Raw genomic sequence first — 66,636 nt, 5'->3', positions numbered from 1 at the left:
CCCACATATATCATACATACCCCTCACACCATTACTGACCACACTGTACCCCCACATATATCATATATACCCCTCACACCACAACTGACCACACTGTGCTCCCACATATATCATATATACCCCTCACACCACAACTGACCACACTGTGCCTCCATATATATCATATATACCCCTCACACCACAACTGACCACACTGTGCCCCCACATATATCATATATACCCTCACACCACCACTGACCACACTGTGCCCCCACATATATCATTTATACCCCTCACACCACCACTGACCACAATGTGCCCCCCACATATATCATATATATCCCTCACACCACAACTGACCACACTGTGCCCCCACATATATCATATATACCCCTCACACCACAACTGACCACACTGTGCCCCTACATATATCATATATACCCCTCACACCACAACTGACCACACTGTACCCCACATATATCATATATACCTTCACACCACAACTGACCACACTGTGCCACCAAATGTATCATATATACCTCTCACACCACATCTGACCACACTGTGCCCCCACATATATCATATATACCCTCACACCACAACTGACCACACTGTGCCCTCACATATATCATATATACCTCTCACACCACAACTGACCACACTGTGTCCCCACATATATCATATATACCCCTCACACCACAACTGAACACACTGTACTCCCCACATATATCATATATACCCCTCACACCACAACTGACCACACTGTGCCCCCCACATATATCATATATACCCCTCACACCACAACTGACCACACTGTGCCCCCACATATATCATATATACCCCTCACACCACAACTGACCACACTGTGCCCCTACATATATCATATATACCCCTCACACCACAACTGACCACACTGTGCCTCCATATATATCATATATACCCCTCACACCACAACTGTACACACTGTGCCTCCATATATATCATATATACCCCTCACACCACAACTGACCACACTGTGCCCCCACCTATATCATATATACCCCTCACACCACAACTGACCACACTGTGCCCCCACATATATCATATATACCCCTCACACCACAACTGACCACACTGTACCCCCACATATATCATATATACCCCTCACACCACAACTGACCACACTGTGCCCCACATATATCATATATACCCCTCATACCACAACTGACCACACTGTACCCCCACATATATCATATATACCCCTCACACCACAACTGACCACACTGTGCCCCCACATATATCATATATACCCCTCACACCACAACTGACCACACTGTACCCCCACATATATCATATATACCCCTCACACCACAACTGACCACACTGTGCCCCCACATATATCATATATACCCCTCACACCACAACTGACCACACTGTGCCCCCACATATATCATATATATTCCTCACACCACAACTGACCACACTGTACCCCCACATATATCATATATACTCCTCCCACCACAACTGACCAAACTGTGCCCCCACATATATCATATATACCCCTCACACCACAACTGACCACACTGTGCCCCAACATATATCATATATATCCCTCACACCACAACTGACCACACTGTGCCCTCACATATATCATATATACCCCTCACACTACAACTGACCACACTGTGCCCCCACATATATCATATATACCCCTCACACCACAACTGACTACACTGTGCCCCCACATATATCATATAAACCCCTCACACCACCACTGACCACACTGCACCCCCACATATATCATATATACCCCTCACACCACAACTGACCACACTGTGCTCCCACATATATCATATATACCCCTCACACCACCACTGACCACACTGCACCCCCACATATATCATATATACCTTCACACCACAACTGACCACACTGTGCTCCCACATATATCATATATACCCCTCACACCACCACTGACCACACTGTGCCCCCACATATATCATATATACCCCTCACACCACAACTGACCACACTGAGCCCCCACATATATCATATATACCCCTCACACCACAACTGACCACACTGTGCCCCCACATATATCATATATACCCCTCACACCACAACTGACCACACTGTGCCCCCACATATATCATATATACCCCTCACACCACAACTGACCACACTGTACCCCCACATATATCATATATACCCCTCACACCACAACTGACCACACTGTGCACACACATATATCATATATACCCCTCAAACCTTAACTGCCCACACTGTACCCCCAACATATATCATATATACCCCTCACACCACAACTGACCACACTGAGCCCCCACATATATCATATATACCCCTCACACCACCACTGACCACACTGTGCCCACACATATCATATATACCCCTCATACCACAACTAACCACACTGTGCCCCCACATATATCATATATACCCCTCACACCACAACTGACCACACTGTGCCCCCACATATATCATATATACCCCTCACACCACAACTGACCACACTGTACCCCCACATATATCATATATACCCCTCACACCACAACTGACCACACTGTACCCCCAACATATATCATATATACCCTCACACCACACCTGACCACACTGTGCCCCCACATATATCATATATACCCCTCACACCACAACTGACCCCACTGTGCCCCCACATATATCATATATACCCTCACACCACAACTGACTACACTGTGCTCCCACATATATCATATATACCCCTCACACCACAACTGACCACACTGTGCCCCCCACATATATCATATATACCCCTCACACCACAACTGACTACACTGTACCCCCACATATACTATATATACCCCTCACACCACAACTGACCACACTGTGCTCCCACATATATCATATATACCCCTCACACCACAACTGACCACACTGTGCCTCCATATATATCATATATACCCCTCACACCACAACTGACCACACTATGCCCACACATATATCATATATACACCACACACCACAACTGACCACACTGTGCTCCCACATATATCATATATACCCCTCACACCACAACTGACCACACTGTGCCTCCATATATATCATATATACCCCTCACACCACAACTGACCACACTGTGCTCCCACATATATCATATATACCCCTCACACCACAACTGACCACACTGTGCCTCCATATATATCATATATACCCCTCACACCACAACTGACCACACTGTACCCCCACATATATCATATATACCCCTCACACCACAACTGACCACACTGTACCCCCACATATATCATATATACCCCTCACACCACATCTGATCACACTGTACCCCCACATATATCATATATACCCCTCACACCACAACTGACCACACTGTGCCCCCACATATATCATATATACCGTCACACCACAACTGACCACACTGTGCCCCACATATATCATATATACCCCTCATACCACAACTGACCACACTGTGCCCTCACATATATCATATATACCCCTCACACCCTAACTGCCCACACTGTGCCCACACATATATCATATATACCCTCACACCACAACTGACCACACTGTGCCACCACATATATCATATATACCCCTCACACCACAACTGCACACACTGTACCCCCACATATATCATATATACCCCTCACACCACAACTGACCACACTGTGCCCTCACATATATCATATATACCCCTCATACCACAACTGACCACACTGTGCCCTCACATATATCATATATACCCCTCACACCCTAACTGCCCACACTGTGCCCACACATATATCATATATACCCTCACACCACAACTGACCACACTGTGCCACCACATATATCATATATACCCCTCACACCACAACTGCACACACTGTACCCCCACATATATCATATATACCCCTCACACCACAACTGACCACAATGTGCCCCACATATATCATATATACCCCTCACACCACAACTGACCACACTGTACCCCACATATATCATATATACCCCTCACACCACAACTGACCACACTGTGCCCCCACATATATCATATATACCCCTCACACCACAACTGACCACACTGTGCCCCCACATATATCATATATACCCCTCACACCACAACTGACCACACTGTACCCCCACATATATCATATATACCCCTCACACCACAACTGACCACACTGTACCCCCAACATATATCATATATACCCCTCACACCACAACTGACCCCACTGTGCCCCCACATATATCATATATACCCTCACACCACAACTGACCACACTGTACCCTCACATATATCATATATACCCTCACACCACAACTGACCACACTGTGCCCCCACATATATCATATATACCCTCACACCACAACTGACCACACTGTGCCCACACATATATCATATATACCCCTCACACCACAACTGACCACAATGTGCCCCACATATATCATATATACCCCTCACACCACAACTGACCACACTGTGCCCCCACATATATCATACATACCCCTCACACCATTACTGACCACACTGTACCCCCACATATATCATATATACCCTCACACCACAACTGACCACAATGTGCCCCACATATATCATATATACCCCTCACACCACAACTGACCACACTGTGCCCCCACATATATCATACATACCCCTCACACCACAACTGACCACACTGTGCCCCCACATATATCATATATACCCCTCACACCACAACTGACCACACTGTGCCCACACATATATCATATATACCCCGCACACCACAACTGACCACACTGTGCCCCCACATATATCATATATACCCCTCACACCACAACTGACCACACTGTGCCCCCACATATATCATATATACCCTCACACCACAACTGACCACACTGTGCCCCCACATATATCATATATACCCTCACACCACAACTGACCACACTGTGCCCCCACATATATCATATATACCCTCACACCACCACTGACCACACTGTGCCCCCACATATATCATTTATACCCCTCACACCACAACTGACCACAATGTGCCCCCCACATATATCATATATATCCCTCACACCACAACTGACAGCACTGTGCCCCCACATATATCATATATACCCCTCACACCACAACTGACCACACTGTGCCCTCACATATATCATATATACCCCTCACACCCTAACTGCCCACACTGTGCCCACACATATATCATATATACCCTCACACCACAACTGACCACACTGTGCCACCACATATATCATATATACCCCTCACACCACAACTGACCACACTGTGCCCCCACATATATCATATATACCCTCACACCACAACTGACCACACTGTGCCCCCACATATATCATATATACCCTCACACCACCACTGACCACACTGTGCCCCCACATATATCATTTATACCCCTCACACCACAACTGATCACAATGTGCCCCCCACATATATCATATATATCCCTCACACCACAACTGACCACACTGTGCCCCCACATATATCATATATACCCCTCACACCACAACTGACCACACTGTGCCCCACACATATATCATATATACCCCTCACACCACAACTGACTACACTGTGCCACCACATATATCATATATACCCCACACACTACAACTGACCACACTGTGCTCCCACATATATCATATATACCCTCACACCACAACTGACCACACTGTGCCCTCACATATATCATATATACCCCTCACACCACAACTGTCCACACTGTACCCCACATATATCATATATACCCCTCACACCACCACTGACCACACTGTGCCCCCACATATATCATATATACCCCTCACACCACAACTGACCACACTGTACCCCACATATATCATATAAACCCCTCACACCACAACTGACCACACTGTGCCCCTACATATATCATATATACCCCTCACACCACAACTGACCACACTGTACCCCACATATATCATATATACCTTCACACCACAACTGACCACACTGTGCCACCAAATGTATCATATATACCTCTCACACCACAACTGACCACACTGTGCCTCCATATATATCATATATACCCCTCACACCACAACTGTACACACTGTGCCTCCATATATATCATATATACCCCTCACACCACAACTGACCACACTGTGCCCCCACATATATCATATATACCCCTCACACCACAACTGACCACACTGTACCCCCACATATATCATATATACCCCTCACACCACAACTGACCACACTGTGCCACCACATATATCATATATACCCCTCACACCACAACTGACCACACTGTGCCCCACATATATCATATATACCCCTCATACCACAACTGACCACACTGTACCCCCACATATATCATATATACCCCTCACACCACAACTGACCACACTGTGCCCCCACATATATCATATATACCCCTCACACCACAACTGACCACACTGTACCCCCACATATATCATATATACCCCTCACACCACAACTGACCACACTGTGCCCCCACATATATCATATATACCCCTCACACCACAACTGACCACACTGTGCCCCCACATATATCATATATATTCCTCACACCACAACTGACCACACTGTACCCCCACATATATCATATATACTCCTCCCACCACAACTGACCACACTGTGCCCCCACATATATCATATATACCCCTCACACCACAACTGACCCCACTGTGCCCCCACATATATCATATATATCCCTCACACCACAACTGACCACACTGTGCCCTCACATATATCATATATACCCCTCACACTACAACTGACCACACTGTGCCCCCACATATATCATATAAACCCCTCACACCACCACTGACCACACTGCACCCCCACATATATCATATATACCCCTCACACCACAACTGACCACACTGTGCTCCCACATATATCATATATACCCCTCACACCACCACTGACCACACTGCACCCCCACATATATCATATATACCCTCACACCACAACTGACCACACTGTGCTCCCACATATATCATATATACCCCTCACACCACCACTGACCACACTGTGCCCCCACATATATCATATATACCCCTCACACCACAACTGACCACACTGAGCCCCCACATATATCATATATACCCCTCACACCACAACTGACCACACTGTGCCCCCACATATATCATATATACCCCTCACACCACAACTGACCACACTGTGCCCCCACATATATCATATATGCCCCTCACACCACAACTGACCACACTGTACCCCCACATATATCATATATACCCCTCACACCACAACTGACCACACTGTGCACACACATATATCATATATACCCCTCAAACCTTAACTGCCCACACTGTACCCCCAACATATATCATATATACCCCTCACACCACAACTGACCACACTGAGCCCCCACATATATCATATATACCCCTCACACCACCACTGACCACACTGTGCCCACACATATATCATATATACTCCTCACACCACAACTGACCACACTGTACCCCCAACATATATCATATATACCCCTCACACCACAACTGACCACACTGTGCCCCCACATATATCATATATACCCTCACACCACAACTGACTACACTGTGCTCCCACATATATCATATATACCCCTCACACCACAACTGACCACACTGTGCCCCCCACATATATCATATATACCCCTCACACCACAACTGACTACACTGTACCCCCACATATATCATATATACCCCTCACACCACAACTGACCACACTGTGCTCCCACATATATCATATATACCCCTCACACCACAACTGACCACACTGTGCCTCCATATATATCATATATACCCCTCACACCACAACTGACCTCACTATGCCCACACATATATCATATATACACCACACACCACAACTGTACACACTGTACCCCCACATATATCATATATACCCCTCACACCACAACTGACCACACTGTACCCCCACATATATCATATATACCCCTCACACCACAACTGATCACACTGTACCCCCACATATATCATATATACCCCTCACACCACAACTGACCACACTGTGCCCCCACATATATCATATATACCCTCACACCACAACTGACCACACTGTACCCTCACATATATCATATATACCCTCACACCACAACTGACCACACTGTGCCCCCACATATATCATATATACCCCTCACACCACAACTGACCACACTGTACCCCCACATATATCATATATACCCCTCACACCACAACTGACCACACTGTGCCACCACATATATCATATATACCCCTCACACCACAACTGACCACACTGTGCCCCACATATATCATATATACCCCTCATACCACAACTGACCACACTGTACCCCCACATATATCATATATACCCCTCACACCACAACTGACCACACTGTGCCCCCACATATATCATATATACCCCTCACACCACAACTGACCACACTGTACCCCCACATATATCATATATACCCCTCACACCACAACTGACCACACTGTGCCCCCACATATATCATATATACCCCTCACACCACAACTGACCACACTGTGCCCCCACATATATCATATATACCCCTCACACCACAACTGACCTCACTATGCCCACACATATATCATATATACACCACACACCACAACTGTACACACTGTACCCCCACATATATCATATATACCCCTCACACCACAACTGACCACACTGTGCCCCCACATATATCATATATACCCCTCACACCACAACTGATCACACTGTACCCCCACATATATCATATATACCCCTCACACCACAACTGACCACACTGTGCCCCCACATATATCATATATACCCTCACACCACAACTGACCACACTGTACCCTCACATATATCATATATACCCTCACACCACAACTGACCACACTGTGCCCCCACATATATCATATATACCCCTCACACCACAACTGACCACACTGTACCCCCACATATATCATATATACCCCTCACACCACAACTGACCACACTGTGCCACCACATATATCATATATACCCCTCACACCACAACTGACCACACTGTGCCCCACATATATCATATATACCCCTCATACCACAACTGACCACACTGTACCCCCACATATATCATATATACCCCTCACACCACAACTGACCACACTGTGCCCCCACATATATCATATATACCCCTCACACCACAACTGACCACACTGTACCCCCACATATATCATATATACCCCTCACACCACAACTGACCACACTGTGCCCCCACATATATCATATATACCCCTCACACCACAACTGACCACACTGTGCCCCCACATATATCATATATATTCCTCACACCACAACTGACCACACTGTACCCCCACATATATCATATATACTCCTCCCACCACAACTGACCACACTGTGCCCCCACATATATCATATATACCCCTCACACCACAACTGACCCCACTGTGCCCCCACATATATCATATATATCCCTCACACCACAACTGACCACACTGTGCCCTCACATATATCATATATACCCCTCACACTACAACTGACCACACTGTGCCCCCACATATATCATATAAACCCCTCACACCACCACTGACCACACTGCACCCCCACATATATCATATATACCCCTCACACCACAACTGACCACACTGTGCTCCCACATATATCATATATACCCCTCACACCACCACTGACCACACTGCACCCCCACATATATCATATATACCCTCACACCACAACTGACCACACTGTGCTCCCACATATATCATATATACCCCTCACACCACCACTGACCACACTGTGCCCCCACATATATCATATATACCCCTCACACCACAACTGACCACACTGAGCCCCCACATATATCATATATACCCCTCACACCACAACTGACCACACTGTGCCCCCACATATATCATATATACCCCTCACACCACAACTGACCACACTGTGCCCCCACATATATCATATATGCCCCTCACACCACAACTGACCACACTGTACCCCCACATATATCATATATACCCCTCACACCACAACTGACCACACTGTGCACACACATATATCATATATACCCCTCAAACCTTAACTGCCCACACTGTACCCCCAACATATATCATATATACCCCTCACACCACAACTGACCACACTGAGCCCCCACATATATCATATATACCCCTCACACCACCACTGACCACACTGTGCCCACACATATATCATATATACTCCTCACACCACAACTGACCACACTGTACCCCCAACATATATCATATATACCCCTCACACCACAACTGACCACACTGTGCCCCCACATATATCATATATACCCTCACACCACAACTGACTACACTGTGCTCCCACATATATCATATATACCCCTCACACCACAACTGACCACACTGTGCCCCCCACATATATCATATATACCCCTCACACCACAACTGACTACACTGTACCCCCACATATATCATATATACCCCTCACACCACAACTGACCACACTGTGCTCCCACATATATCATATATACCCCTCACACCACAACTGACCACACTGTGCCTCCATATATATCATATATACCCCTCACACCACAACTGACCTCACTATGCCCACACATATATCATATATACACCACACACCACAACTGTACACACTGTACCCCCACATATATCATATATACCCCTCACACCACAACTGACCACACTGTACCCCCACATATATCATATATACCCCTCACACCACAACTGATCACACTGTACCCCCACATATATCATATATACCCCTCACACCACAACTGACCACACTGTGCCCCCACATATATCATATATACCCTCACACCACAACTGACCACACTGTACCCTCACATATATCATATATACCCTCACACCACAACTGACCACACTGTGCCCCCACATATATCATATATACCCCTCACACCACAACTGACCACACTGTGCCCTCACATATATCATATATACCCCTCACACCCTAACTGCCCACACTGTGCCCACACATATATCATATATACCCTCACACCACAACTGACCACACTGTACCCCCACATATATCATATATACCCTCACACCACAACTGATCACACTGAGCCCCCAGATATATCATATATACCCCTCACACCACAACTGACCACACTGTGCCCCCACATATATCATATATACCCCTCACACCACAACTGACCACACTGTGCCCCCACATATATCATACATACCCCTCACACTACAACTGACCACACTGTGCCCCCCACATATATCATATATACCCTCACACCACAACTGACCACACTGTACCCCACATATATCATATATACCCCTCACACCACAACTGATCACACTGTGCCCCCCACATATATCATATATACCCCTCACACCACAACTGACCACACTGTGCCCCCGCATATATCATATATACCCCTCACACCACAACTGACCACACTGTACCCCCCACAAATATCATATATACCCCTCACACCATAACTGACCACACTGTGCCCCCACATATATCATATATACCCCTCACATCACAACTGACCACACTGTACCCCCCACATATATCATATATACCCCTCACACCACAACTGACCACACTGTGCCCCCACATATATCATATATACCCCTCACACCACAACTGACCACACTGTGCCCCCACATATATCATATATACCCCTCATACCACAACTAACCACACTGTGCCCCCACATATATCATATATACCCCTCACACCACAACTGACCACACTGTGCCCCTCACATATATCATATATACCCCTCACACCACAACTGACCACACTGTGCACCACATATATCATATATGCCCCTCACACCACAACTGACCACACTGTGCCCCCACATATATCATATATACCCCTCACACCACAACTGACCACACTGAGCCCCCACATATATCATATATACCCCTCACACCACCACTGACCACACTGTGCCCACACATATATCATATATACTCCTCACACCACAACTGACCACACTGTACCCCCAACATATATCATATATACCCCTCACACCAAAACTGACCACACTGTGCCCCCACATATATCATATATACCCTCACACCACAACTGACTACACTGTGCTCCCACATATATCATATATACCCCTCACACCACAACTGACCACACTGTGCCCCCCACATATATCATATATACCCCTCACACCACAACTGACTACACTGTACCCCCACATATATCATATATACCCCTCACACCACAACTGACCACACTGTGCTCCCACATATATCATATATACCCCTCACACCACAACTGACCACACTGTGCCTCCATATATATCATATATACCCCTCACACCACAACTGACCTCACTATGCCCACACATATATCATATATACACCACACACCACAACTGTACACACTGTACCCCCACATATATCATATATACCCCTCACACCACAACTGACCACACTGTACCCCCACATATATCATATATACCCCTCACACCACAACTGATCACACTGTACCCCCACATATATCATATATACCCCTCACACCACAACTGACCACACTGTGCCCCCACATATATCATATATACCCTCACACCACAACTGACCACACTGTACCCTCACATATATCATATATACCCTCACACCACAACTGACCACACTGTGCCCCCACATATATCATATATACCCCTCACACCACAACTGACCACACTGTGCCCTCACATATATCATATATACCCCTCACACCCTAACTGCCCACACTGTGCCCACACATATATCATATATACCCTCACACCACAACTGACCACACTGTACCCCCACATATATCATATATACCCTCACACCACAACTGATCACACTGAGCCCCCAGATATATCATATATACCCCTCACACCACAACTGACCACACTGTGCCCCCACATATATCATATATACCCCTCACACCACAACTGACCACACTGTGCCCCCACATATATCATACATACCCCTCACACTACAACTGACCACACTGTGCCCCCCACATATATCATATATACCCTCACACCACAACTGACCACACTGTACCCCACATATATCATATATACCCCTCACACCACAACTGATCACACTGTGCCCCCCACATATATCATATATACCCCTCACACCACAACTGACCACACTGTGCCCCCGCATATATCATATATACCCCTCACACCACAACTGACCACACTGTACCCCCCACAAATATCATATATACCCCTCACACCATAACTGACCACACTGTGCCCCCACATATATCATATATACCCCTCACATCACAACTGACCACACTGTACCCCCCACATATATCATATATACCCCTCACACCACAACTGACCACACTGTGCCCCCACATATATCATATATACCCCTCACACCACAACTGACCACACTGTGCCCCCACATATATCATATATACCCCTCATACCACAACTAACCACACTGTGCCCCCACATATATCATATATACCCCTCACACCACAACTGACCACACTGTGCCCCCACATATATCATATATACCCCTCACACCACAACTGACCACACTGTGCCCCCACATATATCATACATACCCCTCACACTACAACTGACCACACTGTGCCCCCCACATATATCATATATACCCCTCACACCACAACTGACCACACTGTGCCCCCCACATATATAATATATACCCCTCACACCGCATCTGACCACACTGTGCCCCCCACATATATCATATATACCCCTCACACCGCATCTGACCACACTGTGCCCCACACATATATCAAATATACCCCTCACACCACAACTGACCACACTGTACCCCCACATATATCATATATACACCTCACACCACAACTGACCACACTGTGCCCCCACATATATCATATATACACCTCACACCACAACTGACCACACTGTACCCCCACATACATCATATATACTTCTCACACCACAACTGACTACACTGTGCTCCCACATATATCAAATATACCCCTCACACCACAACTGACCACACTGTACCCTCACATATATCATATATACCCCTCACACCACAACTGACCACACTGTACCCTCACATATATCATATATACCCCTCACACCACAACTGACCACACTGTGCCCCCACATATATCATATATACCCCTCACACCACAACTGACCACACTGTACCCTCACATATATCATATATACCCTCACACAACTGACCACACTGTACCCTCACATATATCATATATACCCCTCACACCACAACTGACCACACTGTGCTCCCACATATATCATATATACCCTCACACCACCACTGACCACACTGTACCCTCACACATATATATATCCCTCACACCTCACCTGACTACACTGTGCCCCCACATATATCATATATACCCCTCACACCACCACTGACCACACTGTGCCCCCACATATATCATATATACCTCTCACACCACAACTGTCCAGACTGTGCACCCACATATATGCCCTTCAGATGCCTTGGTGTCTCTACTGGAACAACTTTGTCAACCTTAATGACCCCATTATAGTAATGTTCAACACCCCGGCCAACGTAAAGGGAAGGGGGTAGTTGCGAATAGCGCCCTCTACCTGTCAGGATCCATATAGTGAGTCTGATCACCCAAGGGATAATGCAGAGAGATCTCAGGTAATGGCAGCTGCAGCCTCTGCCTGGACAGGCAATGGTTAAGTGGGTGTAAGTTATTGACCAATGATGTGGCTGCATTGTAAGCTGGAGTGTGATTGGAGAGGAGCCACCACCTGACCAGGAGGATAAAACCCCCGTGCAGGGGGAGCACATGGTCTCTTTCCAGCAAGGTCCAGACCTCATGGTCTGTCTACAGAGACAGCGCACCGCACACCATCAGTACCGATACTTATCCCAATCCCAGGAACTGAGTCAGGAGACTCTAACCCAGAGCTGCAGCTTCCACACCTGGACACAGCTCCATCTCCATTATCCCAGCATCTACTACCGGGCTGGTGCGCTATTCATGAGGACCCTCTCCATGACCACTGCAGCACCAGAAACTTCTGTGTTGTTCAATAAAGAACCGTGAGTTATGTTGCACAGCGTTGCCTCCGTCTGATCCCTGGATACGGCTGTTACCACCACGGGCTCCCCATCCATCATCCAGGGACTTATCTTACAGACACACAGGGGTTGCCCCAGGGAGAACCAGTACATCAGCTTCTCCCTCCTTATTTCTTGCACACACCACCTGCTGGAGAGCTGCCAGGCTGTAGGACAGCCCTCCGGTCCCCATACCAAGCACCGTGACATCAGCATGCCCTTGGCCGCAACAGCCTGCCACTCCGGTATTCTGGGCCCCGGCTGCCTCCAGGCACCAAGAAAAGGCTAGGCCCCTGTGGGGGATGTTGCAAATCCCCCTTACAAAAGACCTGGTGACTCCCCCCATGGATGTCATGGTGACCCTACAACAGCTACAACTAGGATCCTTTTGCTACCTTGATGAGCTCACGGTTGCTTAGATGGCCTGTAGGTAGCAATTATACCCCCATCATGGGAAGAGAAGGTGACTTTGGGCTTGGCCAATCTCAGAGTTTCATGGAGCAATGAGAGCACAGGGTGGGCCATGGACTCCGTATGGATTTCAGGCCCCACTGTTGACATCAGTTTTGGGACTGTCAGTGGCTAAACCCATTACTGCCAGGTTGTGGTCCATTGGTCACCCTGGGAAACAGACGGGAAGTGTTGTCTCATAGACTTCCCCTTTCTATGTGGCTCGGGGTGCAGGGTGCTTCGTCATCTGTGCTCGGACTGTCATAGATGCTGGGAAACAGGAGGGGTGCAGAGCAGAAACCACAAATAATGAGGAAGGAAAGTGAAATAAGACCAAAAAATGTGCCAACAACCGTAGAGTGTAATAAACATCCGTAAAAGTCCCCTCCCATGATCCTCTGCTCTGAGCTTCAGGGCTGATGAACAGAATGTCAGGGCACCAGTAATGACTGACACATGGATAGATCAGTGACAAAGAGGATGCCATCCCGTCCCTATCTCCATCCCTACCATAGGAGACCAAGTATAGTCCATCTATTGGGGTACAATGAGCAGATTTGGGGTTTGCATCACTTATGAGGAAAGGTGGACCTCCCATCGCCTCAGTCGCGAGCTGGGATGTAACGGTCGATTGCTCAGCGATAGCGTGATGAGTCATCATGGCTGCACCAGGGGGGGGGGGGCGTCTTGTGTGGTTGTGATTTACAGTCGTCCCTCCCTTCGAGAGAAAAAGGAAGTAACGCTCAGCAAAAAGAGAGATAGAAAAGAGAGCGAAACCGTACCTGGAGGACCTTCGCTCATCAGGACAGCGTGTGGTGGAGGCACCAGATCTGGACCATCCCTGGAGACAACTTAAAGGTAAGGACTTGGAGTCCCAACACTTTACTTTATCATTTTATAAAGTTCTCCTGGTATAACAAGTCTCCATCGCTTGGGCTGAGACATGAATTGCTTGGGAGAAACTTGACCTTAAAAAAGAAACCCCGACCCGATCCTAGTAGACTCAAAAATATCTTAAAAAGTTTGTCCAGATTAGAACATTTTGATTGTGAGAAGAATCCATGGACGGGTCTTAGGGACCACACGTAAAACCTTGTGGGGACAGCAGGTGACCCTAATGCCATGGGGTAGGTGTGATTGGATGCGGATGGGGTTGGATGTGATTCGAGATCTTGATGTTTGAGGCTTGGAGAGGTGATGGTGGACACGGCAGGGGAGAGCTGAGACCTTGTATAGTCCTTCATAAGATGAAGTCTCAGCCTCACATCCTCCTCCCCCCCCCCCCCCCCAAGTCTAATACTCAAGTATCTTTTTCATTTACTGATCCAAAACCACAGGAAATTACAGAAACTTGTGGTGCAGGAGCAGTCAGCACCCTTCCGGCACCAACACTCAGGTTCTTAGAGGGAAGGGAGGAGGTGCCAGTAATGATTTGAAATTAATTTCGGTGGTGGTCACATATATGTCTATCCTCATCCTGTGAGGCCCCAGAGATTCAGCAGAAGACAAACCAATATAAAATCTACCAAGCTCTACTTCATGTGTTGAGGAAGGGTGTGTCCAAGATCCATGTTTAGAAAGTGGGACTGAGGAAGCCCAATCTGACACCTTATTCCCGTGTGGCTGAGATCTTTCTTGGTTACTTACAGTTATGTTTATGATTTTGCCATTTTTTTTAGGTCGACTAAGGAAGCATCTAAGAACATTGAGAAGATCATCATGGGATGTCAACTCGTGAAGTTAGTCCTGATCCTCATGTCACTGGTCTGTGCTTTATCCATGGTTACTCCCACCACCCCCACCCTTGAGATGGAGACCACCAATGAATCCTTGAGTGAGACTTCTTTATCTGACAACTCCACCGAGAAGCAGGCAACCGATGGAGAGGCAAAAGCCACATCTCAGAATCTGGTTGCTTTGGCACAAGAAGAAGCCTCAAATGTCACAAATCCCACAACCAAAGTTGCAGCTTCCACGGATACAAAGGGAACCCAAGAGCAAGTAACAGAACCGTCTCGTGCGGTAACCAAAGAAGAAGTATCTACAGAAGATCCTGTAACCACCAACCCAACCAAGAGCAAAGAGCCTTCATCTCCTACCTTCCCAGGGATCACGGTGCCTGCAAATCTCCCGGTAACAGATCATGAACACAATCAAACCGCTGATCACGAGATGACTCCTTCTCCTATCCCATCAAACCAGACAATGGTAGTTCCTAAACTGGTGACCACAAAGGCCCCTAAACATGCCCCAATGACCACCAGTAAACCTAAGACATCCTATGGTGACATACAGAAAATAAAAATCATCATTGGGGTCCTCATCGTGATCCTGGTTCTTGTCCTGATCACCGTTGTGGTTGTAATGGTGAGAAACAAGAGACGGAGCGGATCCCAAAGCTTCCACAGCCAGAAGAGAAGCTCCAAGAAGCAGGACGTGTGGGCAGGACAGGCCCCGGAGCTCGGGGATGGGAAGATGACACGCCATCCAGAGGGCATGGAAAACGGCACAGGAGGGAACAAACCACAACCAGGGCAGGAGCAGGAGATGATCACCTTCACCAGTGCTGAGAAGAAGGACGAGTCTGTGGCTGAGGTCAATGAGTTGGAGGAGAAGAAACCCTTGTTGGAGGACGGCGGAGAAGATGAAGCAGAGAAGCCTCCAGCAGAAGAACACATTCCAGCCCTGACCATGGAACAGGAGAAGGTGTGAGAAGAATGTGACAGCGACACGGGAGACCTCTAAAGGTTCACCCAATCAATGCCCACATCATAGACTGGACACTGGGGGCGCTCAGGAGCAAGTGACTATGACTATCTCTATCACTATGACCATCTCTATTACTATCTACATGAGAAAGTTCCACGGCGGAACAGAAACATTGCACTGATATAGACATATAAACCTTTATAAGCTTATCACAGGATATCCCTGTGCTACATCTAACTATCATCTATCTATCTCCTATCTATCTATCTATCTCCTATCTATCTATCTCCTATCTATCTATCTATCTATCTCCTATCTATCTATCTTCTATCTATCTATCTCATATCTCTCTATCTATCTTCTATCTATCTCATATCTATCTATCTTCTATCTATCTATCTATCTCATATCTATCTATCTCCTATCTATCTTCTATCTATCTTCTATCTATCTCATATCTATCTATCTATCTATCTATCTATCTTCTATCTATCTCATATCTATCTATCTATCTATCTATCTCCTATCTATCTATCTATCTATCTATCTATCTATCTCCTATCTATCTATCTATCTATCTCATATCTATCTATCTCCTATCTATCTATCTTCTATCTATCTATCTCATATCTATCTATCTCCTATCTATCTTCTATCTATCTTCTATCTATCTCATATCTATCTATCTATCTATCTTCTATCTATCTCATATCTATCTATCTATCTATCTCCTATCTATCTATCTTCTATCTATCTCATATCTATCTATCTATCTATCTCCTATCTATCTCCTATCTATCTATCTATCTATCTATCTCATATCTATCTATCTCCTATCTATCTATCTATCTATCTCCTATCTATCTATCTCCTATCTATCTATCTCCTATCTATCTCATATCTATCTATCTATCTCCTATCTATCTCATATCTATCTATCTATCTCCTATCTATCTATTTATCTATCTCCTATCTATCTATCTATCTACCTATCTATCTCATATCTATCTATCTATGTATCTCCTATCTATCTCCTATCTATCTATCTATCTATCTCCTATCTATCTCCTATCTATCTATCTATCTATCTATCTACCTACCTATCTATCTCATATCTATCTATCTATCTCCTATCTATCTATTTATCTATCTCCTATCTATCTATCTATCTATCTCCTATCTATCTATCTATCTATCTATCTATCTATCTCCTATCTATCTCATATCTATCTATCTCCTATCTATCTATTTATCTATCTCCTATCTATCTATCTATCTCCTATCTATCTATCTATCTATCTATCTATCTATCTCCTATATATCTATCTATCTATCTATCTCCTATCTCCCTTGCAGGGCACATTACATAGGGGTGGAGGGCAGATGTATATAGGTGCTCGTCCGCTCAATCATTAGGCACATGCTTCATACATACCACATCTCCAGGTAGACCCCCGGTGTGGTGGGCTCTCATAGTGACCTCCTGCTGTGGTGAGGGCCTGATCACCACATCTCCAGGTAGACCCCCGGTGTGGTGGGCTCTCATAGTGACCTCCATGCTGTGGTGAGGGCCTGATCACCGCATCTCCAGGTAGACCCCCGGTGTGGTGGGCTCTCATGATGACCTCCATGCTGTGGTGAGGTCCTGATCACCACATCTCCAGGTAGACCCCCGGTGTGGTGGGCTCTCATAGTGACCTCCATGCTGTGGTGAGGTCCTGATCACATCTCCAGGTAGACCCCCGGTGTGGTGGGCTCTCATAGTGACCTCCATGCTATGGTGAGGTCCTGATCACCGCATCTCCAGGTAGACCCCCCGGTGTGGTGGGCTCTCATAGTGACCTCCATGCTATGGTGAGGTCCTGATCACCTCATCTCCAGGTAGACCCCCGGTGTGGTGGGCTCTCATAGTGACCTCCATGCTATGGTGAGGTCCTGATCACCTCATCTCCAGGTAGACCCCCGGTGTGGTGGGCTCTCATAGTGACCTCCATGCAGTGGTGAGGGCCTGATCACCGCATCTCCAGGTAGACCCCCGGTGTGGTGGGCTCTCATGATGACCTCCATGCTGTGGTGAGGGCCTGATCACCGCATCTCCAGGTAGACCCCCGGTGTGGTGGGCTCTCATAGTGACCTCCATGCTGTGGTGAGGGCCTGATCACCACATCTCCAGGTAGACCCCCGGTGTGGTGGGCTCTCATAGTGACCTCCATGCTGTGGTGAGGTCCTGATCACCACATCTCCAGGTAGACCCCCGGTGTGGTGGGCTCTCATAGTGACCTCCATGCTATGGTGAGGGCCTGATCTCCGCATCTCCAGGTAGACCCCCGGTGTGGTGGGCTCTCATAGTGACCTCCATGCTGTGGTGAGGGCCTGATCACCGCATCTCCAGGTAGACCCCCGGTGTGGTGGGCTCTCATAGTGACCTCCATGCTGTGGTGAGGGCCTGATCACCACATCTCCAGGTAGACCCCCGGTGTGGTGGGCTCTCATAGTGACCTCCATGCTGTGGTGAGGTCCTGATCACCACATCTCCAGGTAGACCCCCGGTGTGGTGGGCTCTCATAGTGACCTCCATGCTATGGTGAGGGCCTGATCTCCGCATCTCCAGGTAGACCCCCGGTGTGGTGGGCTCTCATAGTGACCTCCATGCTGTGGTGAGGTCCTGATCACCGCATCTCCAGGTAGACCCCCGGTCGGTGTGGTGGGCTCTCATAGTGACCTCCATGCTGTGCTGAGGGCCTGATCACCACATCTCCAGGTAGACCCCCGGTGTGGTGGGCTCTCATAGTGACCTCCATGCTGTGGTGAGGTCCTGATCACCACATCTCCAGGTAGACCCCCGGTGTGGTGGGCTCTCATAGTGACCTCCATGCTGTGGTGAGGGCCTGATCACCACATCTCCAGGTAGACCCCCGGTGTGGTGGGCTCTCATAGTGACCTCCTGCTGTGGTGAGGTCCTGATCACATCTCCAGGTAGACCCCTGGTGTGGTGGGCTCTCATAGTGATCTCCATGCTGTGGTGAGGTCCTGATCACATCTCCAGGTAGACCCCCGGTGTGGTGGGCTCTCATAGTGACCTCCATGCTGTGGTGAGGTCCTGATCACATCTCCAGATAGACCCCCGGTGTGGTGGGCTCTCATAGTGACCTCCATGCTGTGGTGAGGGCCTGATCACCGCATCTCCAGGTAGACCCCCGGTGTGGTGGGCTCTCATAGTGACCTCCTGCTGTGGTGAGGTCCTGATCACCACATCTCCAGGTAGACCCCCGGTGTGGTGGGCTCTCATAGTGACCTCCTGCTGTGGTGAGGTCCTGATCACCACATCTCCAGGTAGACCCCCGGTGTGGTGGGCTCTCATAGTGACCTCCATGCTGTGGTGAGGTCCTGATCACATCTCCAGGTAGACCCCCGGTGTGGTGGGCTCTCATAGTGACCTCCATGCTGTGGTGAGGTCCTGATCACATCTCCAGATAGACCCCCGGTGTGGTGGGCTCTCATAGTGACCTCCATGCTGTGGTGAGGGCCTGATCACCGCATCTCCAGGTAGACCCCCGGTGTGGTGGGCTCTCATAGTGACCTCCTGCTGTGGTGAGGTCCTGATCACCACATCTCCAGGTAGACCCCCGGTGTGGTGGGCTCTCATAGTGACCTCCTGCTGTTGTGAGGTCCTGATCACCACTTCTCCAGGTAGACCCCCGGTGTGGTGGGCTCTCATAGTGACCTCCTGCTGTGGTGAGGGCCTGATCACCGCATCCCCAGGTAGACCCCCGGTGTGGTGGGCTCTCATAGTGACCTCCTGCTGTGGTGAGGGCCTGATCCCTCCATCTCCAGGTAGACCCCCGGTGTGGTGGGCTCTTATAGTGACCTCCATGCTGTGGTGAGGTCCTGATCACCGCATCTCCAGGTAAACCCCCGGTCGGTGTGGTGGGCTCTCATAGTGACCTCCATGCTGTGGTGAGGGCCTGATCACTGCATCTCCAGGTAGACCCCCGGTGTGGTGGGCTCTCATAGTGACCTCCATGCTGTGGTGAGGGCCTGATCACATCTCCAGGTAGACCCCCGGTGTGGTGGGCTCTCATAGTGACCTCCATGCTGTGGTGAGGGCCTGATCACATCTCCAGGTAGACCCCCGGTGTGGTGGGCTCTCATAGTAACCTCCATGCTGTGGTGAGGGCCTGATCACCACATCTCCAGGTAGACCCCCGGTGTGGTGGGCTCTCATAGTGACCTCCATGCTGTGGTGAGGGCCTGATCACCACATCTCCAGGTAGACCCCCGGTGTGGTGGGCTCTCATAGTGACCTCCATGCTGTGGTGAGGGCCTGATCACCGCATCTCCAGGTAGACCCCCGGTGTGGTGGGCTCTCATAGTGACCTCCATGCTGTGGTGAGGGCCTGATCACCACATCTCCAGGTAGACCCCCGGTGTGGTGGGCTCTCATAGTGACCTCCATGCAGTGGTGAGGGCCTGATCACCGCATCTCCAGGTAGACCCCCGGTGTGGTGGGCTCTCATAGTGACCTCCATGCTGTGGTGAGGGCCTGATCACCGCATCTCCAGGTAGACCCCCGGTGTGGTGGGCTCTCATAGTGACCTCCATGCTGTGGTGAGGGCCTGATCACCACATCTCCAGGTAGACCCCCGGTGTGGTGGGCTCTCATAGTGACCTCCATGCTGTGGTGAGGGCCTGATCACCGCATCTCCAGGTAGACCCCCGGTGTGGTGGGCTCTCATAGTGACCTCCATGCTGTGGTGAGGGCCTGATCACCACATCTCCAGGTAGACCCCCGGTGTGGTGGGCTCTCATAGTGACCTCCATGCAGTGGTGAGGGCCTGATCACCGCATCTCCAGGTAGACCCCCGGTGTGGTGGGCTCTCATAGTGACCTCCATGCTGTGGTGAGGGCCTGATCACCGCATCTCCAGGTAGACCCCCGGTGTGGTGGGCTCTCATAGTGACCTCCATGCTGTGGTGAGGGCCTGATCACCACATCTCCAGGTAGACCCCTGGTGTGGTGGGCTCTCCCCACACAATTATTATACTGGTTATTATTTCTGTCATCATACGTTTGTACATTAAATTTTTTTTACTCACTGATCTCTGAGTCGCTGCTTCTTGCCCGGAGCTTGATGAGCTGACATCCTCTGTGCTGCTGCTATCGGGGGTCTGGGTGTGTAAACCACGAGACAATGTATGATAGAAGAGAAGCCACAGCTTCCACATCAATAGGCTCACCCTTCCCATGATGGACTGCACAAGCTACTGCTCTCTGTTATCAGCCAGACCCTCCAGCTGTTGTGCAGGATATAACCATGCTTCAGCAGTGTGTGCAGTACCTCCTGCAGCCACAAGGTGGGGATATAGTCCTGATGGAACACAGGAGCCAATGTGCATGACTGGCCCTAGGCAGAGGGGCCACAATAGCCATGACAAAGTATAGGACACCTGATACAGGTAATGTTACCCTGCGTATTACATTTGTGGTCTCCCCCTCCATAACAGATTAGAATAGAGGGAGAGGAGGACGGACCTTGTATAGTGACTATTGTATGGGGGGCGCAGGATTCAGGGGCAGGGCTGGTAGTTTATATGGGGGCATTATTTAAGGTCAAATCTATGTGCACATACAAGACCCTCGTCCATTATGATTGAGCGGGTGTCTGCGGGGTGTGGGGTGCCCCAGGGTCAGTGTCTGCGGGGTGTGGGGTGCCCCAGGGTCAGTGTCTGCAGGGTGTGGGGTGCCCCAGGGTCAGTGTCTGCAGGGTGCGGGGTGCCCCAGGGTCAGTGTCTGCAGGGTGCGGGGTGCCCCAGGGTCAGTGTCTGCGGGGTGTGGGGTGCCCCAGGGTCAGTGTCTGCGGGGTGTGGGGTGCCCCAGGGTCAGTGTCTGCAGGGTGTGGGGTGCCCCAGGGTCAGTGTCTGCAGGGTGCGGAGTGCCCCAGGGTCAGTGTCTGCAGGGTGCGGGGTGCCCCAGGGTCAGTGTCTGCAGGGTGCGGGGTGCCCCAGGGTCAGTGTCTGCAGGGTGCGGGGTGCCCCAGAGTCAGTGTCTGCAGGGTGTGGGGTGCCCCAGGGTCAGTGTCTGTAGGGTGTGGGGTGCCCCAGGGTCAGTGTCTGCGGGGTGTGGGGTGCCCCAGGGTCAGTGTCTGCGGGGTGTGGGGTGCCCCAGGGTCAGTGTCTGCGGGGTGTGGGATGCCCCAGGGTCAGGGTCTGCAGGTTGTGGGGTGCCCCAGGGTCAGTGTCTGCAGGGTGTGGGGTGCCCCAGGGTCAGGGTTTGCAGGGTGTGGGGTGCCCCAGGGTCAGTGTCTGCAGTGTGGGGTGCTCCAGGGTCAGTGTCTTCAGGGTGTGGGGTGCCCCGGGGTTGGGGTGTCTGCAGGGTGTGGGGTGCTCCAGGGTCAGTGTCTGCAGGGTGTGGGGTGCCCCAGGGTCAGTGTCTGCAGGGTGTGGGGTGCCCCAGGGTCAGTGTCTGCAGGGTGCGGGGTGCCCCAGGGTCAGGGTGTGGGGTGCCCCGGGGTTGGGGTGTCTGTGGGGTGCCCCAGGGTCAGTGTCTGCAGGGGTTTGCATGTTTCGGCGCCCGCAGCCTGTGTCGCTGTGCAGTGTTTGTGTATAGACACATCATGTATCTGGTATAGATCCAGTCCTGCGACACCTGACCCCGCCTGACCCTTCCCCTCTGTTACATTGTGTCACTAATAACGGGTCACGTTACACTAACGCTCCCTTGTCCTGCCCTTGTCGCGTTGCGGCCCTTTTTCAGGCACATTTGGAGCCGCTCTGTGGACCCTCATGTGCGGGGAGACGGTCCTAACACTTGTCGGTCGTGGCCCCAATTCATTAACCCCTCTTATGCCACAACAAACACGGACCTCGTGGCACAAGTAATGAATGACCCCCGAGATCTGTGGTGCGGGACCTGCAGACCGGTGGTCATATGACTGCAGGTCCTGCTCATCGCGTGATTAACCCCTGAGATGCCGCACCCTCCGGTGACGAGAGACTTGTGCCCAGGCCCGTGGACGACCACAGAGCTCCACCTATCATAATCCTCTAGTCACCACCAGAGCTGCAGCCCTAGGAGTATCCACCGATACTGTGCACCTAGGGCAGGAGGTGAGAGGTCACCAGGGACTGGACCATTGACCCATTAACTTCCACAGACCCCTCCTCTACCATGGGCCCCGGGTGGTCACATGGGGCCACGTTATCTCTCATGAAGTCTCATTACCTGATAATAATGCACTGACATAGAGGCTCCTGTAGGGGGCGCTACATCATATACAGAACCTAATATAGATAACAGAGCAGCCTGAGACTCACTGCCCCCCATACAGAGATCCGACCCTGCAGATTAGATACACAGCTCAGCAGTATCACACAGGATGGGATCAGATACACGACTCAGCAGGCAGTATCACACAGGATAGGATTAGATACACAGCTCAGCAGTCAGTATCACACAGGATAGGGTTAGATACACAGCTCCGCAGACAGTATCACACAGGAGAGGATTAGATACATAGCTCAGCAGGCAGTATCACACAGGATGGGATTAGATACACAGCTCAGCAGACAGTATCACACATGAGAGGATTAGATACACAGCTCAGCAGACAGTATCACACAGGAGAGGATTAGATACACAGCTCAGCAGACAGTATCACACTGGAGAGGATTAGATACACAGCTCAGCAGACAGTATCACACAGGATAGGATTAGATACACAGCTCAGCAGACAGTATCACACATGATGGGATTAGATACACAGCTCAGCAGACAGTATCACACAGGATAGGATTAGATACACAGCTCAGCAGACAGTATCACACAGGATGGGATTAGATACACAGCTCAGCAGGCAGTATCACACAGGAGAGGATTAGATACACAGCTCAGCAGACAGTATCACACAGGAGAGGATTAGATACACGGCTCAGCAGACCGTATCACACAGGATAGGATTAGATACACAGCTCAGCAGACAGTATCACACAGGATAGGATTAGATACACAGCTCAGCAGACAGTATCACACAGGATAGGATTAGATACACAGCTCAGCAGTCAGTATCACACAGGAGAGGATTAGATACACAGATCAGCAGACAGTATCACACAGGATAGGATTAGATACACAGCTCATCAGACAGTATCACACAGGAGAGGATTAGATACACAGCTCAGCAGGCAGTATCACACAGGATAGGATTAGATACACAGCTCAGCAGACAGTATCACACAGGAGAGGATTAGATACACAGCTCAGCAGACAGTATCACACAGGAGAGGATTAGATACACAGCTCAGCAGACAGTATCACACTGGAGAGGATTAGATACACAGCTCAGCAGACAGTATCACACAGGATAGGATTAGATACACAGCTCATCAGACAGTATCACACAGGAGAGGATTAGATACACAGCTCAGCAGGCAGTATCACACAGGATAGGATTAGATACACAGCTCAGCAGACTGTATCACACAGGATAGGATTAGATACACAGCTCAGCAGACTGTATCACACATGATAGGATTAGATACACAGCTCAGCAGACAGTATCACACAGGATGGGATTAGATACACAGCTCAGCAGGCAGTATCACACATGATAGGATTAGATACACAGCTCAGCAGACAGTATCACACAGCATAGGATTAGATACACAGCTCAGCAGACTGTATCACATAGGATAGGATTAGATACACAGCTCAGCAGTCAGTATCACACAGGATAGGATGAGATACACAGCTCAGCAGTCAGTATCACACAGGATAGGATTAGATACACAGCTCAGCAGGCAGTATCACACAGGAGAGGATTAGATACACAGCTCACCAGACAGTATCACACAGGATAGGATTAGATACACAGCTCAGCAGACAGTATCACACAGGATAGGATTAGATACACAGCTCAGCAGACAGTATCACACAGGATAAAATTAGATACACAGCTCAGCAGACAGTATCACACAGGATAGGATTAGATACACAGCTCAGCAGACAGTATCACACAGGATAGGATTAGATACACAGCTCAGCAGACAGTATCACACAGGATGGGATTAGATACACAGCCCAGCAGACAGTATCACACAGGATAGGATTAGATACACAGCCCAGCAGACAGTATCACAGGATAGGATTAGATACACAGCACAGTAGGCAGTATCACACAGGATAGGATTCGATACACAGCTCAGCAGACTGTATCACACAGGATAGGATTAGATACACAGCTCAGCAGGCTGTATCACACATGATTGGATTAGATACACAGCTCAGCAGACAGTATCACACAGGATAGGATTAGATACACAGCTCAGCAGGCAGTATCACACAGGAGAGGATTAGATACACAGGTCAGCAGGCAGTATCGCACAGGGGAGGATTAGATACACTGCTCAGCAGACAGTATCACACAGGATAGGATTAGATACACAGCTCAGCAGTCGGTATCACACATGATGGGATTAGATACACAGCTCAGCAGACAGTATCACACAGGAGAGGATTAGATACACAGCCCAGCAGACAGTATCACACAGGATAGGATTAGATACACAGCCCAGCAGACAGTATCACAGGATAGGATTAGATACACAGCACAGTAGGCAGTATCACACAGGATAGGATTAGATACACAGCTCAGCAGACTGTATCACACAGGATAGGATTAGATACACAGCTCAGCAGGCTGTATCACACATGATTGGATTAGATACACAGCTCAGCAGACAGTATCACACAGGATAGGATTAGATACACAGCTCAGCAGGCAGTATCACACAGGAGAGGATTAGATACACAGCTCAGCAGGCAGTATCGCACAGGGGAGGATTAGATACACTGCTCAGCAGACAGTATCACACAGGATGGGATTAGATACACAGCTCAGCAGACAGTATCACACAGGATAGGATTAGATACACAGCTCAGCAGGCAGTATCACACAGGAGAGGATTAGATACACAGCTCAGCAGGCAGTATCGCACAGGGGAGGATTAGATACACTGCTCAGCAGACAGTATCACACAGGATAGGATTAGATACACAGCTCAGCAGACAGTATCACACAGGACAGGATTAGATACACAGCTCAGCAGACAGTATCACACAGGATGGGATTAGATACACAGCTCAGCAGACAGTATCACACAGGATAGGATTAGATACACAGCTCAGCAGACAGTATCACACAGGATAGGATTAGATACACAGCTCAGCAGACAGTATCACACAGGATGGGATTAGATACACAGCTCAGCAGACAGTATCACACAGGAGAGGATTAGATACACAGCTCAGCAGACAGTATCACACAGGAGAGGATTAGATACACAGCTCAGCAGACAGTATCACACAGGAGAGGATTAGATACACAGCTCAGCAGACAGTATCACACAGGATGGGATTAGATACACAGCTCAGCAGACAGTATCACACAGGATAGTATTAGATACACAGCTCAGCAGTATCACACAGGACAGGAATAGATACACAGCTCAGCAGACAGTATCACACAGGATGGGATTAGATACACAGCTCAGCAGACAGTATCACACAGGATAGGATTAGATACACAGCTCAGCAGACAGTATCACACAGGATAGGACTGCTGAGCTGTGTATCTAATCCTCTCCTGTGTGATACACAGCTCAGCAGACAGTATCACACAGGATAGTATTAGATACACAGCTCAGCAGTATCACACAGGATAGGATTAGATACGCAGCTCAGCAGACAGTATCACACAGGATAGGATTAGATACGCAGCTCAGCAGACTGTATCACACAGGAGAGGATTAGATACACAGCTCAGCAGACAGTATCACACAGGATAGGATTAGATACACAGCTCAGCAGACAGTATCACACAGGATAGGATTAGATACACAGCTCAGCAGACAGTATCACACAGGATAGGATTAGATACACAGCTCAGCAGACAGTATCACACAGGATAGGAGTAGATACATAGCTCAGCGGACAGTATCACACAGGATAGGATTAGATACACAGCTCAGCAGACAGTATCACACAGGATAGGACTAGATACACAGCTCAGCAGACAGTATCACACAGGAGAGGATTAGATACACAGCTCAGCAGTCAGTATCACACAGGATGGGATTAGATACACAGCTCAGCAGACAGTATCACACAGGATAGGATTAGATACACAGCTCTGCAGGCAGTATCACACAGGATAGGATTAGATACACAGCTCAGCAGACAGTATCACACAGGATAGGATTAGATACACAGCACAGAAGGCAGTATCACACAGGATAGGATTAGATACACAGCTCAGCAGACAGTATAACACAGGATGGGATTAGATACACAGCTCAGCAGACAGTATCACACAGGATAGTATTAGATACACAGCTCAGCAGTATCACACAGGATAGGATTAGATACGCAGCTCAGCAGACAGTATCACACAGGATAGGATTAGATACGCAGCTCAGCAGACTGTATCACACAGGAGAGGATTAGATACACAGCTCAGCAGACAGTATCACACAGGATAGGATTAGATACACAGCTCAGCAGACAGTATCACACAGGATAGGATTAGATACACAGCTCAGCAGACAGTATCACACAGGATAGGATTAGATACACAGCTCAGCAGACAGTATCACACAGGATAGGAGTAGATACATAGCTCAGCGGACAGTATCACACAGGATAGGATTAGATACACAGCTCAGCAGACAGTATCACACAGGATAGGATTAGATACACAGCTCTGCAGGCAGTATCACACAGGATAGGATTAGATACACAGCTCAGCAGACAGTATCACACAGGATAGGATTAGATACACAGCACAGTAGGCAGTATCACACAGGATGGGATTAGATACACAGCACAGCAGGCAGTATCACACAGGATGGGATTAGATACACAGCTCAGCAGGCAGTATCACACAGGATAGGATTAGATACACAGCACAGCAGGCAGTATCACACAGGATGGGATTAGATACAGAGCACAGCAGGCAGTATCACACAGGATGGGATTAGATACACAGCTCAGCAGACAGTATCACACAGGATAGGGTTAGATACACAGCTCAGCAGGCAGTATCACACAGGAGAGGATTAGATACACAGCTCAGCAGACAGTATCACAGAGGATGGGATTAGATACACAGCTCAGCAGACAGTATCACACAGGACAGGATTAGATACACAGCTCAGCAGGCAGTATCACACAGGAGAGGATTAGATACACAGCTCAGCAGGCAGTATCACACAGGAGAGGATTAGATACACAGCTCAGCAGACAGTATCACACAGGACAGGATTAGATACACAGCTCAGCAGACTGTATCACACAGGATAGGATTAGATACACAGCTCAGCAGGCAGTATCACACAGGATGGGATTAGATACACAGCTCAGCAGTATCACACAGGATAGGATTAGATACACAGCTCAGCAGACAGTATCACACAGGATAGGATTAGATACACAGCTCTGCAGGCAGTATCACACAGGATAGGATTAGATACACAGCTCAGCAGACAGTATCACACAGGATAGGATTAGATACACAGCACAGTAGGCAGTATCACACAGGATGGGATTAGATACACAGCACAGCAGGCAGTATCACACAGGATGGGATTAGATACACAGCTCAGCAGGCAGTATCACACAGGATAGGATTAGATACACAGCACAGCAGGCAGTATCACACAGGATGGGATTAGATACAGAGCACAGCAGGCAGTATCAAACAGGATGGGATTAGATACACAGCTCAGCAGACAGTATCACACAGGATAGGGTTAGATACACAGCTCAGCAGGCAGTATCACACAGGAGAGGATTAGATACACAGCTCAGCAGACAGTATCACAGAGGATGGGATTAGATACACAGCTCAGCAGACAGTATCACACAGGACAGGATTAGATACACAGCTCAGCAGGCAGTATCACACAGGAGAGGATTAGATACACAGCTCAGCAGGCAGTATCACACAGGAGAGGATTAGATACACAGCTCAGCAGACAGTATCACACAGGACAGGATTAGATACACAGCTCAGCAGACTGTATCACACAGGATAGGATTAGATACACAGCACAGCAGGCAGTATCACACAGGAAGGGATTAGATACACAGCTCAGCAGTATCACACAGGATAGGATTAGATACACAGCTCAGCAGACAGTATCACACAGGATAGGATTAGATACACAGCTCAGCAGGCAGTATCACACAGGACAGGATTAGATACACAGCTCAGTAGGCAGTATCACATAGGATAGGATTAGATACACAGCTCAGTAGGCAGTATCACATAGGATAGGATTAGATACACAGCACAGCAGACAGTATCACACAGGATAGGGTTAGATACACAGCTCAGCAGGCAGTATCACACAGGACAGGATTAGATACACAGCTCAGTAGGCAGTATCACATAGGATAGGATTAGATACACAGCTCAGCAGACAGTATCACACAGGATAGGATTAGATACACAGCTCAGCAGGCAGTATCACACAGGACAGGATTAGATACACAGCTCAGCAGACAGTATCACACAAGATAGGTTTAGATACACAGCTCAGCAGGCAGTATCACACAGGAGAGGATTAGATACACAGCTCAGCAGTCAGTATCACACAGGAGAGGATTAGATACACAGCTCAGCAGGCAGTATCACACAGGATAGGGTTAGATACACAGCTCAGCAGACAGTATCACACAGGATAGGATTAGATACACAGCTCAGCAGACTGTATCACACAGGATAGGATTAGATACACAGCTCAGCAGACAGTATCACACAGGATAGGATTATATACACAGCTCAGCAGACAGTATCACACAGGATAGGATTAGATACACAGCTCAGCAGTCAGTATCACACAGGATAGGATTATATACACAGCTCAGCAGACAGTAGCACACATGATGGGATTAGATACACAGCTCAGCAGACAGTATCACACAGAGTAAGATTAGATACACAGCTCAGCAGGCAGTATCACACAGGATAGGATTAGATACACTGCTCAGCAGACAGTAGCACACAGGATAGGATTAGACACACAGCTCAGCAGTCAGTATCACACAGGATGGGATTAGATACACAGCTCAGCAGAGAGTATCACACAGGATAGGATTAGATACACAGCTCAGCAGACAGTATCACACATGATGGGATTAGATACACAGCTCAGCAGACTGTATCACACATGATGGGATTAGATACACAGCTCAGCAGGCAGTATCACACAGGATAGGATTAGATACACAGCTCAGCAGGCAGTAGCACACATGATGGGATTAGATACACAGCTCAGCAGACAGTATCACACAGAGTAAGATTAGATACACTGCTCAGCAGACAGTAGCACACAGGATAGGATTAGATACACAGCTCAGCAGTCAGTATCACACAGGATGGGATTAGATACACAGCTCAGCAGAGAGTATCACACAGGATAGGATTAGATACACAGCTCAGCAGACAGTATCACACATGATGGGATTAGATACACAGCTCAGCAGACTGTATCACACATGATGGGATTAGATACACAGCTCAGCAGGCAGTATCACACAGGATAGGATTAGATACACAGCTCAGCAGGCAGTATCACACAGGATAGGATTAGATACACAGCTCAGCAGACAGTATCACACAGGATAGGATTAGATACACGGCTCAGCAGACAGTATCACACAGGATAGGATTAGATACACAGCTCAGGAGACAGTATCACACAGGATAGGATTAGATACACAGCTCAGCAGACAGTATCACACAGGATAGGATTAGATACACAGCTCAGCAGTCAGTATCACACAGGATAGGATTAGATACACAGCTCAGCAGACAGTATCACATAGGATAGGATTAGATACACAGCTCAGCAGACAGTATCACATAGGATAGGATTAGATACACAGCTCAGCAGTCAGTATCACACAGGATAGGATTAGATACACAGCTCAGCAGACAGTATCACACAGGAGAGGATTAGATACACAGCTCAGCAGACAGTATCACATAGGATAGGATTAGATACACAGCTCAGCAGTCAGTATCACACAGGATAGGATTAGATACACAGCTCAGCAGACAGTATCACATAGGATAGGATTAGATACACAGCTCAGCAGACAGTATCACATAGGATAGGATTAGATACACAGCTCAGCAGTCAGTATCACACAGGATAGGATTAGATACACAGCTCAGCAGACAGTATCACACAGGAGAGGATTAGATACACAGCTCAGCAGACAGTATCACATAGGATAGGATTAGATACACAGCTCAGCAGACAGTATCACACAGGATGGGATTAGATACACAGCTCAGCAGACAGTATCACACAGGAGAGGATGAGATACACAGCTCAGCAGACAGTATCACACAGGATAGGGTTAGATACACAGCTCAGCAGACAGTATCACACAGGAGAGGATTAGATACACAGCTCAGCAGGCAGTATCACACAGGATGGGATTAGATACACAGCTCAGCAGACAGTATCACACAGGATAGGATTAGATACACAGCTCAGCAGGCAGTATCACACAGGATGGTATAAGATACACAGCTCAGCAGGCTGTATCACACAGGGTAAGATTAGATACACTGCTCAGCAGACAGTATCATACAGGAGAGGATTAGATACACAGCTCAGCAGACAGTATCACACAGGATAGGATTAGATACACAGCTCAGCAGACAGTATCACACATGATTGGATTAGATACACAGACTGTATCCCCATCACCATGGTAGGACTGGTGCCTTTGTTTTAACCAATCATGGCAGAGCTTTTATTGTTAATGGACAGTTTCAGGAATGAAAGCTGCATTGTGATTGGTTGCTATGTGTAACAGCCCGGTTTTCCTGTAGTCAGTGTTATATCCGCTTGCTGTCAGTGTATAGGAATCTTCTTGCACACCTCAGGTGGGACATGGGTCCCCATCTTTCTGGGGGCAGCACCATTGGTGGCCTCCGTGGCTGCTGTACATGGGTGTGGTCTGTAGGCCGCTGTTCACACAATGATGGAAGCGCAGGCCTCCTGTAACCTTATCCTCCACGTCTCAGGTGAGTCACATCTTCACACAAGAGGGGGAGACGCAGGTGACATGATAGACGGGCGACTGACAGCTACACGGATCCTGGAGGGTGTGGGCCCGGCGCCTCCTCCTCCGCACCACAAGGGGTTAACCCTCCATACAAACAGGAAAAACCGCATTTTCGGTATTTATGATATTTGAGGAGGACGAAAGATCAGCCCCCGCAGCATCCCACCCCCAAGACCGAACATCACCTGGACAGGGACCGACCCGCAGAGCTGACGCTTCACTCACATCATCAACCAGGACTACAGCCCCCCCCAATCCTCTATAGTGACCCACAGAGCTGACACTCATCACCGGACCGAGGAGCTGACAATCTGATCTCTACCTGGGGCGGCAAACCTTGTGATCCCAACCTGCAGAGCTGACAATCTAATCTGCACTAAAGCGACGGCAAGGAACCGTATCCAACCTCCAGTCACAGAAACAAAGACTTCTCATATAAAAAGGTAAATTATTACACGTTACATGATGGGGGGAGTAGTGCTGGGTGATAAGGATTAGATACACAGCACAGCAGACAGTATCCCACAGGACAGGATTAGATACACAGCTCAGCAGACAGTATCACACAGGATGGGATTAGATACACAGCTCAGCAGGCGGTATCACACAGGATAGGATTAGATACACAGCTCAGCAGGCAGTATCACACAGGATAGGATTAGATACACAGCTCAGCAGGCAGTATCACACCAGAGGGGCTTAGATACACAGCTCAGCCTGCAGTATCACACATGATGGGATTAGATGCACAGCTCAGCATACAGTATCACACAGGATAGGATAAGATACACAGCTCAGCAGGCAGTATCACACAGGATAGGATTAGATACACAGCTCAGCAGACAGTATCACACAGGAGAGGATTAGATACACAGCTCAGCAGGCAGTATCACACAGGATAGGATTAGATACACAGCTCAGCAGGCAGTATCACACAGGAGAGGATTAGATACACAGCTCAGCAGGCAGTATCACACAGGATAGGATTAGATACACAGCTCAGCAGACAGTATCACACAGGAGAGGATTAGATACACAGCTCAGCAGGCAGTATCACACAGGATAGGATTAGATACACAGCTCAGCAGTCAGTATCACACAGGATAGGATTAGATACACAGCTCAGCAGTCAGTATCACACAGGATAGGATTAGATACACAGCTCAGCAGACAGTATCACACAGGATAGGATTAGATACACAGCTCAGCAGGCAGTATCACACAGGATAGGATTAGATACACAGCTCAGCAGACAGTATCACACAGGATAGGATAAGATACACAGCTCAGCAGGCAGTATCACACAGGAGAGGATTAGATACACAGCTCAGCAGTATCACACAGGAGAGGATTAGATACACAGCTCAGCAGTCAGTATCACACAGGAGAGGATTAGATACACAGCTCAGCAGACAGTATCACACAGGATAGGATTAGATACACAGCTCAGCAGACAGTATCACACAGGAGAGCATTAGATACACAGCTCAGCAGGCAGTATCACACAGGATAGGATTAGATACACAGCTCAGCAGACAGTATCACACAGGATAGGATTAGATACACAGCTCAGCAGACAGTATCTCACAGGATAGGATAAGATACACAGCTCAGCAGGCAGTATCACACAGGATAGGATTAGATACACAGCTCAGCAGACAGTATCACACAGGAGAGGATTAGATACACAGCTCAGCAGGCAGTATCACACAGGATAGGATTAGATACACAGCTCAGCAGGCGGTATCACACAGGATAGGATTAGATACACAGCTCAGCAGACATCACATAGGATAGGATTAGATACACAGCTCAGCAGGCAGTATCACACAGGATAGGATTAGATACACGGCTCAGCAGACAGTATCACACAGGAGAGGATTAGATACACAGCTCAGCAGACAGTATCACACAGGATAGGATTAGATACACAGCGCAGCAGGCAGTATCACACAGGATAGGATTAGATACACAGCTCAGCAGGCAGTATCACACCAGATGGGCTTAGATACACAGCTCAGCCTGCAGTATCACACATGATGGGATTAGATGCACAGCTCAGCAGGCAGTATCACACAGGATAGGATTAGATACACGGCTCAGCAGACAGTATCACACAGGAGAGGATTAGATACACAGCTCAGCAGACTGTATCACACAGGATGGGATAAGATACACATCTCAGCAGGCAGTATCACACAGGATAGGATTAGATACACAGCTCAGCAGTCAGTATCACACAGGATAGGATTAGATACACAGCTCAGCAGTCAGTATCACACAGGATAGGATTAGATACACAGCTCAGCAGGCAGTATCACACAGGATAGGATTAGATACACAGCTCAGCAGTCAGTATCACACAGGATAGGATTAGATACACAGCTCAGCAGTCAGTATCACACAGGATAGGATTAGATACACGGCTCAGCAGACAGTATCACACATGATGGGATTAGATACACAGCTCAGCAGTCAGTATCACACAGGATAGGATTAGATACACAGCTCAGCAGTCAGTATCACACAGGATAGGATTAGATACACGGCTCAGCAGACAGTATCACACATGATGGGATTAGATACACAGCTCAGCAGTCAGTATCACACAGGATAGGATTAGATACACAGCTCAGCAATCAGTATCACCCAGGATGGGATTAGATACACAGCTCAGCAGACAGTATCACACAGGAGAGGATTAGATACACGGCTCAGCAGACAGTATCACACAGGATAGGATTAGATACACAGCTCAGCAGTCAGTATCACACAGGATAGGATTAGATACACAGCTCAGCAGGCAGTATCACACAGGATAGGATTAGATACACAGCTCAGCAGACAGTATCACACAGGATAGGATTAGATACACAGCTCAGCAGGCTGTATCACACATGATGGGATTAGATACACAGCTCAGCAGACAGTATCACACAGGACAGGATTAGATACACAGCTCAGCAGGCAGTATCACATAGGATGGGATTAGATACACAGCTCAGCAGGCAGTATCACACAGGATAGGGTTAGATACACAGCTCAGCAGACAGTATCACACAGGATGGGATTAGATACTCAGCTCTGTCACTGTGACCTTTGTCCTCCTGTAGATGGCGATGGTCACGGGTCTCATCCCCATCCTCCGCACGGCTCTGGAAGCGACCACGGATTACACGGGGAGGACCATGTGGTTTGGGTTCGCCGTGGTCCGGCTCCTCGCCCTCTATGTATCCGAGCTCCCTTGGGGAAAGCTGGACCTGGACTTTGATTGCCGCGGTAACGGGACCTCGGAGTTCTGCCGTAAAGCGTGCTTCAACGAACACTTCAGCGTGCCGGTGGTCTCCTTGTGGAACAGCGCCTACGTCTTCTTCGTGGCCTCGGTGCTCCTCATGGAGCTCTTCACCTCTCAGCTCCGCCACAGCCTCACCAAGGCCTCGGTAAGGAAGAAGATGGCGCAGTGCGAGGGTCCGCTGGTGGGGGCCTGGTCCTCAGAACTGGCCCATAAAGATCTGGTGTTGGACTTCCACCGGCAGAAGGTTCTGCTGCTCCTGTACCTGCTGTGCGTCCTCCTGCGGCTGCTGGGCGAGGTCTCCTTCCTCTACGTCCTGTTTGGGTGGCACCTGCCCCTGGTGTCTGGTGACCCCATCCATTGCTCCTCCATCTTGTGCCCCGGACCCTTCACCTGCCTGGTCCGGTTCTCTGCGGAGAAGCGCATGTCCCTCTACCTCCTCGGATCGCTCTCCGCTCTCTTGGTCCTCACTTGCGTCGTCTTTAGTCTCTTTAGCATCTTCCATTATTTGGCCAATTGTCGGATTCGCCAGGAGCAGAGCGTGTAGCCAGAGGCGGAGCCGCTATCTATGAGAGAGTCCAAAACTATCGGTGACTGCAGCTCTAGTGGTGACTGGAGTATCAGAAATAAGCAACATCATGACTGCAGCTCTGGCTGTGACTGGAGTATCAGACCCGCTCCCACTCTAACACTAGAATTACTACACACATGTTCTACCTCATAGACAATATGAAACCAACTACAAACGCTGGTGATTTCCCTGGGAAAGAAGAAGCTGCATGTTTTTTTTTTATTTTTCTGATTCCCTGTATTCACACACATCAGTATCAAAGCAAAAAAACTGAAATATTTATAGGAAACTGAACATCTCTCACCACTAGGTGGCGCCGTCATGCGATCGCTGCCGCTGTACGTTGGGCTTGTGCTGCCACCTAGTGTCTGTTTTTGCACAAATTCTTGGAAATTTTTCCTAAACTTTTTATAATCCATCAAATAGAGGAATTTGGAGCCCGTACATAACCCATGGGTGGTGCCCGGTGCACGGAGGTGAAGCATCGCTATGTCCTGCCATCCCCGGTGCCCATAGGGCTGTATTATTCGGGGGGGGGGGACAGCAGATAGACGTGACAGTGTTATTTGGGGACCGACATCCGGGACAGAGAGGACAAAGAGGGAACAGGGAGAAGCGCATTTCTACTACTACATCCTAGTGTTACACTGTAATATGTGAAAAACATTCAATAAAATAGGTGTAAAAATACAATGTCACTGTATATTTCATGTTAAAGGTAATACAGGCCCCTCCCCTTTATCTAAGTCCCGCCTCTTATGCATCTTACGTTTTAAATCCTTCTGACAATGAACTAATTGTTTTGTTAAAACCTAAATGTAAGGTTTGGGCAAAGTCCAAAATCATCCTCCATCCGGCTGTGATACTACTGATAAGGACAGGATGAGAGGTAAGTGAGGGAGGGGGTGGTGGTCATGGACAGGATGAGAGGTAAGTGAGGGAGGGGGTGGTGGTCATGGACAGGATGGGAGGTAAGTGAGGGAGGGGGTGGTGGTCATGGACAGGATGAGAGGTAAGTGAGGGAGGGAGTGGTGGTCATGGACAGGATGAGAGGTAAGTGAGGGAGGGAGTGGTGGTCATGGACAGGATGAGAGGTAAGTGAGGGAGGGGGTGGTGGTCATGGACAGGATGAGAGGTAAGTGAGGGAGGGAGTGGTGGTCATGGACAGGATGAGAGGTAAGTGAGGGAGGGGGTGGTGGTCATGGACAGGATGGGAGGTAAGTGAGGGAGGGGGTGGTGGTCATGGACAGGATGAGAGGTAAGTGAGGGAGGGGGTGGTGGTCATGGACAGGATGAGAGGTAAGTGAGGGAGGGAGTGGTGGTCATGGACAGGATGAGAGGTAAGTGAGGGAGGGGGTGGTGGTCATGGACAGGATGAGAGGTAAGTGAGGGAGGGAGTGGTGGTCATGGACAGGATGAGAGGTAAGTGAGGGAGGGGGTGGTGGTCATGGACAGGATGAGAGGTAAGTGAGGGAGGGGGTGGTGGTCATGGACAGGATGAGAGGTAAGTGAGGGAGGGGGTGGTGGTCATGGACAGGATGAGAGGTAAGTGAGGGAGGGGGTGGTGGTCATGGACAGGATGAGAGGTAAGTGAGGGAGGGGGTGGTGGTCATGGACAGGATGAGAGGTAAGTGAGGGAGGGAGTGGTGGTCATGGACAGGATGAGAGGTAAGTGAGGGAGGGAGTGGTGGTCATGGACAAGATGAGAGGTAAGTGAGGGAGGGAGTGGTGGTCATGGACAGGATGAGAGGTAAGTGAGGGAGGGAGTGGTGGTCATGGACAGGATGAGAGGTAAGTGAGGGAGGGGGTGGTGGTCATGGACAGGATGAGAGGTAAGTGAGGGAGGGAGTGTTGGTCATGGACAGGATGAGAGGTAAGTGAGGGAGGGGGTGGTGGTCATGGACAGGATGAGAGGTAAGTGAGGGAGGGAGTGGTGGTCATGGACAGGATGAGAGGTAAGTGAGGGAGGGGGTGGTGGTCATGGACAGGATGAGAGGTAAGTGAGGGAGGGGGTGGTGGTCATGGACAGGATGAGAGGTAAGTGAGGGAGGGGGTGGTGGTCATAGACAGGATGAGAGGTAAGTGAGGGAGGGAGTGGTGGTCATGGACAGGATGAGAGGTAAGTGAGGGAGGGGGTGGTGGTCATGGACAGGATGAGAGGTAAGTGAGGGAGGGGGTGGTGGTCATGGACAGGATGAGAGGTAAGTGAGGGAGGGAGTGGTGGTCATGGACAGGATGAGAGGTAAGTGAGGGAGGGGGTGGTGGTCATGGACAGGATGAAAGGTAAGTGAGGGAGGGAGTGGTGGTCATGGACAGGATGAAAGGTAAGTGAGGGAGGGAGTGGTGGTCATGGACAGGATGAGAGGTAAGTGAGGGAGGGGGTGGTGGTCATGGACAGGATGAGAGGTAAGTGAGGGGGGGAGTGGTGGTCATGGACAGGATGAGAGGTAAGTGAGGGAGGGAGTGGTGGTCATGGACAGGATGAGAGGTAAGTGAGGGAGGGGGTGGTGGTCATGGACAGGATGAGAGGTAAGTGAGGGAGGGGGTGGTGGTCATGGACAGGATGAGAGGTAAGTGAGGGCGGGAGTGGTGGTCATGGACAGGATGAGAGGTAAGTGAGAGAGGGAGTGGTGGTCATGGACAGGATGAGAGGTAAGTGAGGGAGGGAGTGGTGGTCATGGACAGGATGAGAGGTAAGTGAGGGAGGGGGTGGTGATCATGGACAGGATGAGAGGTAAGTGAGGGAGGGGGTGGTGGTCATGGACAGGATGAGAGGTAAGTGAGGGAGGGAGTGGTGGTCATGGACAGAATGAGAGGTAAGTGAGGGAGGGAGTGGTGGTCATGGACAGGATGAGAGGTAAGTGAGGGAGGGAGTGGTGGTCATGGACAGGATGAGAGGTAAGTGAGGGAGGAAGTGGTGGTCATGGACAGGATGAGAGGTAAGTGAGGGAGGGAGTGGTGGTCATGGACAGGATGAGAGGTAAGTGAGGGAGGGGGTGGTGGTCATGGACAGGATGGGAGGTAAGTGAGGGAGGGGGTGGTGGTCATGGACAGGATGAGAGGTAAGTGAGGGAGGGAGTGGTGGTCATGGACAGGATGAGAGGTAAGTGAGGGAGGGGGTGGTGGTCATGGACAGGATGAGAGGTAAGTGAGGGAGGGAGTGGTGGTCATGGACAGGATGAGAGGTAAGTGAGGGAGGGAGTGGTGGTCATGGACAGGATGAGAGGTAAGTGAGGGAGGGGGTGGTGGTCATGGACAGGATGAGAGGTAAGTGAGGGTGGGAGTGGTGGTCATGGACAGGATGAGAGGTAAGTGAGGGAGGGAGTGGTGGTCATGGACAGGATGAGAGGTAAGTGAGGGAGGGAGTGGTGGTCATGGACAGGATGAGAGGTAAGTGAGGGAGGGAGTGGTGGGTGCAGAGGGTGAAGGGCTACGGGAGCATGGACTCGGCGCTCACCGATAGGAGAGGCGGAGCCATGACAGAGCCGACGTGATAACAATCAGTCTGCGTTCTGCACGGTTCTGCTCATTGTTCTGTGAGTATCTAAGCAGCCGTTGTTAGATACAGTTTTCAGAAACACATCCAGGTACAGGGTTTAGCGTATTTTCGGTGGCGAAGTAGCAGCTGTAGTTTCTCGTTCCGTGTTCACTACTGGAGTTTATCGTATTTTCTGAGGCAAAAAAACTTTATCATCAACGTTATCCTCCTACTTTGGGCAGAACACCCAGGACCGGACATTCCCTGTCCTCACTTTAGCTTGGGCGGGTGGACATGTGACACCAAAACCAGGACACTAAACACACATGTAAGTACTTATACATCACAACATTGGCGAGGGCAACTTCCACATCCGTCCTACACACATGGTGGCCCATGACATAAGACCTAGACATGACACCGACGTGGGGTCCCTCCAGCATCTCCGGTCCACTCCTGATTACGCTCTTCTTCAGTCCTTTGCGTTCTTGTTCTTGTGAATCTTTGAGTTTCGTGACTCTGCGCTGGTAACATAAGAGTCTGGTTGATTGTCTCCTGATTGTCCCCCATTGTCCTGGTCCCTTTCATCTATTTGTAGAGCTTTTTTTCTTTAAATTTTTCCAGTAGTTCCTGAATGACTGTGTCCATGTGTGAACTCCAAGGAGTTGTGTTCCGATCTTCCACTATGGGACGTTCCTTCATTCTTGGATTATCGACCCTTCGTTGAGGGTTTTCATTCACTCTCCTTTCCTGGAGCAGGACAATGTCCGACTCTTCTGTTTTGGATTGTTGTTTTTCTTGCCTTTTCTCCAAGGACTGTTGGAAACGCTGAAAATCTTCCCATAAATCATTATCTATATCATGAGAAGAATCTTGGGATGTGCAGTCAACCCCAACATGAGCAGCCGTAGACCCAGCCAGGCTCGTCTTGGTCCGTTCTGTAGTTGTTCGCACTGAATAAGTGTTGGAGGAGTCACGTTCAGTAGTGTACGATGTGGGTTGGGTACAGCTGTATGCTGTCTCCTCCAAGTAACGTTCTAGATCTTCTGAAGATGTGCTGGAGGTTATAGAATTCCTTTCAAAATCAGCCCGTGGATAATCTACATGGAAAGGAAACAGAAACAACTTTCTACCATTGGTTGGTGAACATATTCTTCTATCATCATAGACGATGCAAAGGGAACCAGACAGTAAGCAGGAGAGTAGAGGAGAGCAAAGGGCAATGGAGAAGAACAAAGAAGAGCGAAGGGCAATGGAGAAGAGCAAAGAAGAGCGAAGGTCAATGGAGAAGAGCAAAGGAGAGCGAAGGGCAATGGAGAAGAGCAAAGGAGAGCGAAGGGCAATGGAGAAGAGCAAAGGAGAGCGAAGGGCAATGGAGAAGAGCAAAGGAGAGCGAAGGGCAATGGAGAAGAGCAAAGGAGAGCGAAGGGCAATGGAGGAGAGCAAAGGAGAGCGAAGGACAATGGAGAAGAGCGAAGGAAAGTGAAGGGCAATGGAGAAGAAGGAAGGAGAGTGAAGGGCAATGGAGAAGAGCAAAGGAGAGTGAAGGGCAATGGAGAAGAGCAAAGAAGAGCGAAGGGCAATGGAGAAGAGCAAAGAAGAGCGAAGGGCAATGGAGAAGAGCAAAGGAGAGCGAAGGGCAATGGAGAAGAGCAAAGGAGAGCGAAGGGCAATGGAGAAGAGCAAAGGAGAGCGAAGGGCAATGGAGAAGAGCAAAGGAGAGCGAAGGGCAATGGAGAAGAGCAAAGGAGAGCGAAGGGCAATGGAGAAGAGTAAAGGAGAGTGAACGGCAATGGAGAAGAACAAAGGAGAGTGAAGGGCAATGGAGAAGAACGAAGGAGAGTGAACGACAATGGAGAAGAACGAAGGAGAGTGAAGGGCAATGGAGAAGAGCGAAGGAGAAAGAAGGGCAATGGAGAAGAACGAAGGAGAGTGAAGGGCAATGGAGAAGAACGAAGGAGAGTGAAGCCCAATAGAGAAGAGCGAAGGAAAGTGAAGGAGGCAATGGAGAAGAGCGAAGAAGAGTGAAAGGCAATGGAGAAGAGCGAAGGAGAGTGAAGGGCAATGGAGAAGAACAAAGGAGATTGAAGGGCAATAGAGAAAAATGAAGGAGAGTAAAGGCCAATGGAGAAGAACGAAAGAGAGTAAAGGCCAATGGAGAAGAACGAAGGAGAGTGAAGGGCAATGGAGAAGAGCGAAGGAAAGTGAAAGGCAATGGAGAAGAGCGAAAGAGAGTGAAGGGCAATGGAGAAGAGCGAAGGAGAGTGAAAGGCAATAAAGAAGAACGAAGGAGAGTGAAAGGCAATAGAGAAGAGCGAAGGAGAGTGAAAGGCAATGGAGAAGAGTGAAGGAGAGTGAAAGGGGAATGGAAAGAAGAACAGAAATAAAGAATGGAGGGAAGCAGAGAAAATCAGGGGAGTGTGGAGGGAACTGGAAGGTACAGTGAAGAACATGAGCCCCAATGAATAGTCAGTAACACAGAAGTCCATTCTTTACCGTATGATGTTGGTTGGTCGTCTGCTATTGGCTCCTCATAACATTCTTGGTCTGGATATGTTGTAAAATTCCTTTCAAAATCAGCCCGAGGATAATCTACGTGAAGAAGAATGAGGAAGGTAATAAACATAGAGTCACTTTCTATCATTGGTTCTGTAACTGAACGAACAACCAACCGAGAAGCCAGACAGTGTAGGAGCGAGGAGGACATTGAAGGAGAGACGGGTTATATAGAGCAGAGTACAGAAGGGATTGGGAGAGAACAGAAGGTATTGGGGGAGAACTAAAGGATTGGTGGGAGAGCAGAAGGGACGGCGGTAGAACAAAAGGGATAGGGGTAGAATAGAAGGGATCAGGGAAGAGGAAACGGGATTGAGCAAGAGCAGAAGGGTTTGGGAGAGAGCAGAAGGGATCAGGAGAAAACACAGGAAGCAAAGGGGAGTTGAGGAGAACACTGGCCAGATTAGTTGTGTTCCTTACTGCATGGTGTTGGTTTGTTGTCTGCTATTGGCTCCTCATAACATTCTTGATCTGGATATGTTGTTGGATTCCTTCCAAAAGTAGCCCGAGGATAATCTACGTGGAGAATAAGGAAGGTAATAAACATGGAGTCACTTTCTATCATTGGTTCTGTATGGGAACATATTCTTCCATCATCAAAGATGCTGCAAAGGGAACCAGACAGTAAGAAGGAGAGAAGAGGAAAGCAAAGGCCAATGGAGAAGAGCGAAGAAGAGTGAAGGCCAATGGAGAAGAGCGAAGGAGAGTGAAGGCCAATGGAGAAGAGCGAAGGAGAGTAAAGGGCAATGGAGAAGAGCGAAGGGGAGTGAAGGGCAATGGAGAAGAGCGAAGGCGAGTGAAGGGCAATGGAGAAGAGCGCAGGAGAGTGAAGGACAATGGAGAAGAGCGAAGGAGAGTGAAGGGCAATGGAGAAGAGCGAAGGAGAGTGAAGGGCAATGGAGAAGAGCGAAGGAGAGTAAAGGGCAATGGAGAAGAGCGAAGGAGAGTGAAGGGCAATGGAGAAGAGCGCAGGAGAGTGAAGGACAATGGAGAAGAGCGAAGGAGAGTGAAGGGCAATGGAGAAGAGCGAAGGAGAGTGAAGGGCAATGGAGAAGAGCAAAGGAGAGTAAAGGGCAATGGAGAAGAGCTAAGGGGAGTGAAGGGCAATGGAAAAGAGCGAAGGAGAGTGAAGGGGATTGGACGAAAGGAGAACAGAGAAAAAGAATGGAGGGGAGCAGAGAAAATCAGGAGAGTGTGGAGGGAACTGGAAGGTACAGTGAAGGACATGAGTCCCAATGAATAGTCAGTAACACAGAAGTCCATTCTTTACCGTATGATGTTGGTTGGTCGTCTGCTATTGGCTCCTCATAACATTCTTGGTCTGGATATGTTGTAAAATTCCTTTCAAAATCAGCCCGAGGATAATCTACATGGAGAATGAGGAAGGTAATAAACATGGAGTCACTTTCTATCATTGGTTCTGTATGTGAACATATTCTTCTATCATCGTAGATGCTGCAGAGGGAACCAGACAGTAAGAAGGAGAGAAGAGGAGAGCAAAGGACAATGGAGAAGAGCGAAGGAGAGTGAAGGGCAATGGAGAAGAGCGAAGGAGAGTAAAGGGCAATGGAGAAGAGCGCAGGAGAGTGAAGGGCAATGGAGAAGAGCGAAGGAGAGTGAAGGGCAATGGAGAAGAGTGCAGGAGAGTGAAGGGCAATGGAGAAGAGCGAAGGAGAGTGAAGGGCAATGGAGAAGAGCGCAGGAGAGTGAAGGGCAATGGAGAAGAGCGAAGGAGAGTGAAGGGCAATGGAGAAGAGCGCAGGAGAGTGAAGGGCAATGGAGAAGAGCGAAGGAGAGTGAAGGGCAATGGAGAAGAGCGCAGGAGAGTGAAGGGCAATGGAGAAGAGCGAAGGAGAGTGAAGGGCAATGGAGAAGAGTGAAGGAGAGTGAAGGGCAATGGAGAAGAACGAAGGAGAGTGAAGGGCAATGGAGAAGAGCAAAGAAAAGTGAAGAGCAGTGGAGGAAAGGAGAAAAAGAATGGAGGGGAGCAGAGAAAATCAGGGGAGTGTGGAGGGAACTGGAAGGGACAGTGAAGGACATGAGTCCCAATGAATAGTCAGTAACAGAGAAGTCCATTCCTTACCGTATGATGTTGGTTGGTCGTCTGCTATTGGCTCCTCATAACATTCTTGGTCTGGATATGTTGTAAAATTCCTTTCAAAATCAGCCCGAGGATAATCTACGTGAAGAAGAATGAGGAAGGTAATAAACATGGAGTCACTTTCTATCATTTGCTCTGTATGGGAACATGGTTCATGGTTGTCAATGCAATGGGAACCAGCCGAGAAGCAGGAGAGAGGAAGAGAGCAAAGGACAATGCGGAGGAGTGGGAGAGAACTGATGAGAGGAAAGGACAGTGATAACGACTGGAGGAAGTAGAGAAACTCAGGAGAGTGCGGAGGAGTATAAATCACAATGAATGGTCAGTACCAGAGAAGTATCTTTCTTTTCTGTATGGGGTTTGTTTGTCATCGTCTTTGACCTCCTCATAACATTCTTGGTCTAGACGTGTTGCAATATTCCTTCCAAAGTCAACCCGAGGATAATCTACGGTATGTGGAGAAGAATAAGGAAGGTAAGAAACATGGAGTCACTTTCGGTTATTGGTTCTGTAGAGAACAATGGAGAGGAGGACAATGGAGAGGTGGACAACGGTGAGGAGGACAATGGAGAGGTGGACAACGGTGAGGAGGACAATGGAGAGGAGAGGAAAGGAAGGGACAGCAAAGCAGGGAATGCAGGTGTAGTAAAAGTTCATGGCTGGAATGTGCTGTCATAAAAATGCACGTGTAGAGGACCATGAACCGATCATGGAGATTTTATTTTAAGAGGAGAGGACATCAGGTGATGTGAAGAACATTAGATTGATGAATAGTCAGTACCGGAGAAGCCACGTTCTTTACTGTAAGATGTGGGTTGGTTATCTGCTAGGACCTTCACATAACGCTCTTGGTCTAGATATGCTGAAGATGTGCTGGAGGTTATAGGATTCCTTTCAAAATCAGCCCATGGATAATCTACATGAAGAGGAACCAGGAAGGTTATAAACATGGAGACACTTTCAATCGCTGCTTCTGTAAGTGATGGACCAACCAACCATCAAGCAGGAGAGTGGAACACATTGAAGGAGGTGAGGTTTGTTTGTAAGGTCTTCAACCAATAATCTGTACAACTCTCCTATCATGACAATGCCATGGAGACCAATCGAGAAGCAGGAGAGAAGAAGTGATGGAGGAAAAGCGAAGAGGAGAACAGAGGACTGTGGAGAAGACTAGAAAGATCCACAGACTAGATAAAGGCATCACTGAAGACAACATGGCTGGTGGATACACACCGGGCCCCGTCATCTCATCACTGGGTGGTTCCTTTCTTATGATTTGCTTCATGTTTTCCAGATTTATGTTCTTTCTACTCTTTTTTTCATCGAACAGGAACAGATCTTGGGCCAGAGTTCTGATGCTCGGCTGGTTGACCAGTATCCACTTCTTCTCATCTGGACTGTCATGCTCCAAGTCATCGATGACCACGATGACGTTTTCCTTCCCTGCACAAAATGTACATTAGATATAAGAAACCTGCCGGTGGAGGTGGTGCCAACCATTTGAATCCCCTGGATCTCCTTACCCACCATGATACTGGGAGAGCGATTTAAGCTCGTCATCATACAGTGAGTCGCTGACATCGGTGATGTTGAGCGCGCCGTGTTTTAGTGTATGGTACAAGATGGCGAAGGAGCAGTTTGGAAGCTCAGAGTAAAACGCAGTGGAACTATTAGTGATGCAGACGGCATGGACATCTTCTGGTCTCACCACACACGTTGTCTTCAGCCAATCCATCAGCCACTCGTAGTTTCTTTGTGCAGACCTTGAGAAGATGCTGACTTTAACCTCGACAGGTTCACTAGACGAGGCGGAGATGTTCGGGAGTGAGATCCGTTTCTTGCTTTTCACAGACTGAAACAAGACAATTTATCCATTTTTTAAGTCTAAGGCCACCTTCACGTGATTTTGTTGACAGAAAAAACTGAAATGTAAATATTTTTGCTAATTTAATAAACAATAAAACCTGAAATCTCCACTGGTGATGAGTATTCAGCCCCCAGTGATGAGTATTCAGCCCCCGGTGATAAGTATTCAGCCCCCGGTGATAAGTATTCAGCCCCCCGGTGATAAGTATTCAGCCCCCGGTGATGAGTATTCAGCCCCCGGTGATAAGTATTCAGCCCCCGGTGATAAGTATTCAGTCCCCGGTGATAAGTATTCAGCCCCCAGTGATAAGTATTCAGCCCCCGGTGATGAGTATTCAGCCCCCGGTGATAAGTATTCAGCCCCCGGTGATGAGTATTCAGCCCCCGGTGATGAGTATTCAGCCCCCGGTGATAAGTATTCAGCCCCCGGTGATAAGTATTCAGTCCCCGGTGATAAGTATTCAGTCCCCGGTGATAAGTATTCAGTCCCCGGTGATAAGTATTCCCCCCAGGGACAAGTATTCGGCCCCCGGGGACAAGATTTCGGCCCCCGGGAACAAGTATTCGGCCCCTGGTGATGTATATTCAGCCCCTTTGCTCAGTAATGAGTAAAAGCTTTGTAGCTGGTGCTGCCAGGAATCTCCTTGGGAAGATGCTACAAGTTCCTCCCCCCTGGATTTGGGGATCCTCGGCCTCCTCCTTGCAGATCATCTCCAGGTCCCTCAGGTTGGATGGTGAACGTTGGTGGAGGCGATTATCAGGTCTCTCCAGAGGTGCGCCATTGGGTTTAGGTCCGGGGTCCGGGTTGTACTTAGGATCGTTGTCTTGTTGGAAGGTTCGGCCCAGTCTGAGGTCCAAAGCATCTGGAAGAGGTTCTCATCCAGGATATCCCTGTACTTGGCTGCATTCATCTTTCCTTCCATTACACCCAGTGGTGCTGCCCCCCCCCCCCCCTACCCCATAGCCTGATGCTGTCTGGCATGTGTCACTGCTGGGAATCTTATTCCTCATAGTTTGGGTCCTTCATGTGTTTTGCACCCTGTATGCAGCTTCCATATGTCTTGCACTGAGGAGATGCCTCCAGACTCTGCCATAAAGCCCTGACTGCTGGAGGCTGCAGTAATAGGCAACTCCCTATTGCATCTCTGGAGCTCAGACACAGACACTTGGGTTCTTCTTTACCTCTCCCAAGGCTCTTCTCCCACAATTGCTTAGTTTGGATGGACGACCAGGTCGTCCTAAACTTGTTCCATTTAAGGATTACGGAGGCCACTGTGCTCTTAAGAACCTTGAGTGCTGCAGAAATTCTTTTGTAACCTTGGCCAGATCTGTGTCTTGCCATAATTCTGTCTCTGAGCTCCTTGGGCAGTTCCTTAGACCTCATGATTCTCATGTGCTCTGATATGCAATGTGAACTGTGAGGTCTTATATAGACAGGTGTGAGCTTTTCCTAATCAAGTCCAATCAGTTTAATTAACACACAGCTGGACTCTAATGAGGGAGTAGAACCATCTCAAGGAGAATCAGAAGGAAATGGACAACATGTGAGTTAGATCCGAGTAACAGCAAAGGGGCTGAATACTTACCACCATGTGATAGTTCCGTTTTTTCTGTCAAGATGGGGGCAGAAAGTACATTACTGAGAAAAAAAGAACTTTTTTGATTTTACCGATTGCCTGAACATCCATCATGGTCCATCGATCATCAGCTTTAAACATTTCACATAGACCTCAAGCAAAATCCTTAATCCCTAAAACCCTTGGAGGAGCCACCCCATACAGTAGTGCTCTAGATGCAGTGAGTTTGGGGCACGGGTTTGTTACGTAAATGGAGCTGGCACATCGATGGTTGTGTGATAACGGCTGAATTTCTATAATAAGCTTAGACAGAAAGAGACTTGTATTTGGTAGAACTTACAGGAGTTTTGGTTACAGGGGCGGTGGAAAGGGAGAGACGAGACGATGGACCTATAAAGAAAGAGAAGTCATCTCCATTATTCTGTCCATGTCTGATACCTCTTACAGGTGAAAAACTATGGATATCTAACAATATAGACATTATAAATTCAACATTTTGGTCTGAAATACCTCGTTTTGGTATGTTTTTTTTCTATATTAGGCTAAATGTCTGGAAACCAGTGTTCAAGTAAATAGGAACAACTTTCTATCAAGATGTTGCACTTTTGGAGAAAAACTGAGCCAAATATGTGATCCTGTTACCTTTAGGCAAATTGATGTTGGTTCGGAGCTCCATACTGGCTGCGTTGTTACCAAAAACCTTACGGAAGTCTTCTTCCTTCTTAGTAGCTTCTTCGATTTTTCCGGTTTGGGGGAAAAGGAGGATCTCAGAAGATCGGTATCTCAGGCTGGGTTGTCTCTTCACAATCTTCTGCCTCTCACTGGCAGAGCAATTCTCCAAGTCATCCAAAACCACCAGAACCTTAGAATTTCCTGCAGAAACAATGTACATGAGACTTCATACAGCAGAGTAACATGACGTAGGTCTAGTCATCGGTGATAAGCTCCGACCACCTCATAGAACAGATCAAAACCTCATGTTGTGATTTTAGAGTAGATAAGAGTAGACTAAGATCATCCAACAGGGGAACCAAAACCGGTAAAGAGAAGATGAAGACTGGACAGGGTAGACTACAGATGATGATCATACAAGGGACACCAACATTATACAAGACGAACCAAAGTTGGAAGGAGGGGATAAAAACTGGAGAAAACAAAAGTTGACAAACAAGACCAAGACCAACCGTAATGTCAATGAAAAATAATTAGTAAATCCGTTGTGTATGGAAATTTTACAAAAAGTACAATAATTTTTAGCACCAAAATTAGACAGAAGAAACCAAAGCTTGGAAGAGGAGATGTAAATAGGACAGGAACAAACAAAAGTGTAAAGAAGAGATTACGCAAAAATTAATACTGACCAAAGAAGACCAAGACTGGACAGGAGAACTAGGAGAGGATGGGAGATACCTAGACTTCTCAGAGAAGACCAAGACTGGACAGGAGAACTAGGAGAGGATGGGAGATACCTAGACTTCTCAGAGAAGACCAAGACTGGACAGGAGAACTAGGATAGGATGGGAGATACCTAGACTTCTCAGAGAAGACCAAGACTGGACAGGAGAACTAGGAGAGGATGGGAGATACCTAGACTTCTCAGAGAAGACCAAGACTGGACAGGAGAACTAGGATAGGATGGAAGAAATCTAGAGTTCTCAGAGAAGACTAAGACTGGACAGAAGAACTAGAATAGGATGGGAGATACCTAGACTTCTCAGAGAAGACCAAGACTGGACAGGAGAACTAGGATAGGATGGGAGATACCTAGACTTCTCAGAGAAGACCAAGACTGGACATGAGAACTAGGAGAGGATGGGAGATACCTAGACTTCTCAGAGAAGACCAAGACTGGACAGGAGAACTAGGATAGGATGGAAGAAATCTAGAGTTCTCAGAGAAGACTAAGACTGGACAGAAGAACTAGGATAGGATGGGAGATACCTAGACTTCTCAGAGAAGACCAAGACTGGACAGGAGAACTAGGATAGGATGGGAGATACCTAGACTTCTCAGAGAAGACCAAGACTGGACAGGAGAACTAGGATAGGATGGGAGAAATCTACACTACTGAGAGAAGACAAGACTGGACAGGAGAACTAGGATATGATGGGAGAAATCTAGACTTCTCAGAGAAGATCAAGACTGGACAGGGGAACTAGGATAGGATGGAAGAAATCTAGAGTTCTCAGAGAAGACTAAGACTGGACAGGAGAACTAGGATAGGATGGGAGAAATCTAGACTTCTCAGAGAAGACCAAGACTGGACAGGAGAACTAGGATAGGATGGGAGAAACCTAGACTTCTCAGAGAAGACCAAGACTGGACAGGAGAACTAGGATAGGATGGGAGATACCTAGACTTCTCAGAGAAGACCAAGACTGGACAGGAGAACGAGGATAGGATGGGAAAAATCTAGACTTCTCAGAGAAGACCAAGACTGGACAGGAGAACGAGGAGAGGATGGGAGATACCTAGACTTCTCAGAGAAGACCAAGACTGGACAGGAGAACTAGGATAGGATGGGAGAAACCTAGACTTCTCAGAGAAGACCAAGACTGGACAGGGGAACTAGGATAGGATGGGAGAAACCTAGACTTCTCAGAGAAGACCAAGACTGGACAGAAGAACTAGGATAGGATGGGAGATACCTAGACTTCTCAGAGAAGACCAAGACTGGACAGGAGAACTAGGATAGGATGGGAGATACCTAGACTTCTCAGAGAAGACCAAGACTGGACAGGAGAACTAGGAGAGGATGGGAGATACCTAGACTTCTCAGAGAAGACCAAGACTGGACAGGAGAACTAGGATAGGATGGGAGATACCTAGACTTCTCAGAGAAGACCAAGACTGGACAGGAGAACTAGGATAGGATGGGAGAAACCTAGACTTCTCAGAGAAGACCAAGACTGGACAGGAGAACTAGGATAGGATGGGAGAAACCTAGACTTCTCAGAGAAGACCAAGACTGGACAGAAGAACTAGGATAGGATGGGAGAAATCTAGACTTCTCAGAGAAGACCAAGACTGGACAGGAGAACTAGGACAGGATGGGAGATACCTAGACTTCTCAGAGAAGACCAAGACTGGACAGGAGAACTAGGACAGGATGGGAGATACCTAGACTTCTCAGAGAAGACCAAGACTGGACAGGAGAACTAGGACAGGATGGGAGATACCTAGACTATTCAGAGAAGACCAAGACTGGACAGGAGAACTAGGACAGGATGGAAGAAACATAGACTTCTCAGAGAAGACCAAGACTGGACAGGAGAACTAGGATAGGATGGGGGATACCTAGACTTCTCAGAGAAGACCAAGACTGGACAGGGAAGACTACCAACATGCAAAGACCTCTGACTGGAAAATAACACCAAGACTGGAGTTATCAAGATAAGACAGGAGTAAACAAGGCTGTAAACAGGAGACCAGGATTGGACATGCAAAGATGAGTAGACAGTGGAGATCACACTCATTACTGAAGATAAGAAACCTACACTGGGCTGAGGTGGCTGAAGACTAGAGATGGAGGACCAAGATGAGAGGGAAAAAAAAAGCGGACAGGTTGGACCAACACCAGACTAAGGAAACTGAAGACTGGGCAAGCCAAAACTCTGTGTAGGCCACCAGCAATATGGACCTAGGTGTTATCATTACCTAGAGTGTAGGAGAGTGACTGAAGCTCCTCATCATACAACGCTCCATCTACATCAACAATATCCATCCATCCCTGGCGGCAGCTATGGTACAGGATCCCCACCGAGCAGCCTCGGATCTCCTTCTCCCACTTTGTTTTGTTGTTGATATGTACAAACTTCACATCAGACACAAGGTCCCGAAAATTGCCTTTGATAAATAAAATCAACCACTGCAGGTCCTTCTCCAAACATCTGGAGATGATTCCAACCACAACATTGTTACTGCAAAAGAAACCAAGACATAGAAGAAGTCAGAGAACCAGACACTGGAGGCCACTCAACTGTCCTGACGTTGTGTTTGTCATATCTCAGGGTAGATTCCCATCAGATGATGATGTCAATGTTGGGAACCACAGAGAACCCCAATAACTCATGGGCTGATGTACATACCAAGAGTGAGCCTCTACTGTTTACAGGTCTACTCTTGTTGGACTTTGTTCTGCAGAACTCAGTAACCCCATTATACCCTAAACCCTGGAGATAAGCACCAGGAACAGGAAGAAAAAAAATAAAGCTGAAGCGCTGAAGTCATCACCTCCTCTTCATAGGTTCAACATGAGCAACAGGAAATATATCTGGGCTTTAGAAGGTCCGAAAATTTTGTAAACCCAACTTCAGATGTAGATGAACACATAACTAATTCCTCCAAGTCACTGACCAAACACAAAGCCAAAAACACATAAGAAACCAAGCGACTCTGATAACTTTGGAATCAGCGAGTAGTAATAGATTATGTGATCATCAGTTAGTGTGACCACATCTATTACAGCAGAAGTTCTGTCACTTTGCTGTTCTGAGTCCTGACCCCACCATATATTAGTGTCTACTACTTATCCCTCTCCTTGTGTCCTCCCCCCCCCCTATAACACCCTCCTAGATCTCCCCCCGTCCCCTACATACAATAATCCCATAGTCTCCTCTATACGGTAGCACAAGAGACCCCCCAATCCCTCACCTGTTGTTTTCTCTTGTCATAGACTGTTTTTGTTGATCCAACTTGTTACTAAAAAGAAACAAAATACATGTATGACCGTCTCTCTGTAGGGATCTACATGTAGGGATCCACTGTCTATGTGACTATCTGTCTGTAGGGATTGGCTGTCTATCTGTAAGGATCACTCTCTATCTGTAGGGATTAGCTGTCTATGTGACTGTCTGTATGGATTAGCTGTATATCTATAAGGATCGCTCTCTATCTGTAGGGATTAGCTGTCTATCTGTAAGGATCACGGTCTATCTGTAGGGATTAGCTGTCTATCTGTAAGGATCACTGTCTATCTGTAGGGATTAGCTGCCTATGTGGCTCTTTCTGTAGGGATCTTCTGTCTATCTGTACAGATCCACTGTATTGAACTATCTGTAGGAACCTGCTGTCTATTTGTAGGGATTAGGAGTTTATGTGACTCCCTGTCAGTAGGGATCTTCTATCTATCTGTACAGATCCCTGGAGTGTAGTGGTTTATGTAGCAGCCGGTCACTTGTGGAAGATAATCCCATGGGAAGGTTTATGTCACTGTATATACAGGAATGAGACATTGGGGCTGCTCTGTGTGACCGCTACACATCATATACAGGGTCTCTTCTTATACAGAGGGGTCTCGTGTATCGGTAGAGGAGGTGTAAGTAGCCACTCAGGACTTACCTTCTCCTCATGTCTGTTCTCTGTGGTCTCTGACCTCCTGGACTGTCTCCTCTTTATCTCCTCATCTCTTCCTTCCCTCTGACTGTCTCAGGACTGTCTCTGGAGGGATGTCTCTGCGGTGCTGTCTCTCCCCCTGTCACTGTCTCTGGAGTGATGTCTCTGCGGTGCTGTCTCTCTCCCCCTGTGTCCTCCTGTCACTGTCTTTGGAGCGATGTCTCTCCGGTGCTGTCTCTCCCCCTGTGTCCTTGTGTCACTGTCTCTGGAGGGATGTCTCTGCGGTGCTGTCTCTCCCCCTGTCACTGTCTCTGGAGTGATGTCTCTGCGGTGCTGTCTCTCCCCCTGTGTCCTCGTGTCTCTGGGTGCCCCTGGGTGTCAGGGGTAAGTGATGTATCAGGGGGCAGAAAGTTGTCAATCATCTACAGAGAATTTCCCTGCAGATCGTCAGTCACTTCCTTATGATCCATCTCTGCCGTCCCTGGACTTCAACCTACCTAACGGTGAAGCGGAGGGACACTAAGGAGTCAGGAAGATGTCACCAGGATCTAGAAGAGGCTCTGCGCCTCCTCGTCATCCTCCTCATCTGCTGGATTCCATCTTGCTAGTGCCACGTTACCCCCGAGGCCTGACCTTGATGTGGGGGCGGCAGGATTCCCCGGTACCTGAGCGGCTGGCTTCATGCGTGGCTTAGCACTAGTTGGGTCCTGGGTGGCTCGGTCCAGGTGAACCTGTCTTGTCTGCGCCCATCAGGGCCACCGAGGGGATGCAAGAAGGGGGAGGCTGCAGTGTAATGAAGGGCTCCCCCTGGGGCACTCCTGGTGTGTGCACAGTGATGGATCCCGGGCAGATGGTGAAGGGGAGGCCCAGGGTGTTAGCGGCAGCCAGGGATCACACGTGGTGACAGAAATCGTGGACAATAACTCACAGTCTGATTAATGGCAGACAGAGGCAGCAGGTGACAAGCTGAACATGTTCCTCTCTGCAGACTTCCATGAGATTGTTTGTCTGTGTCCAGGGGTCAGGGGACTGGCTAGTAGGAGGCAAGAAGGGCTCTGCGGCCTGGGTAGCAATGTAGTAGTCACTGTGGGATTAGACGCAGGCTCACACGCTTGTATAAAATACTGAACTGCAAGGACTGACCACTCCGGAGAGACCCGGGGCCTTATTATCAGCTTATACTTGTAGGGGCTCATTCACTAAGGGCTGGCGCCAGGTTTCTGTTGAAAAGACTGAATCTGGCGCCCCCTGCATGCTGCACAGGTAGCTGCATATACTGGAATGCTGGAATGTGTCCGGTATGTGAGCAACCAAAAAGTCCGGGTGAGAAGGTCGCTCCACACTCCAGCCCAGGTGCAACTTAGTTAAATTAGTGGCTGCTCAGGTGAGAGGATCTGTGTGTGTGTTATATCCAGCTGTGTTCTCCATGTGCTACCTCAGACTTCATGGGATGCTACACTGCTGCCTCAGACCTCCTGGGATGCTATACTGCTACCTCAGACTTCCTGGGATGCTATACTGCTGCCTCAGACCTCCTGGGATGCTATACTGCAGCCTCACACTTCCTGGGATGCTATACTGCAGCCTCACACTTCCTGGGATGCTATACTGCAGCCTCACACTTCCTGGGATGCTATACTGCTACCTCAGACTTCCTGGGATGCTACATTGCTGCCTCAGACCTCCTGGGATGCTACATTGCTGCCTCAGACCTCCTGGGATGCTATACTGCTACCTCAGACTTCATGGGATGCTACACTGCTGTCTCAGACTTCATGGGATGCTACACTGCTGCCTCAGACTTCCTGGGATGCTACACTGCTGCCTCAGACTTCCTGGGATGCTACACTGCTGCCTCAGACTTCCTGGGATGCTACACTGCTGCCTCAGACTTCCTGGGATGCTACACTGCTGCCTCAGACCTCCTGGGATGCTATACTGCGGCCTCACACTTCATGGGATGCTATACTGCGGCCTCACACTTCATGGGATGCTACACTGCTGCCTCAGACTTCATGGGATGCTACACTGCTGCCTCAGACTTCATGGGATGCTACACTGCTGCCTCAGACTTCATGGGATGCTAAACTGCTGCCTCAGACTTCATGGGATGCTACACTGCTTCCTCAGACTTCATGGGATGCTACACTGCTTCCTCAGACTTCATGGGATGCTACACTGCTTCCTCAGACTTCATGGGATGCTACACTGCTGCCTCAGACTTCCAGGGATGCTACACTGCTGCCTCAGACTTCCAGGGATGCTACACTGCTGCCTCAGACCTCCTTGGATGCTATACTGCTGCCTCAGACCTCCTGGGATGCTATACTGCGGCCTCACACTTCATGGGATGCTACACTGCTGCCTCCGACTTACTTACTGGGATGCTACACTGTTGCTTCAAACTTCCTGGGATGCTACACTGCTGCCTCAGACCTCCAGAGATGCTATACTGCTGCCTAACGCTTCCTGGGATGCTATACTGCGGCATCAGACTTCATGGGATGCTACACTGCTGCCTCCGACTTACTTACTGGGATGCTACACTGTTGCCTGGTGAGATCCTTCCATTTGTATTTGTTATACCAGAAGAAAAGATTGTTTAAGTTTATGTCTATAAGCTGAAGAAAGTGAGTTTGTTTTGCTTGAAGCTGAAAGAGACCTTGGGGCAGATTTACTTACCCGGTCCATTCGCGATCCAGCTGTGCGTTCTCTGCGCTGGATTCGGGTCCAGACGGGATTTATTAAGGCAGTTCCTCCGACGTCCATCAGGTGGCGCTGCTGCGCTGAAGAGCGTCGGAACGCACTCAAGTTCACCGAGGCCGGGCTGAGTGAAGGTAAGTGCAATTTTCGCTACACATTTTTTTTTTTTAAATGCGGCGGTTTTTTCGAATCCGTTGGGTTTTCGTTCGGCCACGCCCCCCAATCCCGGGGGAAATCGGCGCAAATCGGAAATATTCGGGTAACACGACGGGAAAACGCGAATCGGGCCCTTAGTAAATGACCCCCAAGAAATCCCCTTTTATTTTTGCACCAACAGCTGCCTGTGCCGAAACCGCGTCTCCCGGTGAGCTGCGCCCCACAGAATATAGTCACACATGATGAGGATCTCCTACCACTAGGTGGCTCCATCACACTGTGTATGTGCAGTACTGACAGACGCTGCCCCCTGCTGTCACCAGGAGGACGGTGCCATAAGTTTAGGGGAAAAAAATCTTTTTTTTTTTTAAAGGGAACCTGTCATCAGCAATCGGCCTAATAATCCATTACCTGTGTGTTGTGGAGCATGTCAGCAGCTTCTAGATGATGGGTCAGGGCGGTGGCATCATCCTGAAAATCAACTTTAAAGTTTGATGCAAATTATTTGCATAAAGGCAAGGAGGCGGAGAGTTTAACACTGAAGTCAAGCTCTCCTTGCCTCGGAAAGTTTCCTTCAGTGTAATTTATGGACCTGCATCCGGAGAAATCACTAAGCAGGTGATGATATCAATCACAGGGAGGAGGCTTCATAGGTGGAGAGAGCTTGACTTCCGCGTTCACCTCTCCACCTCCAGGACTTTATACAAACAATTTACATCTCACTTCAAAGTTGATTCTCTGGATGATGCCACCACGCTGGGCCATGGAGGAAAGATGACCTACAAGGTGTGCGGCTGCTGACGGGTTCCCTTTAAATCTTCATCACAACAGCCGGACATTACCTAGAAAACGATCTATGGAGAAGGAAGGATCTGAGTCATAGAGGAGACACAGACAGAGGCTGCTGGAGATAACAGGAAGCTTCTATCTCACCCAAAGTGCTTTATTCCCATCAGTCCAGGTCTGTACTTCTCCATAGTGTCCTATATGATCCCGCTGATGCTTCTGAGCAGCACGTCAGAGCCACAGACATAGATAGAGATGGCTGGAGATAACAGGAAGCTTCTATCTCACCCAAAGTGCTTTATTACAATCAGTCCAGGTCTGTACTTCTCCACAGTGTCCTGTATGACCCTGCTGGTGCTTATGAGTGATAGTGAAGGGGCGTAGGCTTAGATAGAAACTTACTATTACCTGCGGCAGCCTCTATTTCACCCCATATGCTTTACTCCATCAGCACAGTCCTAGACTTCTCTATGATATATCGTATGTGATCCAACTGATGCTTCTGTGTGACAGAGGATATACATAGGGGCTATTAGTATGTTTCTATTTCACCCCATGTGCTTTTTTATGAACACTGCAGCTATATAATGTCCTGTATGACCCTGCTGATGCTTCTGTGTGATAGAGGTGAGACACAGGCACATCTGGAGGCTACTGGAGATGATAGTAAGTTTCTATTTCACCCCAAGTGCTTTATTCTCATTGGTTCTTCTCTATGATGTCCTATATGTGTCCGGCGGGTGCTCGGATACAGCACACACTGGATATATATAACCAGGGAGGACTCCCGCTCCTCCAGCAGATGGCGCTGGGCACATGGGAGGTGCTGGAGAGCGTGCGGCCTCCTGGTAACGGGTAAACACTCGGGTGATGTCAGTGCGGTCGCTATGGGGGAACCTCCCTGATCCCGTTACCACAATCCAGCGTTTCCATCACTCAGATTCCTGATCGTCTCCAGAAGCCAAAAGTCTGCGAATCATTAGAGGAACCGGGGGGAGGGCAAAGGGGCCGGGGGGCTGCGATCTGTGACTACTACTAGTCAGCGGGGTCACCCCAGGACTGTCCCCTACATACATCATCTCTGACCTGAGGACAAAGGGGCTCTGTGTATGGGGGGCTCTGGCACTGTGTACGGGGGGCTACTCTGGCGCTGTGTACGGGGGGGGGGCTCTATGGCGCTGTGTACGGGGGGGGGCTCTCTGTATGGGGGGCTCTTTGGCGCTGTGTATGGGGGGGCTCTATGGCGCTGTGTATGGGGGGCTCTCTGGTGCTGTGTATGGGGGGGCTCTCTGGCGCTGTGTATGGGGGGGGCTCTATGGCGCTGTGTATGGGGGGACTCTCTGGCGCTGTGTATGGGGGGCTCTCTGGTGCTGTGTATGGGGGGGGCTCTCTGGAGCTGTGTATGGGGGGGCTCCCTGGCGCTGTGTATGGGGGGGCTCTCTGGTGCTGTGTATGGAGGGCTCTCTGGCGCTGTGTATGGGGGGGCTCCCTGGTGCTGTGTACGGGGGCTCCCTGGTGCTGTGTATGGGGGGCTCTCTGGTGCTGTGTATGGGGGGGGCTCTCTGGAGCTGTGTATGGGGGGCTCTCTGGAGCTGTGTATGGGGGGGCTCTCTGGTGCTGTGTATGGGGGGGGCTCTCTGGCGCTGTGTATGGGGGGGCTCTCTGGCGCTGTGTATGGGGGGGCTCTCTGGCGCTGTGTATGGGGGGCTCTCTGGCGCTGTGTATGGGGGGGGGCTCTCTGGCGCTGTGTATGGGGGGGCTCTCTGGCGCTGTGTATGGGGGGGCTCTCTGGCGCTGTGTATGGGGGGGCTCTATGGCGCTGTGTATGGGGGGGGCTCTCTGGCGCTCTGTATGGGGGGGCTCCCTGGCGCTGTGTATGGGGGGGCTCTCTGGCGCTGTGTATGGGGGGGCTCTCTGGCGCTGTGTATGGGGGGGGGCTCTCTGGCGCTGTGTATGGGGGGGCTCTCTGGCGCTGTGTATGGGGGGGCTCTCTGGTGCTGTGTACGGGGGGCTCTCTGGTGCTGTGTATGGGGGGCTCTCTGGCGCTGTGTATGGAGGGCTCTCTGGTGCCCTGTATGGGGGGCTCTGGCGCCGTGTATGGGGGGCTCTCTGGCGCTGTGTATGGGGGGCTCTCTGGCGCTGTGTATGGGGGGGCTCTCTGGCGCTGTGTATGGGGGGGCTCTCTGGTGCTCTGTATGGGGGGCTCTCTGGCGCTGTGTATGGGGGGGCTCTCTGGCGCTGTGTATGGGGGGGCTCTCTGGCGCTGTGTATGGGGGGGCTCTCTGGCGCTGTGTATGGGGGGCTCCCTGGCGCTCTGTATGGGGGGGGCTCTCTGGCGCTGTGTATGGGGGGCTCCCTGGCGCTGTGTATGGGGGGGGCTCTCTGGCGCTGTGTATGGGGGGCTCTCTGGCGCTGTGTATGGAGGGCTCTCTGGTGCTGTGTATGGGGGGGGCTCTCTGGCGCTGTGTATGGGGGGGGCTCTCTGGCGCTGTGTATGGGGGGGGCTCTCTGGCGCTGTGTATGGGGGGGGCTCTCTGGCGCTGTGTATGGGGGGGCTCTCTGGCGCTGTGTATGGGGGGCTCTCTGGCGCTGTGTATGGGGGGGCTCTCTGGCGCTGTGTATGGGGGGGCTCTCTGGCGCTGTGTATGGGGGGCTCTCTGGCGCTGTGTATGGGGGGGGGCTCTCTGGCGCTGTGTATGGGGGGGCTCTCTGGCGCTGTGTATGGGGGGGCTCTCTGGCGCTGTGTATGGGGGGGCTCTATGGCGCTGTGTATGGGGGGGGCTCTCTGGCGCTCTGTATGGGGGGGCTCCCTGGCGCTGTGTATGGGGGGGGCTCTCTGGCGCTGTGTACGGGGGGGCTCTCTGGTGCTGTGTATGGGGGGCTCTCTGGCGCTGTGTATGGAGGGCTCTCTGGTGCCCTGTATGGGGGGCTCTGGCGCCGTGTATGGGGGGCTCTCTGGCGCTGTGTATGGGGGGCTCTCTGGCGCTGTGTATGGGGGGGCTCTCTGGCGCTGTGTATGGGGGGCTCTCTGGTGCTCTGTATGGGGGGCTCTCTGGCGCTGTGTATGGGGGGCTCTCTGGCGCTGTGTATGGGGGGGCTCTCTGGCGCTGTGTATGGGGGGGCTCTCTGGCGCTGTGTATGGGGGGCTCCCTGGCGCTCTGTATGGGGGGGGCTCTCTGGCGCTGTGTATGGGGGGCTCCCTGGCGCTGTGTATGGGGGGGGCTCCCTGGCGCTGTGTATGGGGGGGGCTCTCTGGCGCTCTGTATGGGGGGGCTCTCTGGCGCTCTGTATGGGGGGCTCCCTGGCGCTGTGTATGGGGGGGGGCTCTCTGGTGCTGTGTATGGGGGGCTCTCTGGCGCTCTGTATGGGGGGCTCCCTGGCGCTGTGTATGGGGGGGGCTCTCTGGCGCTGTGTATGGAGGGCTCTCTGGCGCTGTGTATGGAGGGCTCTCTGGTGCCCTGTATGGGGGGCTCTGGCGCTGTGTATGGGGGGCTCTCTGGCGCTGTGTATGGGGGGCTCTCTGGCGCTGTGTATGGGGGGCTCCCTGGCGCTCTGTATGGGGGTCTCCCTGGCGCTGTGTATGGGGGGGCTCTCTGGCGCTGTGTATGGGGGGGCTCTCTGGCGCTGTGTATGGGGGGGCTCTCTGGCGCTGTGTATGGGGGGCACTCTCTGGCGCTGTGTATGGGGGGCTCCCTGGAGCTGTGTATGGGGGGCTCTCTGGCGCTGTGTATGGGGGGGCTCTCTGGCGCTGTGTATGGGGGGCTCTCTGGTGCTGTGTATGGGGGGGCTCTCTGGCGCTGTGTATGGGGGGCTCCCTGGCGCTGTGTATGGGGGTCTCCCTGGCGCTCTGTATGGGGGTCTCCCTGGCGCTGTGTATGGGGGGCTCCCTGGCGCTGTGTATGGGGGGCTCCCTGGCGCTCTGTATGGGGGGGGGCTCTCTGGCGCTGTGTATGGGGGGGCTCTCTGGCGCTGTGTATGGGGGGGGCTCTCTGGCGCTGTGTATGGGGGCTCTCTGGCGCTGTGTATGGGGGCTCCCTGGCGCTGTGTATGGGGGCTCCCTGGCGCTGTGTATGGGGGGCTCCCTGGCGCTCTGTATGGGGGGCTCTCTGGCGCTGTGTATGGGGGGGGCTCTCTGGCGCTGTGTATGGGGGGCTCTCTGGCGCTGTGTATGGGGGCTCCCTGGCGCTGTGTATGGGGGGCTCCCTGGCGCTCTGTATGGGGGCTCCCTGGCGCTCTGTATGGGGGGCTCCCTGGCGCTGTGTATGGGGGGCTCCCTGGCGCTGTGTATGGGGGGCTCCCTGGCGCTCTGTATGGGGGGGGGCTCTCTGGCGCTGTGTATGGGGGGGGCTCTCTGGCGCTGTGTATGGGGGGGCTCTATGGCGCTGTGTATGGGGGGCTCTCTGGCGCTGTCTATGGGGGGCTCTCTGGCGCTGTGTATGGGGGGCTCTCTGGAGCTGTGTATGGGGGGCTCTCTGGTGCTGTGTATGGGGGGGGCTCTCTGGCGCTGTGTATGGGGGGCTCTCTGGTGCTGTGTATGGAGGGCTCTCTGGCGCTGTGTATGGGGGGGGCTCTCTGTCGCTGTGTATGGGGGGGCTCTCTTGCGCTGTGTATGGGGGGGGCTCTCTGGCGCTGTGTATGGGGGGCTCTCTGGCGCTGTGTATGGGGGGCTCTCTGGCGCTGTGTATGGGGGGCTCCCTGGCGCTCTGTATGGGGGGGGCTCTCTGGCGCTGTGTATGGGGGGCTCCCTGGCGCTGTGTATGGGGGGGGCTCTCTGGCGCTGTGTATGGGGGGCTCCCTGGAGCTGTGTATGGGGGGCTCCCTGGCGCTGTGTATGGGGGGGGCTCTCTGGTGCTGTGTATGGGGGGGCTCTATGGCGCTGTGTATGGGGGGGCTCTCTGGCGCTGTGTACGGGGGGCTCTCTGGCGCTGTGTATGGGGGGCTCTCTGGTGCTGTGTATGGGGGGGCTCTATGGCGCTGTGTATGGGGGGCTCTCTGGAGCTGTGTATGGGGGGCTCTCTGGCGCTGTGTATGGGGGGCTCTCTGGTGCTGTGTATGGGGGGGCTCTCTGGTGCTGTGTATGGGGGGCTCTCTGGTGCTGTGTATGGGGGGCTCTCTGGTGCTGTGTATGGGGGGCTCTCTGGCGCTGTGTATGGGGGGCTCTCTGGTGCTCTGTATGGGGGGCTCTATGGCTCTGTGTATGGGGGCTCTCTGTGCTCTGTATGGGGGGGCTCTCTGGCGCTGTGTATGGGGGGCTCTCTGGCACTGTGTATGGGGGGCTCTCTGTAGCTGTGTATGGGGGGCTCCCTGGCGCTGTGTATGAGCGCTCTTGCGCTGTGTATGGGGGGCTCCCTGGTGCTGTGTATGAGCGCTCTTGCGCTGTGTATGGGGGGGGCTCCCTGGCGCTGTGTATGGGGTGGGGCTCTCTGGTGCTGTGTATGGGGGGCTCCCTGGCGCTGTGTATGGGGGGGCTCTCTGGTGCTGTGTATGGGGGGCTCTCTGGCGCTGTGTATGAGCGCTCTTGCGCTGTGTATGGGGGGCTCCCTGGCGCTGTGTATGAGCGCTCTTGCGCTGTGTATGGGGGGGGCTCCCTGGCGCTGTGTATGGGGGGGCTCTCTGGTGCTGTGTATGGGGGGCTCTCTGGCGCTCTGTATGGGGGGGCTCTCTGGTGCTGTGTATGGGGGGTTCCCTGGCGCTCTGTATGGGGGGGGGCTCTCTGGTGCTGTGTATGGGGGGGCTCTATGGCGCTGTGTATGGGGGCTCTCTGGCGCTGTGTATGGGGGGGCTCTCTGGCGCTGTGTATGGGGGGGCTCTCTGGCGCCGTGTATGGGGGGGCTCTCTGGCGCCGTGTATGGGGGGCTCTCTGGCGCTCTGTATGGGGGGCTCTCAGGCGCTGTGTATGGGGGGGCTCTCTGGTGCTGTGTATGGGGGGGCTCTATGGCGCTGTGTATGGGGGGCTCTCTGGAGCTGTGTATGGGGGCTCTCTGGCGCTGTGTATGGGGGGCTCTCTGGTGCTGTGTATGGGGGGGCTCTCTGGTGCTGTGTATGGGGGGGCTCTATGGCTCTGTGTATGGGGGGCTCTCTGTGCTCTGTATGGGGGGCTCCCTGGCGCTGTGTATGGGGGGGCTCTCTGTGCTCTGTATGGGGGGGCTCTCTGGCGCTGTGTATGGGGGGCTCTCTGGCGCTGTGTATGAGCGCTCTGGCGCTGTGTATGGGGGGCTCCCTGGCGCTCTGTATGGGGGGGGCTCCCTGGCGCTGTGTATGGGGGGGCTCTCTGGTGCTGTGTATGGGGGGCTCTCTGTATGGGGGGGCTCTCTGGTGCTGTGTATGGGGGGCTCCCTGGCGCTCTGTATGGGGGGCTCCCTGGCGCTCTGTATGGGGGGGGGCTCTCTGGTGCTGTGTATGGGGGGGCTCTATGGCGCTGTGTATGGGGGGCTCTCTGGCGCTCTGTATGGGGGGGCTCTCTGGTGCTGTGTATGGGGGGCTCCCTGGCGCTCTGTATGGGGGGCTCCCTGGCGCTGTGTATGGGGGGGGCTCTCTGGAGCTGTGTATGGGGGGCTCTCTGGAGCTGTGTATGGGGGGCTCTCTGGCGCTGTGTATGGGGGGCTCTCTGGAGCTGTGTATGGGGGGCTCTCTGGCGCTGTGTATGGGGGGCTCTCTGGAGCTGTGTATGGGGGGGCTCTCTGGCGCTGTGTATGGGGGCTCTCTGGCGCTCTGTATGGGGGGCTCTCTGGCGCTGTGTATGGGGGGCTCCCTGGCGCTCTGTATGGGGGGGGCTCCCTGGCGCTCTGTATGGGGGGGGCTCTCTGGCGCTGTGTATGGGGGGCTCCCTGGCGCTGTGTATGGGGGGGCTCCCTGGCGCTCTGTATGGGGGGGGGCTCTCTGGTGCTGTGTATGGGGGGGCTCTATGGCGCTGTGTATGGGGGGCTCTCTGGAGCTGTGTATGGGGGGCTCTCTGGTGCTGTGTATGGGGGGGCTCTCTGGTGCCGTGTATGGGGGGGCTCTCTGGTGCTCTGTATGGGGGGCTCTCTGGTGCTCTGTATGGGGGGCTCTCTGGTGCTCTGTATGGGGGGCTCTCTGGAGCTGTGTATGGGGGGCTCTCTGGTGCTCTGTATGGGGGGCTCTCTGGTGCTCTGTATGGGGGGCTCTCTGGAGCTGTGTATGGGGGGCTCTCTGGAGCTGTGTATGGGGGGCTCTCTGGTGCTCTGTATGGGGGGCTCTCTGGCGCTGTGTATGGGGGGCTCTCTGGCGCTGTGTATGGGGGGGCTCTCTGGTGCTGTGTATGGGGGGCTCTATGGCTCTGTGCATGGGGCCTTTCTGGTGCTCTGTATGGGAGGCTCTCTGGCGCTGTGCATGGGGGGGCTCTATGGCTCTGTGCATGGGGGGCTCTCTGGTGCTCTGTATGGGGGGCTCTCTGGCGCTGTGTATGGGGGGGCTCTCTGGCGCTGTGTACGGGGGGCTCTCTGGCGCTGTGTATGGGGGGCTCTCTGGCGCTGTGTATGGGGGGCTCTCTGGAGCTGTGTATGGGGGGCTCTCTGGAGCTGTGTATGGGGGGCTCTCTGGAGCTGTGTACGGGGGGCTCTCTGGCGCTGTGTATGGGGGGGGGCTCTCTGGCGCTGTGTATGGGGGGGGCTCTCTGGCGCTGTGTATGGGGGGGGCTCTCTGGTGCTCTGTATGGGGGGCTCTCTGGAGCTGTGTATGGGGGGGCTCTCTGGAGCTGTGTACGGGGGGCTCTCTGGCGCTGTGTATGGGGGGGCTCTCTGGCGCTGTGTATGGGGGGCTCTCTGGAGCTGTGTATGGGGGGCTCTCTGGAGCTGTGTACGGGGGGCTCTCTGGCGCTGTGTATGGGGGGGGGGGCTCTCTGGCGCTGTGTATGGGGGGGGCTCTCTGGCGCTGTGTATGGGGGGGGCTCTCTGGTGCTCTGTATGGGGGGCT

The 66,636-nt window shown here is 50.3% G+C and overlaps 3 protein-coding genes and 1 long non-coding RNA gene across 7 annotated transcripts; 3 read left to right on the top strand and 1 right to left on the bottom strand.

The window, feature by feature from the left end:
• Window positions 1-15,879: 15,879 nt before the first annotated feature.
• On the top strand, window positions 15,880-18,579 carry LOC140075861 (uncharacterized). Its single transcript, XM_072122235.1, has 2 exons — window positions 15,880-16,293; window positions 17,115-18,579. The coding sequence occupies exon 2, from the start codon at window positions 17,155-17,157 to the stop codon at window positions 18,145-18,147; it is 993 nt and encodes a 330-aa protein (XP_071978336.1). The 5' UTR covers window positions 15,880-16,293; window positions 17,115-17,154; the 3' UTR covers window positions 18,148-18,579.
• Window positions 18,580-18,949: 370 nt separating this feature from the next.
• On the top strand, window positions 18,950-23,243 carry LOC140075860 (uncharacterized). Its single transcript, XR_011849471.1, has 2 exons — window positions 18,950-20,368; window positions 20,515-23,243. It is a non-coding gene; the product is annotated as an uncharacterized lncRNA (long non-coding RNA).
• A 10,697-nt stretch (window positions 23,244-33,940) lies between these two features.
• LOC140075859 (gap junction beta-1 protein-like) lies at window positions 33,941-38,836 on the top strand. Of its 4 annotated transcripts, none has more exons than XM_072122232.1 (3): window positions 33,941-34,243; window positions 34,550-34,727; window positions 37,398-38,834. In XM_072122232.1, exon 3 carries the CDS (start codon window positions 37,398-37,400, stop codon window positions 38,121-38,123), a length of 726 nt encoding a protein of 241 aa, XP_071978333.1. In that variant the 5' UTR covers window positions 33,941-34,243; window positions 34,550-34,727; the 3' UTR covers window positions 38,124-38,834. The 4 variants fall into 4 exon arrangements, with proteins under 4 accessions (XP_071978333.1, XP_071978332.1, XP_071978334.1 ...); XM_072122231.1 differs by having other exon boundaries at window positions 34,418-34,727; XM_072122233.1 differs by lacking the exon at window positions 34,550-34,727 and having other exon boundaries at window positions 37,398-38,836.
• Window positions 38,837-41,489: 2,653 nt separating this feature from the next.
• Window positions 41,490-53,718, bottom strand: LOC140075726 (uncharacterized). The gene is made up of 12 exons (XM_072121991.1): window positions 53,383-53,718; window positions 50,368-50,598; window positions 50,066-50,115; window positions 47,810-48,134; window positions 47,516-47,725; window positions 47,064-47,198; window positions 46,612-46,728; window positions 46,265-46,360; window positions 45,452-45,547; window positions 44,602-44,697; window positions 44,122-44,217; window positions 41,490-42,725 (listed from the first exon to the last, which is right to left on the bottom strand). The coding sequence occupies exons 1-12, from the start codon at window positions 53,447-53,449 to the stop codon at window positions 42,214-42,216; spliced, it is 2,031 nt and encodes a 676-aa protein (XP_071978092.1). The 5' UTR covers window positions 53,450-53,718; the 3' UTR covers window positions 41,490-42,213.
• Between the last annotated feature and the right edge of the window lie 12,918 nt (window positions 53,719-66,636).

This window comes from Engystomops pustulosus, chromosome 8, assembly GCF_040894005.1.
Source record: "Engystomops pustulosus chromosome 8, aEngPut4.maternal, whole genome shotgun sequence".
NCBI lineage: Eukaryota > Metazoa > Chordata > Amphibia > Anura > Leptodactylidae > Engystomops > Engystomops pustulosus.
The sequence above is the reverse complement of the archived record's forward strand: the minus strand, read 5'-3'. Positions and strand labels throughout refer to the sequence as shown.

Excerpts from the sequence above, each read along its gene's own strand:
- LOC140075861 (XM_072122235.1), top strand. The coding sequence starts at position 17,155 with ATGGGATGTCAACTCGTGAAGTTAGTCCTGATCCTCATGTCACTGGTC.
- LOC140075859 (XM_072122233.1), top strand. The coding sequence starts at position 37,398 with ATGGCGATGGTCACGGGTCTCATCCCCATCCTCCGCACGGCTCTGGAA.
- LOC140075726 (XM_072121991.1), bottom strand. The coding sequence starts at position 53,449 with ATGGATATTGTTGATGTAGATGGAGCGTTGTATGATGAGGAGCTTCAG. Across the intron at positions 47,199-47,515 it reads TGATGAGATGACGGGGCCCG|ATTATCCATGGGCTGATTTT; the intron begins GTGTGTATCCAC and ends CTCTTCATGTAG. Across the intron at positions 46,729-47,063 it reads TAAAGAACGTGGCTTCTCCG|ATTATCCTCGGGTTGACTTT; the intron begins GTACTGACTATT and ends CACATACCGTAG.